At 42.5% G+C, this 72,089-nt stretch overlaps 2 long non-coding RNA genes across 4 annotated transcripts; one reads left to right on the top strand and one right to left on the bottom strand.

Annotated features, from left to right (window-relative positions):
* Nucleotides 1-16,121: 16,121 nt before the first annotated feature.
* Gm35135 (predicted gene, 35135) lies at nucleotides 16,122-20,992 on the top strand. The gene is made up of 3 exons (NR_136881.1): nucleotides 16,122-16,203; nucleotides 16,354-16,527; nucleotides 20,259-20,992. It is a non-coding gene; the product is annotated as a predicted gene, 35135 (long non-coding RNA).
* Nucleotides 20,993-42,839: 21,847 nt separating this feature from the next.
* Gm35071 lies at nucleotides 42,840-50,340 on the bottom strand. Of its 3 annotated transcripts, none has more exons than XR_872749.2 (3): nucleotides 47,558-50,340; nucleotides 43,106-43,397; nucleotides 42,840-42,956 (listed from the first exon to the last, which is right to left on the bottom strand). It is a non-coding gene; the product is annotated as a predicted gene, 35071 (long non-coding RNA). The 3 variants fall into 3 exon arrangements; XR_872750.2 differs by having other exon boundaries at nucleotides 48,208-50,340; XR_381586.3 differs by having other exon boundaries at nucleotides 48,831-50,340.
* Nucleotides 50,341-72,089: the final 21,749 nt, after the last annotated feature.

Below are 72,089 nucleotides of genomic sequence, written 5' to 3'. Positions count from 1 at the left end.
TGATCAAAAGCAAGGGTCCAAGACTAGGGTGTGTCCTTGCTATTAGTTCATTACTAGTGTCTACAAAAAGTGCTTAACTCTTAAGCCAAGGACAATTTTAGAGTGGTTCAAAGGACAATTTTAGAGTTTTTCAGTTGCTATTTCCATTTCAGGGATGTGTTACTGTTGTTGTTTAGTTTGTGTTGTTGTTGTTGTTTTACAGGGCAAGGCAACTTCTTGACTCTAAAGAAGTCACATGCCACAGTGATTTAGAGATGAAAAAGAAAAGAGATTACTGCAGTTTGGCCCTTCACTTCTGATTTACTGTGTGTGCATCTTCCGTGTGGCCTGCGGGGGCCCTGTTATTTTGGTACACATCCCAAGTGTCATACTGATTCCAATAAAAGGGTTCTGGTTTTGACAGTGTTCTGTGTATCTGCCTCGTGATGGGACGATGGGCTGCTGACAATCCTCATAATTTACATAAGCTCCAAACCCTCACTTCTCCCCACCCTCTCCAGTCAGCTCTTGATGCCACACTGGATGCTGCCACAAGCCCCCTTCAGATCAACATTCTAAGTGATATCGTGACAATAAAAGGTAATTTGCGAAAGCTTTCTCAACGGATGCCTGTAGCTTAGAACCCAGCCTCCTAAACTGTGGGTCCCAACCCCAAATGAACTTTCGAAATTTAATGTTAGAGTTGTGAAAATGTCAATGTTTCTGAATATACAATGACCAAAATAATTAACTCAAAATCAAACGTCAACCCTCTGGAAGCCTGTGTGGCAGTGGCCTCTCATGTTACACTACATGATCTCACTGCAGCCTCAGCTCTAAACCATGACCTGCACACGTCACACACTGCATGTTCTTGTGCCATATAAAGTTGCCTGAAATCTCTCCACTCAATCTCGCGCTATAGCGTGTCACGGATTGCAGTGTTTTCACTGTATTCAATGAGGTTTTCTGCTTTTATAGAAACAATTTCATTACAAAAACAAAGACTTTTAATGTTTTCCAGCTATCATCTCTCACTCAGCAGGTGAGTATCAAGTGAGTGTATCTTTGGATTATATTGTGTTATGTTTAATTTTAAATTGCCATTTGAGTTCCATGAAAAGATCATTAAGTTAATTTTTGGCTTGAGAGTAAGATAAAGTCTCTAACAATACAATATTTTTTTAATGAGTTACTATCAATAAATGTTTGATTCACATAACTGTTTTTAAAAGCCTAGATACTTTAGCTATGCAAAATTCTCTCTGGCAAAAGGGGCTGTAAATCACAGAAGGTCCTGAAGCCTTGGCTCAGAATATCAGACCACCATGGGAATGCACTGCAACTTAAGAAATGGAAATGTCCTTATTTGAAAATGTATAGGATATATAGCATACTTCATGAATATTGACAATCTAGACCAGTGGTTCTCAACTTTCTTTTTCTTTTTTTTTTTTCTTTTTCTTTTTCTTTTTTTTTTTTCTGAGACAGGGTTTCTCTGTGTAGTCCTGGCTGTCCTGGAACTCACTTTGCAGACCAGGCTGGCCTTGAACTCAGAAATCCACCTGCCTCTGCCTTCCAAGTGCTGGGATTAAAGGCGTGCACCACCACACCCAGCGGTTCTCAACTTTCTTAATGCCACAACACTTTAATACAGTTTCTCATGTTGTGATGACCCCCAACAATAAAGTTATTTTTGTTGCTACCTCAGAACTGTAATTTTGCTACTGCTATGAATTGTGATGTAAATATCTGGTATACAGATATCTGCTATGTGAACCCTAAGGGTCACAAACCCCAGAGGTTGAGAATCACTGATTTATAGATTCAGAAACTCTCCCCAACTCTACTTTAATTCTACCAAACTGACTCAAATCTTACTTAGTTCTAGTGTTTGGGCAGGGCAGGGGGGTGTTTTGTTTGAGTTGTTCATTTTATGTGTATGTGAGTGTTTTGCCTACATGTATGTGCACCATGTGTCTACCTGATACACATGGAGGTCAGAAAAGGGTAACGGAGACCCTGGAACTGGAGGTAAGGATGGTTTCGAACCACCATGTGTGTGCTGGGAATCAAACACGGTCCTCTGTAAGACAGGCAGCTGCTTTAATTTCTGAGCCATCTCCCCAGCACTGTGGTTTTGGTTTTTGTTTAATTTTGTTGAGAATTCTGGTTTTTCACATTTTTATTTTTGTTGTGTGCGTGTTTGTTGTAAGACAGAGCATTGTGCTGTAGCTGAGGGTGACCTGAACCACAAATGCCTCCTGTTTAGGCTCCTGAGTGTTGGGACTGTAAGGTGCATCACACGCCCAACATGGTGGGAGCTGATAAGCTGATTATAGGGAAATAGTTTTTAGTTTACCTTTAATTACTAGAATAATGTTCTACATAGAGTTTTGCATATTCAGAAAATTCAATTATGACTTTAATTTGTATAGAAATATGAATAATTAAATAACCTGGAAGAAAAGAAATGGAAACATTAACAGTGGCCACGTCTGGGTCTAAAACGATGTGCTCCTGTTCTGTGCCATATGTATTCACGGATATTTAAACTTCCTTAGTCTTGAAAATAACAGGAGATGATTTGTAACACTGTGCATTGCAAATCACATCTGCCTACTTAAAACCTCCTTTGAAATATATTTACTTGGACAGTATAATCCACACAGGGTTTGAGTCTTGGGTCAACTTTTCTTTGGCGCACTACTCTGAGTCATCCTCTCATTGAATAGCCATTAATTCCAACCCTCTGTGTGCCAGTCTGTGATTCTGCCATCATAGGAAAGGAAAGGCATGAATCCTGCTGGCGACATGTTCATTTTCTGGTTTTAGAACTAGTAAGATGTAGGGCTATAGATTATGGCTTTTGGTGAGGAACAAATACATCTCTCAATTTCTGTCACACTCTAATAGCTTCATCACTCATGGTTTCTCGTTTTCAATACAACAGGCACAATACGGTCTTTTGGAGATTGAAAAATGCGAAGGATGATAATTTCTCCTCTAGCAAACTGACCGCTGGTTTACCCAAATAACTTGTGTGCCGAGGGCACTTTCAAAGCACACAGTGTGAATGTTAAAGGCCCTCTGAATGAACCCCGTTGTTTCCCTCTCCTATTGTCAGATATGTAGTCTCGTGGTTTTGAGTTTTGGCAGTCTTCAGGTTAGGGCCATGCCGCCCAGAGGAATAGAGGCCACTCCGAGACTGAGTGAACTCTTGTTTTAACTGGCATATAGCTGTTTTTATTTGGGTTTCTGTGGAATCTGGAAGCCTGCAACTCATCCAGAATAAGGGCATTCCACAAATTCCATTTCATAAAAGCCAGTCACTCTCTCAGACACTGTTTCAGTTTCCTTCAATGTAACTAAACTTTTAGCAGACATTCCAGGGAAAGTGATGGAGGGAGGAGCCTTAAGATAAGCATTACTCGGGATTCTGGCCCAGTCCGTCCTCCTGAGTGTGTTGATAGTATTAGCCGCAGAATCATAGCAGTAAAGGAAATAACAACCAAAATATATTTAAACAGTTAAAATGTCAAGTCAATTAGAGGAATTCACAAAATCCCAGAATTTAAAAAAAAATAAATTTATATATACCAAATGATCTAACACAAATGAGATTCAAGCTTCCTCGGCAACCTGTACTTTCTCACGTTGTTTAAATAGAAACCAGGTTTTGTGCATGGTCAAATTTTTTAGCCTAAAAAAATTTTCATTTTTTTTTTCTTTTAAAGCAATAATTTAATTGGAACTCAAATGCTTTAGTTGTTGCTATAGTTTCCCCCTCCCCGCTTCCCCTATGAAACAGGGTCTCCTGTAGCCCAGGCTGTGCTCCAACTTGCTAGTAATTTAGGATTATCCTGAGCGCTAATCCTCTGCCTGGATTTGGCAAGTGCTGGGATTACAGGCTTGTGACACCAGGCCCAGTGGAACAGAAATAGTCTCCACATGTGGGGTCTGTCTGTCTCCCTGTCCTTCTGTTGCTTCTCTATGTGTCTGTCTCTCTCTGCCTCTCTGTCTCTCTGTCTCTTCCTATGTAGCCTGGTTGGCCTCAAACTCACCCAGTTTTAGTTTCATTTTACCTGCCTCCACCTCCCCACAGGCTGGGATTAAATGCCTGTGCCACCACACCCAGTCCCAAGGTCTCTCCTTTGATTGGAGATAAGGAACATATACTGGGTGAACATCAGACCTACAGAGGAAATGAGACCTTCTGATGTCCAGTTGCTTTGTGGATAAGCAATGAGCGTTGTGTCCTGACATCCTTCTTCAGGCTTCTGAGGAGAAGGGAGTCTCCTCAAACTGTTCTCAGTCACACACACCTTTAACTCTGTGAGACGGTCACAGACTGACTTGTGCTGCTGTCTCCTCGCCTTTGTGTAATTTAATAAAAATGGCTGCAAGTGTACGAATCCGAGCTGAGGTAACTGCAATGCTTCTGCTCGAGAAGGAAAGTGTTTATTTAAATCTCTGAAAGACACAGTGTGGGATCCACATGGGATGAGCTTCCACACCATAGGGCGGAAGAGAAGGATCTTGACTGTGCTGAATCCAAAGATGCCACTGGGTCTTGTGGGCCTCTGCTGAGCTGTTTAAACACCAGGAGGATTGGAGGCATTGCACTTCTTCATGCTGGCTGACTAGATACATCCTCTCTTGAAAACTTTGTCAAATTTATCAAATAGACTCATCTTTGCTATTGAGTTGAGCTTCTTACTCCTTCTGGACTTTACCAGTATTTTCTTCCAACCTCACTCTGTTGACTGCTTTCTTTGATACACAAAATACTTTGTAGCCTGATACAAACACAAGACTTTTAGATCTTATAGATATGTAACTAGTCCATTTTGAAATATATAGATATATAGATATCTATATATCTCACATACACACACACATGCATATATATATATCTTGAGAGCTAAGTAGTGTCTAGCTTCATTCTTCTGCTTATGGACACCCCATTTTGCCAGCACCATTTGTTGAGGAAACTGTTCTTTCTTCATAGCGAGGTTGCTGCATCTTTATTGCAGGCCAGCTCCAGTGGCATTTGTAGGTTTCACTCCAGGCACTCTACTCTTTTTCTTTGATCTGTGCTATCTGTTTTTATGTCAATACCATGGTACTTTGATTGCTACAGCTTTGAAGTGTGTTTGGGGTTAGGTAGTACCATGGCTTCCCTTTGCTCTTTGTGATCAGAATAACTTTGGTTGCTTGGGATTAGTTGTTGTTCCTCCATATAAACTGTAGGACATGCAAATCAATGAGACACCACCACTTTATGCCTGTTAGGAAGACCGTCTTCTCCAAAAGTCACAAGTGTTGTCAAGGATGCAGAGGAGGGGAGTCCTGACACACTGCTGGTGACAATGTGAGTTAGTGCACCCGTATGGAAACAGTATGAAGGTGCTTCAAAAAAACAGTCGTCATATAATACACAGCACAACTACTAGTTGTAAACCCAAAAGAAATGAAATCAACCTTTTGAGGATATATCCTTATATTTATGTTTACTGCAGGGTTATTCACAATAGCCCAAAACTAGAAACAGCCTAAGCATCAGTTGAGAGAATATGAAGCAAAAAATATGAAGGAAAGAATATGAAGAATGTGGAATGGGGTCCATGTCATTTTTATAACATGAACAGAACTGAAATTGTTATATAAAGTGAAATTAAACCCAGAAAGACGGGGTTGGGGATTTAGCTCAGTGGTAAAGTGCTTGCCTAGCAAGCCCAAGGCCCTGGGTTCGGTCCTCAGCTCCGGAAAAAAGAAAAAAAAAAAAAAAATAAACCCAGAAAGACAAATACTGTGTGAGCTTCATCATATATAGGATATGAAAAAGTTGATCACGGAGATGCTGAGGACAGGACAGTGGTTACCAGAGTCTGGGGAGCAGAGGGGAGAGGATGATAGATGTTGGTCAACAAATGTTGTTATTCATAGAAGAGAAATGGAGTCTGGCATTCTATGACATAGAGGCTGCAGATAGAATACTGACATTTAATAATGTACTTTAAAAGTTAAAAGAATATATTTGACCACGGTTTCATCATGAAGGAATGATAAACATTTGAGGAGATAAATTACCTTGTTGACAACTGTAACAAAACATCATGTGATACTCTACTGATATGTATAGGTTTTTTTATATGATAATGAAAATTAAAAAGTCAGGTGTATTGCTAATTGAATCAAGATATAAAAAGAGTGAATGTTTCTGCAACACTTCTGTCAAGGGAAAAATATCCCCATTAATATGAGTGGTCTATGTGTCTTCATGTGCCTCTAACCTAGGGCTGTCTACTGCCCAGGAAGCCTACATTGTAGCCAGTGCTCTTGCACCAGTGCAGTTTAAATACAGCACCAGAGTGATGCACACAGTTCACTTGGAGTCATTTTTTGCATCAACACGACCTGTCTTTGCTCCCATAATTAATTATATATAGTGTGAATTCATGAGAGGCAAAATCTCTTTCCAATATTTGTAATATTGAATTATTCAATGTTTTCATAAATAGTGCCATAGTTCCCTACATTGCCATATTCATTTCAGAAATGCAAGTGATTTCCTTGTGTTACAGTCTGTGTTTAGTATCCAGATTCTGATTGATAGGCATGTTCAAGGCTCTTAGTGAAAATCAATCCTCAAGGGGCTGATACCCTTTAACTGTGTGAGAAGAAACAAGTGGGGGTCATCGTCCTGACTCTGAAGTAAGCCCTCTTCTTCTGTAGCTAATATTGTTATCTAAAAACTAAGGAGACTGGACTTGCTGCTTTTTACATTTTCTCTGAGCTTTGGGAATGTCTCTGAAAATATTGAGTCCTTTATTTAACAAACATACACAGCTGAACCTAAATGTCAAATGTGTGGCTATATTAATCTGCTTTTCCTATTAAGAAAGGTTCTTCTATCAAGAATTTGTCTACTTGGGGCCAGCTTGGTCTACATAGTGAGACTTTGCCTCAAAACAAGACAAGTCTTAAGAGCAGAAGAACCAGATGAATCCAGATGACACAGTACACAGCAGCAATCTCAGGAGTGAAAGCAGAGACAGGAGGATCCCTGGGCTGGGACTCCCCCACCAGCCGGTCTAGCTAAGTTAGTGAGCTCTAGGCTCAGTGGGATACACTGTCTCAAAAAATAAAGTGGAGAATGATTGAGGACAACACTGGGTGTTAACCTCAGGCCTACACACACACGCACACACACATATATGCATGCATGCATACCCAAGCACATACCCCCCCCACCAAGAGTAAGCATGCTAAATATTTATAACAGGTTCACTAAATACAAATGTATAGGAATGCTCAGTGGTATTTTAGTTGGCCATAGGAATAATTTTTATTCCTAACTATAGCATTGTGGTGAATCTTAATTATAAAAGCACATTTTGTTTTAAGACAGGAATTTAGAAAAGTAAAGATTTCGTCTCTAAGTCAACTAGCTGCTGGTTTGAGAGCAACCAAGCACTGCATATGCTAGGGAGGGTAACTTTCCATTTGGAGCAAGAGTGGCGTCCAGTGTAGGTCACGCTCAGCTTTAAAACAAAAGTGTATGCTTTGTTTTCATCTAGACTTTAAAAAATCAAAAACAACACAAGACAGAATACCACACTAAAGCTAAACATGGTGGCATAGGCCTGAAGCACTGGGAAGTCAGAGACAGGAGGATCAGATAAAAGGCTAGCCTTGGCTATCTAGTGAGATGTTATCACATATACAACCAAAAAATATCAGCTAGAACAAGGAGGTAAGAAGTCATAGGAGATAAGCAGGAGGAAGGTCCAGGGGTTAACAGGCTATGCAAAAGAGAAAAACGGCTTTAACCACGAGGGACCGGAACCTAGAAAGGCTCCATTCAGACAGCAGTGTGTTACAGAGACTTCTGTCAGCCTGCCTTTCCCTCCTTTTCTCCATGTCGTCACTGCATGAAGGATGAGGACTGAACCATATTGTCGGTCCCTGTGAGGGGTCAGCCCCTTCCCTGTCGGCCTGCCAGGCAGAGATTGATGCATTCATAGAGAGTGACTCTGCAGAGCAGCTGATCAGCTCGGAACCGACCAAGCCTCGCAGATCCAAGGCTTCTGAGCAGCCTCTTCAAGATGCTTTCCCAGAATTGCTGGGCAGAGTCAGCAGGACCATCTTCCTAAAAATATGCTAAGTAGGAAATGGCTGAGATATAAACTGCAAAGTGCTGCACGAGATAATTAGGGTCAGAAGTAACTCGTCAGGAACTCAGAAGGGTATAAATAGGCCGTTGATGAGAACTGCCTGATGAAGAGGGTGCCAAGTGGGACCTAGACACACACCGGGGGCTGAGAAGCACTACTGCATCCTAAAGCTAAAAGAGAAAGGCTCAGCAACTAATTCCAACGTTACATAATCACGTAGGAAACAATTAAATGAAACTAGATGACCTGCTTACTCAGAAATTAATTTCTATGCTAATCTTGAACCCTAAATTGCTGCTAATCCTGTTTGAGTTTAATCACTGCACACACTTAACTGTTTTCAGAATGCCACTGTTTTATAGTTTTCATAGCATAGTTAGTCTTGAGACAGGCTTTATTATTATTATGCTCATTCTAACTAACAAAAGGGCACTCAAACCTAAACTCAATCTCCCTCCCTCCCTTCCTCCGTTCCTGCCTCTCTGTTTCTGTCTCTTGATCGATGGCTTTCTTACACACACATGCGAGCACGCTCGGACACACAGACACACACACACACACACACACACACACACACACACACATGCACTGTCCACCCACGCCTACGCCCACACATTTTGGGAAGCTAGTATATGCCCTAGAAAACTTAAAATTGTAGATGTCAGTTTGTCCCAGACCAACTGATGAGAGAACTCTGTAACATACTCTGGAACTGCTCCTAGCATCTAAGTGAGAGTCCAGCAACTTATTGGGAGAGAAGGGAGAACTGCTACTATCATGATTCCATGGTGTGACCGATAGCCACAGAGTCATATCATAATAATTTCCAAAAGGACAGTTTTTCCCTTCTAAGTCGGCTTTTGGTTGCTGTAACAAAACACCTGAGATACTGAAGTGACAGTCTCTGGTTGTGTGGGGCCAGTGGTGGCACAATAATGCACCATGGCAAAGTGTGTGGCACACTGCACGTGGCACGTGGCATGTGGCAGAGAGCTGTCTGTCTACCTCCTGGTGGTCAGGGGTGTGGAAAGAGGAAGACAGGAAGGAGTGGCTCCTAGGTATTTTCTCCAAGGGCATGCCCCCTGAAATCTGATTTCCTTCCATTAGGCCCCTAAAGGTGCCAGCACCTCTCAGTAGGGCCACAAGCTGGCAGCTTTCAACAATGGGCCTGCGTGAGGCACGTCAGCAGTCATCTCAGGACACGTAAGTAAATGGCCAGGCTCAAATGTAGACTCAAAGTAGGTAGCAACTACTAAACAGGGTTTCTTCTTTAGATAAAATTATGCCTACAGTACTTAGTAAAGGTGACCAATTCATCAAACTGGATTTCAGATATGAAGATAAACACAGCCAGCCGGCCATTGCTGAACGCAAACAACAAACATGGCATATCACAGTGCTACCACAGTAGACCACTGGGAAAGGTGCTGTGGTGGAATGAGAAAAGACCCGTATGGAAAAGTATCTCTGAGGCTAAGGAACAGGTATACGGCAGAGGACATATACATAGGGCAGTTTTATTTGTTTTGGTTTGATTAAATTTCATTGTTTTTACCATCCATAACTTTCTTCAAAAAATGTATAGACTTTTACTTTTACATGTCTGAAGTGTCTGAGGGTGGGTCCGTGCATGTGAATGCAGGTGACCCCAGAGATCGGAGGCATCAGACTACCCTGGACTGTGAGCTGCAGGCAGTCATGAGACTCTCAACAGGAGTTCTAGAAACAGAACTCTGTAGAGAGAATCTCTTGTGCACTGTATAAAAAGCCTATCAATAAAAAAGCCTTTGGCCAATGAGCTGAGGCAGGAAATAGGAGGAGAGAGAACAGAGAGAGACAGAAGGGGAGGGAAGCAGATGGGGGGGGGAGAGAGAGAGAGAGAGAGAGAGAGAGAGAGAGAGAGAGAGAGAGAGAGAGAGAGAGAGAGAGAGAGGATTCTAGGAAATACGTGTGGTTTCATGTGTCTGTCTTCTTAGAGTTCAGGTGAATCTCTCACACCTGACTCTTTCTCAGAACACTGCCCCCCCCCCCCACACACACACCCTACCCCACACCTTCTCTCTCTGCTGGAACTCCCACCTCCTATTTCCTTTCATGGCCCATCATCCAACAGTTTCCCAAAACTACCACCTTGGTTCCTCAAACCTTCGAACATTCCCTCTTTGAGAGGCTGGGATGTTTTCCCATTCTCCAAATCCTCTGTGACCTTTTACTAAAATCTTCATTTTCAACACTTAAAATGTAGAAGGTTTAGATGTCTCCCTTTCTCAAATACAGAGGGAATAATGTTTGTTCTCTGACAACCCAACCCTATCAGAAAATTTAAGAAAGAAACAATTAGAAATTGCATCTTAGATTTAGCCCCACTCACCGGGAGCTTTCCTAGAAAGAGAGAACTTCTGTTTCCTCCACTTCCATTTGAGTTTTGACTTGCCCCTTCAAATATGTGCTATGGAATAATTTTGAAGTAAATAATTTCACCAGTTGAACTCTCCTTGCATGTAATTTAAGATGAATGCACCTAGAACTTAAACATGTCTTTACAGCAGATTTCTTTATGAGGAAAACACCCAAATGAGGACATATTCAAAGTTCATGATTGAACTGAAGTGACACAATGGTTCCCTGCTCTCCTTCTGTCTAAGACACTCAAGTGTCTTTACCCCGGCACCTCACTGTGTCTCCAAGATCAGTTAAGGCAGAGCAAATCACAACCTTACAGAAAACAGGGAAGAATGACAAAGGACTGTCATTCCGTGTTGGGACAGACCCTTCCAGGTGACCCTCAGAACGCCTCTGCACTGTGTACCTACCTGTACAGGTAGCACGCGGGCCAGGGCTTGGAAGATATGTACCTACAGAGGAAAGTGGATGCTGGAGGGAGAGGGAAGGAGCTGGTGGAAAAGAATTTCATACTTCCATACTTCCTTCGCTTTAATGTTAGTGAAAGCTTTTAAAATAATTAAATACACATAACCAGAATGTATCAATTTTTTAATTAGAGAAAAGAACAATAGCTTCAAGCAGACACCTAACAAAAGGACACACTGCAGACACTGGAGAACAGCTATCTGAGGTCTCCTCAGGAAGGCTGAAACGGCTGCAACAGCAGCTTCTTCGATCTTTTAATAATAATAATAATAATAATAATAATAATAATAATAATAATAATAAAAAGCAGTGTTTTCAAACTCCAGGTTTTGTAGCCCAAGAGCACACAGCTCTTCTGATTGGTATGCATTGCACTGCAACTGTACACTACACAGATTGTATCATTTCATCCTGTGTGTCACACATGTCACTAAAAAGCCTTAAACACATGCATTTCACCTGCGATAGATCACCCCGAGGAGGTCAGAGAACGAGGAGATTGCAGACTGCAAACTTTTCTAAGTACTTAAGAGTACTAAACATTGTGACATGCCTCGAGTTTTGTAGACATAAAGGACACAGACCATCAAATTCACAGCCTTATCTTGCTTTTGTCAAATTTTTGACAAGCAATTTTTATTCAGGAATGCTTGTTCACCAGCATAAAACTAAAAGGACATTTAAGTTTTCTTCACTGGACTCTGAAGGATTAAATCTATTTGTATAATTCGGTAATGTCTCAGAACCATTAGAGCATATCTAAGACATAAGTAACTAAGATGTACTGACTTAACCTAAGTAACGCCTTGCAAACTGTAGGCATTTTGTCCTGTGTACGCAGACTTGCCTGTCTCTTGGTTCCTTCCTTTCCTCCCATTTGTTGTTCTTTTTGCTCTCCCACCGTTCCTGCCTGACTGCTTTCACATTCTAAATGAATGCATTTACATTCTGTGTCAAGCAATAGGCCGAGTGTTAGGAAGCAAAGCTGAGGTGACTCAGGCCTGCTCTATATGTGTGTACACTGCGGAAGGGTAGACACACATGTAAACAAGTGAATCTGAATAAAACAGTGTTGTAAATACATTTGGATGAGAAATGGAATGGCATTTGTTGGGCATTTACCACATGCCAGATGCTCCTGGAGACAATTTAGGAGTAAGTACTGTGCACACAGCCCACATTTAGCCTTCACCTTTCTTGTGGAGAATTTTTTTTAACCCGTTTCTAAGCTAGAAGCATGAAGACAAAGTGAAGTGCTAAAATAATCCCACGGCACCTGAGACACAACCAGCAGAACGATTAGGACGCTACATTATAAACTTGGCTGGATCCACTGACTTGCCATTACCTGCTCTAGAATGGGATCCCAAGTCTTGGTTCACACTGCCAAAGCTCACTTTTAGGAAGTGAGGTCCTTCTAAGAAAGGAGATGATGAAGGCATCACCATGAGAGCCGATGCCTGTTTTTTAAATCTGAACTCTGAACTTCGGTTCTAAGTAGACAGCACCATCATCTTATAACTGGTGGAATTGGGATCTTATGGGCTGGGTGGGGCTGGACAACACTGGGCATTTTGTGATTTCAAAACTGAAGATCTAACTAAAAGTTAACAGAAAGGACAATTCATAAAACTTCCAAACATACTGTATAGTTTAACATTTTCTCTTTGTTAATAAAGATGGAAGTTTATGTGTCATTCCTTCCAACAAATATAAATTAATAACTATTATGCTCTGGGCTTGGGAATAGACACTACAGACACAATCCACCAATGACAGACTGCAAAGTAACTACTGAAGGACAGCAGAGCTTCTACGGTCTTGTGACCATAGTTAGCAAGCTATAGCATGGTCTTATATTCTTTTTTTTTTAAACATTTTTTAAAGATTTATTTATTATTTATTATATGTAAGTACACTGTAGCTGTCTTCAGACACTCCAGAAGGGGGAGTCAGATCTCATTACAGATGGTTGTGAGCCACCATGTGGTTGCTGGGATTTGAACTCAGGACCTTCGGAAGAGCAGTCGGGTGCTCTTACCTGCTGAGCCATCTCACCAGCCCTGGTCTTATATTCTGTACAAAGATTGTTTCAGCCAATACTTAAAATTACTGTGTCTGGTAGGTATGAATATTATCTTCATGGTCTGAACAAAAACACAGGATTGATACACATACAGTACTCATTCAATCTCACAAGTTTAGAGAGCTGCGTTACTGGACATGTTTGTAGTTCAGTGAGCGCATATTGCTGCTATGCCAGAATTACAGAGAACTGTGGAAGCTGGGAAGATCTAAAAGCAGATGACCCATTTAGCTCCTGCCTGTGCAGGGATACTTTCCAAAGGAGATAACACTTTGGATTTAGCTTGAAAGAAGAAATAGGGAATATTTACTTGGGGAAGAGAGGAAGGGTATTTTAGGCGCGTGCGCGCGCACGCACGCACACACACACACACACACACACACACACACACACACACACACTTATATGGCCTTGGAGTTATGAAAAGATGTGCAAGGTTAAAGAAAAATGAGTCAATAATCTACAGCTGAACAAGCAAGGTTTGCTCCAACTGGGAGTTTCTGCATTATTCCATAGGCTGCAGAAAACTAAGAAGTAAGCAGGATAAAAAGTGTGTGCGTGAGCACATGTGTGTGTGTTCACTGCAATGTAGAAAGCATACTGGCCTACATAGCTTTTATAGTCTAGGAGAGATCCAAGGAGCTAACCTGAGACTCCAGTCTGGAGATGATCAGGTGTTCGTTCAGGCTGGCTGTATTGTGTAGGATGATAAGAGTGTGAATAAAACAAGGCAATGGGGAAGATACATAGGTGCACATAAGCCATGTTATCCCACTAAACATTTTCATATGTAATACTGTACATAACACACGGTACATCCCTGAGAAGTCTTCTCTCATTTATGGAGGAGAAGAATTCTGGTTTTCCAGACAGTTATCTGAGGTCCTGCAAGAGGTTGCAAACAGAGCTGGAGTCTAAACCATCTACATCTGCTGACCCACATAGCCCATGTCTTTCCAAGGAGGACACACACAGGGAAACTACAGATTATATTCACTCTAGTTTGCCTTTCCTGCACTTAAAGAAGGCAAGCCAAGAGCTAGAGCATTAAAGCAAGAAGCAGACATGATATAGTAGAGGTCATATCTTAAGCAGATACATAAAATGTAGGAGTAGTCAGGGCTTCTTGGAAAAATATGCCTTCTATTTCACCTTTGCTGGCATGGCGCTGCTCTCTTTACTCAAAGGGAAATTTCTCAAGACAGATGCATGTCATTTGCATTTGTGGTTTTGGCAGCTTCTCAGGAAACCATGGTCTATTTAAGACAGTAAAGTAGAAATTATACCTAGTAACTCCAAGAACAAGGTCATCACACAATGATTTGAGTAGGTCTCATGCATGTGTATGGATATTCTCACACACACACACACACACACATTTTATGAAACACAACATTGATGGCAGAGACTCTAGAGACTTAGGTTTAGAAACTCACAAGTTCACAAGTTCACAGTTACTGCTGCCACGTGGACTCTTCAGCCATCAGATCACTCGCTAGATGTATCTATCAAAACACTAGTGAATTGGTAAGCTCCTTACCCCTCCCCCACCATTGGTCAGCATAATCGTCCCCTGGTCGTGTGTGTGTGTGTGTGTGTGTGTGTGTGTGTGTATATGTGTGTGTGTGTGTGTGTGTGTGTGTGTGTGTGTGTGTGTGTGTGTGTGTTCAGGGGCATGGACAATGTTCATTTAGAGAAACCAGACTACTCTGCTGCTTCTAGGACTTCTTCCCAAGATCACATTCCCATGGCTGAATGCTGAATGCCCTCAGTATGTTCTCTCATGGTCTCCCTAGCTTCACAATGCTTATGCACACTCACTTACACAAATTGGAAAAGCTAACCCATGTGGTGCAAGCACAGTTTAAGCATTAAGTCTCATTATATATTTTTTTATTTATGATCATTTGTATGATTATTTTCCCAATCCAATCAGTTATCAGCATTGGTATTATCAAGTGTAGATCCTGAAACCTGGTCAGGAGGATCTAGTAGCAGCACTCCTATACGTCTTTAATTAAAAAAACAAAACAAAACAAAAAAAAAAAAAACGAAGTGCGCCTGATTTCAACATGAAAAGCTCAGTGTTAGAGCACTTACATAGAATCCGTGGAGCTCTGGATTCAGTTCCCCAAGTCAACACAGAGCAGGCCATCTTTGATCTGAAAAGAGCATCCATCAGACCTGCTCAAACAGGCTAACCACTATCCTGTGATTTCTCTGCATTTTCCTCCTCTTTTCAGACATGTATCCAACGAATGGTTATTTAATATGCGTCTTTGCTGCCATCCTGTCATCCCACTCCATTGATCTCACCAGGCATCTCAGCCAGCTCCCCAGTCCACTTGAGGAACAGGGTCTGGCATACTGAGAGAAGCTAGGTCTGGCAAAAATAAATAAATAAATAAATAAATAAATAGGGAAAATAAATGAACCATGGAGGAAGGTACCCAGTCCCCAACCTGCATCCCCTGCCAGCAATGTACCAGCATGTGCTACACACCCACGTGCTTAAGATCCACTCCCCACTTGCTGCACTCAGCTTTGTGTGATGCCGCTGTGGTTTGTTTCCACCTGAGACTTCTTGTATTGCAGCTGTAGTTGAGGTTCTCTTTAACTCCAGTCATCAGATCCCCAGTAGCAAGCTCCCGGATGCAAAGCTTTTGGTAAAGAAGAACCCCATCTGGAGGCACTCCGAAAAAGCATCGAGACGGGGGCGCATGCGCAAGCTCTGCATGGATATCATCTCGTTAGGTTAGAGGTCAAACTGAGGAACCTGACTTCTAGGAATCTGTCCACATACAGCTACTCCTGCCGAGCTGGAAATCCGGGTCAGCTTGCTGAAGGGCAGGACCAGGGAAATGAATCGAACCTATTCACACGCAGTTCTCTCTGAGAACTTGAGTTCCTCTAAACTGGATCTTCTTGGTTTCCCTAAAATATAGGGAAGGAAACAAGATTTAAAAAAACATCTCTTTACCATATGCAATTTTATTAGAAGCTCTGTTTTAAAGTCAGGGTATTTCAAGTAAGCCACCACTGTGTGGTCATTACGAAAGAGCTGGGGCAGAAACTATCTTTTAAAAGGTAGATTAAACTCTCAGAAAACTCAGTAAATATTTTGGCCAGTGACTCGGGCTTTCCTTTAAACTAACCTTTTTCTAGAAGTAATAATGTGAGGAAAAATAGATATTTTGAAATGCATTTCATATTTTTCTTTTCCTCCTCCTCCTGAAGGAGACGAACGAACAGTGGAATGGCCAGGAGGTAAGAGGCAGGAAGTCAGAGCAGAAAACAGGGAGAACAAAGGACAGAGAGAAGTCACGACGGGCAGTTAGGTCTGCAGCAGTGTAGAATTCAGAGTCTTCCCACTTTACAAGGCGAAAGAAGAGAAGTGGATATAAGAATGAGGTGAGTGCAGGCAAGGATGGTAATTCATAGCTCTGTGTCCTTTAACATGCCAGACCCAATGCTTGCCAGGGATTTTATATCTATTGTTTCTCAGCAACTCTTCTCAAGTAGCATTATTACTCTTTTCAAAAGAAAGTCTGGAGCCCCAATGTGTTCTGTAACTTGCTTAGGTCTACCTAGAAAAGTGGTGGCGCCTGTGTTCTTCCCTTTTGCCACATGAGTCCTTGGGGATGCCTTAGAATCTACTGCAAAGCATTGTATCTTCCTCAACTGGGACTCTGTGATGTTTATGCCAGCTTAAGACAGTAAACAGCATCCTAATAAAACCTATCACTGGCCTGTGGATATAAGCCTTAATGTGCATAAAAATTACCCAGAAAGCAGCTGCTTACCATACACATTTCTATGTCCATCTTTAAAGTTCAAGATTTAATAAGTCTGGGGTGGTGGTGTCTAAAAATCTACTTTAAAAAAAATGGGCATCACTACGAAGCCTAGGCTAGCTTTAAATTCACAATATTCTTGCCTCAGCTTGCCGAGTGTTGGGATTACAGGCATGTAACATCAGAGGAGACATCAAGCTCTACCGCAATGATTAACATAAGGCGTCTCAGTTTGCAGGTTGAGAACTAGTGCCCCAGACCTTATCTCCAACGGCCAGTTCTCAACAGCATTCTTCACATTCTCACACACTTCATTCTAAGATGGGAGTCAGGTCTTGGAGTTGCTCTGGAAACAAAACACTGGTGAAGTAAGCCCAGCTTTGGGTAACACCCTGGTACTAACAATTTAGGAAACACATAGAATCCCTTTACATTTTACGAATCTCTGTTACTTTGTGCTTAATATAAAATGAAGAGTTTCTGAAATCTCAGACCTATGATTTTATATGACAGGATAAAGCCATTTCTGTGAAAATAAGAATCCACAGAGTCTAAACATTTTGGTGGTAAAATATAAGCAGTAGAATTTAGTTTCTGTATTAACCAATAACAGCAAAATATCATGGGTCTGGAAGAAGGGAATGGGTACCCAAAGATGGAAGCATCTATAACTTGAGTTATATAATTGAGGCAATCCAGTTGTTTGCTTAGCAACCAGTTCCTTCAATCAGGTAATTGTGTCTCTGCCTAGGAGCACTTCTAGTATATGGTATATTAAATCTCACAAATCAGGTTATTGCCCAATCATTCATTCTATTTTCAATGGCATCCTGAAATTGAAAGCTATTTTGAGTCAGCTTTTAGAGAACTAAAGATAGCCCTTTGTTTATATTAACATGCTCCTAGATATGAAAAACTCAGGTTAATAATTGCTGATTTACAAATTGGATAAATGCCCACAGCGTGGCATATTGGATGGCCGGTGTCCACGGAGACGAACTTAATAAGTGAACTGAGTCACACAAATGGAATCGCGGTTGCAGAAGAGAAGAGAGACTGCTGGAAGAAGAGCTGCCTGGTTGTAACACAGTAAGAAAGATCATGAACGGCTGCATTTTCAGAGAGTCACGCACACATTTACTCCCCTTGAACAATTCCTCTTTCTGTAGCTCAGGAGCACCTCCCTAGGAGGCATGAATGTGCTTCTTCAATGCAGCAATCTGACGAGAGACTGTGGTTGAGGAAGGAGATGAGGAAAAGACATAGGACTATGTGGAAAATCAGAATCATCAGAAACTAAGGAAGCAACTCACCCAGCTAAGAACCAAGCTGACCTGTACTACACAACTTACCATAATGTTCAGGGAGTCACGGATTCCACATTTAGATAGAATGAAATATTTCCTCCATACTTTGCAGTGTAATTTAACAGATCTTATTTAAAAGGAACTTTTCGGCACAATTGATGCTAGTTTTTATCTTCAGATCTTTCAATTATGCCAGTTCCCCAAAGCACCGTATAAAGTCAACTCGATGCAGTCATAATCTTCCACAGCATAGACGGCATACAGACTCACTTAGGGAAGCACATTGAAATTATTTTTCATATTTCATAGAGATAAATATACTTTTTCTAAGCATTCCCTTGCTATTTCCTTCACAAGATTTGGAAGGCTCATAAATTGACTTTGATTTCTTCGGTTTATGATTTCACGGCATCTGAGAGATATAACATGGCTTCTGCTAAACAACAGAATACTGTTACAGTCTGTGTACTTATAAGAGAAGCTCAAAAGTTAAAATGAAAGGATTACTTTTTAGGTCAAGAGTACAATTTTTAAAATACTCTCTACTAATCTTTAATAGCATCTGAGAATTCTATGACCTAGAAAGCCAAGAACTGGACTTTATTTTCTGACTTATGAACAAGAATTTCAGCTCATAACTTGTAATCCATACACAACTCAAAGCATGAACTCGGATGTGAAGTGAGCCATGAATGGGGACCAGGCTAGATAGATGCTAACTAAGGCATCCTGTGGCTTCATGTTCGCCTTCTTCCTCTGAAACGGGCTTGTGAGATGACACAGCTTTCTCCACCAGGACAAAGAGAAGATGAATGGGTTTCAAGCTTCTGTAATAATGACTTTCAGAATTATTGAAATGCAACTTGGCCTGAAATTTTTGAATTTAATAATCTAATTTCTGAGAGACTTTGGGGGCACTTAAACAACTTTGGGAGTAATTACAGTTTCAGGAGATCCTACTAATGCTGAGGGGAGTGTGCACACGCATATGCACACACACACACACACACACACACATTCACAGAGGGAGACAGACAGACATGTTTTGGTAGAATGTATCTATTTTGTAACTATAGGATACATTTAAATTTCTTTGAATTGTTTCTCTATGTTCAGACTTTTATATTCTAAATAATTCCTCACAGCAATTCCTTGAAGCAACTGTAGTTATATATATATATTTGCTTTGCAGTTAAAGAAAATGAGGTTCACCCAAAGTTAAACAATTTATCAACAGATTCATAGCTGGTACTGGTGGGTTCAGAATTTTACCCAGGCAACTGTGTTCTATTTCTGACATGTTTACAGCATATGGTATGTGTGTGTGTGTGTGCTTATATGTGTGTGCATATATAGTGCATATATTCATATATATATATATACATATATATTACCTTCCAAAATCAACTCCCTTTCTATTTTCCCAAGATGACTCTATAGTGGTGATTCTAGCTCCTGCCAAGTTACCATTAGCTGTCAAGAAAATGAGGTGGTCCTCTCTACAGTCAGCAATATAAAACATTTAAAAGAGATCTGAAAAAGGATCAGTTAACTTGTGATTCTCTGTACTGTATTAAAGACAACTTACTTCACTTGGTACTTCCGGTGGCATGCTTAATGCTACATTCAACCTGTTGTTTTCAATGGGGATTTCCTTAACTTTATGAAAGCAGAGCTCGGTGGCTCAGGGTTGTGGGTCCTTTCTAAAACGTGTGTGCATGTTTGTGACTGTGCAGTCTCTTCTTTCCTGGTCCTCCTTTGCTTGAGGCAGGGCTTCCCGCTGTTCATCACTGTATGCACTAAGCTAGCTGGACTGCATGCGATAGGGATTCACCCATCTACCTCTGCCTCCTCTCTTGTCATAAGCACTCGAGGATTACAGGTATGAGCTACCACAACCCCCTTTATGTAGTTCTGGGGATCTGAACTCTGATCCTCACGCTTTCATGACAAACACTCGAGCCCCCGAACCATCTCCCTCCCCTGTTATGGTTTCCATGAAGAGATTCCAAGTCTTTTTTTTTTTTTTTTTTTTTTGCAGTAACACAAATTTTTTTAATATCATCACTCAGAAGACTGAAGCAAGAGGATTTCCCGGACAAGGATGAGGTACATGAAGTGCATGAGGCACACACAGGCAAAGGCTACAAATGAACAACAAAGTCCCCTTGGTTTTGCATCCTGATAGAGTGATCTGTGATGCTTTACAAACAACTTGGGCTTACAGAGCCTGCACCCCAAAGGGCCAGCCTCACAGAAGACAATTGCTGTTGCATGACTCACTGCCTAACAGACTGTGAACTGCCTAGGGGGATGGGAAAGCTCTGCGTAGAATTTACGAGAGGTGGTCGTAAGACAGAATTTGTGTTCGCATCTCTGCCTTGATGTGGCTGCAAGAAACATCACCATCTGGAGCTGGAACGCTTGGCCCAGAATGGACTTGTTAGCTGTGGACACTCATCTCTTGTGCCTAGGGGCCAAGGGGTTTGAGTCCCAGTAGAGATACTGAGGACTCCCAGAAACTCTCATGCAAATCCAAGCATCTTAAGGGCACAGCCAGCTGGAGGAACCTGTTCTCCTGAACGCCTTATGGGGCACTGCGATTTTGTATTACCTGCTCTCATACATATCTCATACCTTGGCACAGTGACAATGACCAAGATCTCTTACTTTCAGTTTATTTGAATCTTAAGGCAAAAACAGTCAAAGAAGTTTCTGGGAAACCCTGGGAAGGCTAAAAAGATTTTTAATAAACCATGTGATGTCTAAAATTCCTAAAAATACAAGTGTGTTTTCAAAATTATCCCCACTAATAATCACATTCTTACTGTCTACAAGTCCATCCTATATTTCATAAAACATTTTATTATTTCCTTATTGGATAATGGTTACTCCTGAACCTGTGGTCCGATTAGAAGGTTTGGCAGATGGCACTTTCAATTTAAATGGATTTTTATGCCATTAAAAAGAATGTTTGCTCTGCCTAAGAAAAGCATTGACTCTAAAAGTCATAGGCTCCAGGCCATTTCCTGTGGGATTTTCTTCCACCATCCTTCCAATTAGTCAGTCAAAGTGATGTTTCTCTAAACACACTCATTTATCTCTCTCTGGAGGGTTGCCTTCTATCCCAACCAAGTAAGAAGATCTTGGAAAATAAAGAAAGCTCTCTATATGCCCACTCCCCCATCCAATATTTATGATTAATCACAGTGCCTCACTGAGTGACAAGAGGAAAAAAAGCCACTGTTTCCTTGTTCATCTCCCATAGAAAACCATTTGTTGCAGCTTGAGTCAGAGCCAACTTCTATTGTTTTGGCAATAATTAGTCAAATTATACCAATCACTAGTAAAAATAACAGAAATTGTATAATTGTAATTTAGACCGATGACCTTGGACTTATGAAAATAGAATGTTGGGGTACTGCCTTGCATAATATATCATTACAATTCTATACTGCTAAACTCAAAGGTTTTATATTAGTTTATTAATTTACAGTACCTTTGACATAAACTTTAAAAGTAACAAAACTATGTTAAGTTCCACAAAATGCTCAAGAAGCACTTTATTTTAGACAAGTCAGTCCATTATTCAAATAAAACAAGACCATCATGCAAACAACAACCTTAGATATTTCACAAATATAGATCGATTTGGCAGAAAACATCTTGATTGCACTGTTTCTGAGAACTGGCTCTGGTTCAAATTATTGACCGATGAAAGCAAAGCGACATCGTTTCTAGTCAGAGAGATGTTGAAACTGTTCTACACACACTGTCAGTGGCGTTCACTGTGAGTAACAGAATGAGCCCGTGTGCATACAAAAACAAACCTCAGGCTGGATGCTTCACAGCAACCAAACGATGGATAAAAGACTCTTCCAGCACAGTAGGCAAATTTCTCCTTTAATAGACAGCCAGGAAAAAGCAATATTTCAGTGTTTGCTTTCCTTCCTCTGAGCGAGAAGGTTTCACTGGGACTTATTTTACTTCCTTTTTTCTCTGTCCTATTTTCTTGGCCCTCACAGTCAGCTCCAGTAGCAACTCGACAATACCACTTTGCACTTGCCCAAAGCGCCTTTTCTCTAAAACTCTCAGCTGTGGTCTATGCGAGGAGAGTATAAAGCAGGAGAAACAACACAAACATCCAAGTTCATCCTCTCATACAAATGTTTGAGAGACCTAGAATCATATTAACTCAGGGCAGGGACCGGAGGAGCTCCCGCCCCCTCCCCCTTCCACGCCTCCCCGCTCCGTCTAGATAAAAACCCAAACAAATGAGCAAACAAAGTCTCAGAAAAAAAAAAAAAAATGTTTAGTAGCCATGAGGCCTCGGGTAAGACTAGCCATTATCTTGAGCTCTGTCCCACATATAAAACAGGGCGTGCCTTCATGAGGATGTGAGGAGTAACCAGCTGGAGTCTCCTAAAGCAAAACTGGGGGAGGGGGTGTCCAGACTTTTAAAGTTCTGAAAATAAGTCTGAAGAGGGTACCTAAAAACTATTCATGTTTCTGGAATAGGGAATGCTTTAACTTTTATCATCTTTTTTTTTTTAATTAAAAAATGAAAGGGCTCACTTGTTTAGGGAAGACATATCTCAAAATTAAAATGTCTTAGAAAATAAAACTTAAAAGATGGCCGATGCTCTCTCTAGCGCCAGAAATTTTTGTTAATGAAAGAACGTTTTTTAAAAATGTCAATGCACTGTTGTAGGGTAAAGACTGTTATGAGACACAGCAGTCGAAACTTCTAGGAACCTAGTACCTGCATTCCTCCTTTCCCTTGACCTTTGTCACTGATAATGGCTTTTAAACATAGAGCAGTTTCCCCTTCATATTCTGCTAAAGATGCAAATTTTTTTTTCAGGGTTTATCAGCTAATTAGAACAGTTGGTTTGTGTGGGCTGGAAATTTCTCATTTCTCAGCCCAGATTTTGAATCTACTGAACTTGAAATAAAATACATATAACTGTCTACTCCTACAGCAAAAGAAACATAGAAAAGAGAAAGGCAAATATGCTGAAGTGTGTGTGTGTGTGTGTGTGTATGTGTGTGTGTGTGTTCCTATGAGGGTCAGAAGAGTTTGTTAGATACCCTAGAACTAGAGATACAGGTAGTTATGAGTTGCCCAATATAGGTGTTTGTAAGCTTAGGTCCTCTGGAAGAACAGCAAGTGCTCTTAACCACACAGCCATCTTTCCAGCTTCACAAGCTTTTATTATAAACATCTATTTCTTCTAGATTTAAGAAAATATGAATTTTGAAAAAATTGCCAATCAGTGTATATATAAATTACTATATTATCTTCTTTAAGTACACACAACAAATCAAATACAACACATATAATAAGATAGCATATCATGACAAAGATTTATCCTAGGAATACTAGACTGGCTGAATACTGAAAAATCTATCGATAGATATGCTCATCTCAATATTTATGCACAATGCTTTCAGTAACCAATAAATGAATAAATGAATGAATAAATAAAATGTCTCTAGGCAATAAAGAGCACCTACACTAGACCTTGAGCTAGAATCATATTAAATGCTGAAAGAAAAGACTTTTTTCTCCCTATAAGCAAGAATATGATAAGGAAGTCTGTTCTCACCACTCCACTTAGCATCCTACTGAAGGTCTTAGCAAACACACAACAGTAGACAATAAAAATGCAGATGAATAGAAAATAAGTAAAATGTTCTCTGATTAAAGATAAATGGAGGGTAACAACAACATTAGTTATTAGGGTAATGCTTATTAAAACTATACTTACATACAGCTACATACTCATTACAGAAGTTTAAAGCACAGATAAAGTACTAGTTGGTGTGAGGAGCAATGGAACCCTGTTGGTTGTGGTGGAAAAAAATGTTGGTGGACCCACTGTTGGGGCTGGGACTAAGACCTTGGAGAGGGGCTGAAGATAAAGCCATGAATGTCAATTTTGACAACAAAGTAACTGTGTGTCAAAGTAACAACCCCAAAGTATGAAAGTTCTCTAGGTCCCTGATGTACATATAAAGAGTGAGCTGGCACACACGGATAAAAACAGAGAAAACTGGAACGGTGTATACCAACATATGAACATCAATCATCGCCTTAATGTGTATTTCAGCAGACTAAATCTGCTTCCCAGTCTCTTTCTGAGATTTTAAAATAATCCCGGATTAGCCTGTGTGGTGGTTTGAATAGGACCCATAGGGAGTGGCACTGTTGGGAGGTGTGGCCTTGTTGGAGGAAGTGCGTCACTGTAGGGGGTGGGCTTTCAGACCATCCTCCTAGCTGCTTTCAAGACAGTCTTCTATCTAAGACAGCCTGCATTGCTTTTGTTTTTTGTTTTTTGGTTTTTTTTTAGAAGAAAAGAAAGTCATTTTGTTTCTATCTGTTCATGTGAGTTCATAGACCTGGTCAAGAGTGCAAGTGCTTTTCAGAGGCCTCTAGATTCCAGACTTGCTCCACTCGTGGGTTCTCCCTCCCTTTATTCTCTGTAAGAGTTTCAGCAAGGCAGTCCTCACTTTAAAAGCTGGGTTGATTGACTAACGCCTACTCTGTTGTTTCTCTGGTCTAGTTCTGACTTAATAAGCCTGGCCCAAAGCTGACTGAACTGTTATTACAAGCCAGGAACTGTTAGGAGCTCTGCAGAATTTCTTTCACAATCCTAGAACTTTTGGATGATGCACCTTTCAGCTCTCAATTTAGAGATGATCACGGCCATCAACTAAAGTTGCGTAAATCCAGCATCCAGATTCCTAACCATCTTGGTGAAGCGAGCTGTTGGGAAACCTGGCATCTGAAAGAAAGCTGTCTTCTAAAGTCCTAAAGCTTGGCTTGCTGCTTGTTAGTTGTATAATATCAGAAACATTGATTAGCCTCCCTGAACCTGTTCTTACCTCTTTGCCTGTCATAGGGACTTTCAATTCACACCAAGGGGACTGCCTACCTGCTCAGTAACAGAACCAGGTTCTTCTTGCTTCTAGTTCACTGCTCTCTGATTCCCTCACCCAAGTATATCTTCCCTTCTCTTTTCATCTTCTCGTCCTCTATCCAATGAGACTCAGCCTAAGACTCAGGATCTAAAAGAATAGATGATCACTAATAATTCTACGGACATTTATTTTACCACCAGTTAAGATATATGGTTACTTACATTTTAATTATCCTTTGCTTTATTGGGTTTAGTTATTTGTTTCTCAAGACATGGTCTAACTCTGTAGCTCAGGCTAGTCTCAAATTGTGGCAATCTTCTTGCCCCAGCATCCCAAATTAGGAGAACTATAGGCATGTACCAACTTGCCATTTGATTATTTTTAAATGTAAGTGAATCGGATAAAATGAAGTTTAAAATGATGCTTTTCATTTGCACTAGCCATTTTCAGGGTTGGACAGCACCAACATAGACTGTATCGTTTACCTTCCAACGAATATGGAAGCCCAATAGTATCCAACAGTGACAGCATAGGAGAAACTCAGATTAGTACTGTTTTGCCTTGACGAGTCATTATTTGATGAGAAAAATAACATGAACCTAAGCTCTGAAATACTGATTAAACTATACATGCAATTGTAACTTTAGTTGCAAAAGATCAAATTTCTAAAGAGCCAGACCATTTCCACCTTTCAAAAAAGAGAAACAAAACAATTATTCTGCCAGTGATATCTTCAGGTGATGTCTTCTGTGACACATGCAATTACACAGGATCTTAGATGTGGAAATGCCTATGTGAACTACTCTCCTGCAAACCTTCCCTAAAATCATGCTCTAATAAGATGTCAGTGTGCCTGGCAAACATTGCCCAGCAACCTGCAGTATCGCAGTAGAGGTCAAATGAACTTGTTTACCTAATTGCAAAGGTGCTGAAGGTCAAGTGATTTAGCCAAGGTTACCTTGCAGCGTTACTACAGGATCCAAGCGTCCTTGGACACCTGAGCCTCTACATTAGCCCCTCTTCATGAAGTACTGAAGCTCAAACCCCTCCCATACCCTTAGGACATTTTATACCCACTAATGATACCACTTATTCTGAGTGCCTACAATTTGAAAGCTCTCTGCAAAAGTGGAAGCGGAGGCCAATGAAACCCCCCTAACTCTGTCACATAAACAGCTCTGGGCCACTTGAGTTGCTGCAGACAGGAAAGGACTCACACACAGTAAAACCAGGCCAGGCTTCTACCATTCCACTAACTCTGCTGCAGGCAAGCATATTGCTAAGCAATTGCATAAAATTGGTAAATCTGCATTACTACCCCCATCCCCACCATATGCTAAGAGGTTTCTCCAAATGATAACACACACAAAAATCCATATCTCAGACAGGAGGGAGCTAGGAGGGTGGCTTCGGGGATATGAGGATTGAGATGCTCATACAAGATAAATTGCTTTTTGATAATTAGATTTGAGGCAATTTTTTTCCTCTTCTGACTCCATTGTTTAGTATAATTCAGAAAGGACTTAAAATTCCAAGGAGACAAATGTCTTCTCGACGTGCTCAATCTCTTTACAATTATATCCGAGATAACTCAACGAGAAATTTCGTGAAATGTATTTGATGGGCTTATTTGCCAAATATTTTCAATATTAAAGTGGTTCATTTTTTTCAACCAAACTATAATAAAGACTTGATGAAGAAAGTTAATCCAGAGCATGTCATAATTAACATTCTAAAAGAAAGAAGGGGGCATAGATGCGCATTGCAACAAATGCAACTAGCAAAATGTACCTGATTCCATGTTTTAAGGATTCCCAGATAGATCCTGAAATCATAGTATAAATAATCAGTCCCAATTATTAAAACAGAAATTTAACAAGGCACAAAATTAAAGTGCATGCATACTGTGTTGACCTCACTCTCATTCATTAACAATTATTAAAAATGCTTTCTGCTGACCTTGTACTTCAGATTCGCGATGACTTCTTTCTCTCTCTTCCTTCCTTCCTTCCTTCCTTCCTTCCTTCCTTCCTTCCTTCCTTCCTTCCTCTCTCTCTCTCTCTCTCTCTCTCTCTCTCTCTCTCTCTCTCTTTCTTTCTTTCTTTCCACAATGATTTCTCAACTAACAGCCTTTCCTTATTGCAGCAAATCTGCTTGGCTTTGCATGTTTGTGCTGACATTTTGATATACTAGTGCTCCAGGTCAACTGAGAACCAGCATGAGAGTCGTCTGCAGCCAACACTCATTGTTTTAAGGGAGAAGTAGAGGAATAACACAGAGCTCTTGGAGATCAGAAAATCAACAGTACCAACAAAAACTCATGGCAGCCTCTTTCCTTGGTCCATGTGGAAGCTTATCCCATCTGCAGCCCCAAGGTGCATTCATTACAGATATTTGGATGGCTAATATCCACTTGTAGGTGAGCACATACCATGCATTTTCTTTTGGGTCCAGGTTATCTCACTCAGAATGGTATTTTCAAGTTGCATTCTTTTTCCTGCAAAATTCATGATGTCTTTGTTTTTGATAGGATACCCAGGCCACACTTCACAGACCCAAAGAAGCTAAACAAGAAGGAAGGCCCAAGTGAGGAAGCCTGAATCTCACTTAGAAGGAGGAAAAAAATAGCCATAGGAGGCAGATGGGAGGAACTGGGTGGGAGAGGGGATGGGGATGGGAATAGGGGGTGTGGTTTAGGATCAGATGTGGGAAGAGATAGGGAAGATAACCAGGTGACCATGAGAGTGAATAGAAATCTGCAACTGGTGGGCATGGGGAGGCTGGAGGCATTTTGAGAATGTGGCAGAGACTTGGGATAAGGAAGGCATCCAAGAATCAATGGGGGTGACTGGAGCTGTGACTCACAGCATTGGGGATATGGAATCCAAAGAGGCCATTTCTTGTAGCCAGGCAGGAACCCCAGAGGAGTGATAAGGATACTAACTCACGCACAAAACTTTGGACCCAAAATTTATCCTATATACAAGAAATGCAGGGACAGGGGATAGAGCAGAGACTGTGGGAATGGCCAACCAATAATGGGCCCAACTTGAGACTCATGGGCAAGCACCAATCCCTCACATAATTAATGATACTCTGTTATGCTTGCAGACAGTAGTCTAGCATGTTGTCCTCTAAGAGGTCCCACCCAGCAACTGACTCAGACAGATGTGGACACTCACGGCCGAACAGTGGATGGAGCTTGGGGACTCCTAAGGAAGATTTTAGGGGGAGATAGGAACTCCACAGGAAGACCAACGGAGTCAATTACCATGGATCCTTAGGGCTCTCAGAGACTAACTACCAACCAAAGAGCATACATGGACTGGACCTGGCCCCTGTGCAGCTTGGTTTTCATGTGGGTCCCAAACAACTGGAGCAGGAGCTGTCCCAAAAGCCATTGCCTGTCTGTAGGATATGTTCTTCTAGCTAGGCTGCCATGTCTGGCCTCAGTGGGAGAGGATGATGTGTCTACCCTTGCAGAGACTTGAAGTGCCAGGATACACGAGGCAGGGGAGGGGGGCACTGCTCAGAGAAGAAGGGGAGGGAGAGCAGAGGATTGTGAGAAGGAGTGACTGAGAGGAGGGGCAGTGAGCAGGATGTAAAGTGAATTTTTAAAAAAGTTAAAAGCAAATAAATAAATGGATATTTTCAAGTTTTCATAAAAGTACATATAAAGATAACTGAATATGCCAAGAAAAAAAGCTATTTGGATGAAAGGGGAGGATAAAGATTCTGAGGGACACAGAGTACGACAGACAGACAGGAAGAAGAGACAGACAGTGAGGAGTAAGCAATGGGCAGAGCACAGAGAGATGACTTGGAGAGGGGAGCAGAGAAAGAAGCAAGAAGCAAGATATTCTAACAGAGAGTTAGTGTGTGGTGGTATTTCAGTAGAATGATCTATCAACAAATGCAAGCATGAGTAAAAGGCAGATGATACTCAGTGGACACTGACTTGTTCAGCATCCCAGTTGTATGGCCTCTGCCTTTTTTTTTTTTTTTTTTTTTTTAATCACACTGCACTGTGAATCCTCATTCAAGGGCTTTCTTCTGAGAAGTATCTAACCTTGGAGTTTTCACTCACACAATTCCCGTGATGCCCCTCTCAAAAAGTAAGGACACTTGTAACCTCCAAAATATCCAGATCACAAAGTTACTTTTTATCTGAAACTCATCTGTTGATATCATTACATAGCACAGCTGCCCACATTGGTCTAGGAGCCTTGCTTCTCTTCAGTTGCTACAAGGACAGCCTCTCCCATCATGAAGTAGGAGGTCAAGATATTATAAAGATGACTGATTATGGGAGTTTTTCTCTATGAGAAATGAGGGGACATAGGTGAAGTGGTGGTTTAGATTAAGGTGGAGATAGAAGGGCCCCAGTGCACTTTGACTTTAGAACTAAAACTTTTGTCTTAGTTCAGTTCAGTTCCACTAGTGAACATTAAAATGTAAAGGAAGCTGATGGCGACCCAGCATCTAGTCCAACACCCCCCACCCCATCCTCAAATGACTTAAATGTCTTGCCTAACTTTTTTTTTTTTTTTTTTTTGGTTTTTCAAGAAAAGGTTTCTCTATATAGCCCTGGCTGTCCTGGAACTAACTCTGTAGACCAGGCTGGTCTCAAACTCAAAATCTGCCTGCCTCTGCCTCCCAAGTGCTGGGATTAAAGGCGTGCACCAATACCGCCCAGCTTGCCTAACTTAAGTGACCTTCATTCTATTCAGTGATAAAGCCAAATGTCTGTATGGCTACAACTACTCCTCCAAGTCTACAAAGTTGGTACGTGCATGATATCGAAAGTGCTTAGTAAAAGCCTGTCATGTAAGAATACTAAACTAATAGTAACTAACTAGCAATAACTGTAGTCCTATGCTTCCCAGAGTCTGCTGAAAGCCTGTGTAAGTGGGGCTGAGGTCAGGGTGAACTTGTGATTAATGTAGGCTGTTTTAGAAAGTTACATCTGGCCACTCAAGACTCACTAAATCTGAAGGCTGAGGTAGCTGGGGACTGACCTTTCAGAAAGCTTTCTAGGTGGTCCTGACAATAAGCACAAAGGTTAGAAACAACTATTTATGTTCATCGCTGTTCAAACTTTTATTTTCTTGGTCTTTGGATGAAAATATGGAATCATTTCCAAGTGTCTCAGTCCTTTAAGCGTAGGTGTTAGCACAAAAATTGGGGGTGAAGAGAGCTACTGAGCATATGTTGAGATTGTAGGGGGTTATAAATATACATCTGTGCCCCAAAGTAAGGGATGTGGAATGGATGGCAAAACTGGGCAATGGTATATTCATCATTGGTAGAAATGATTAATTATGCCTAGTTTTGCACATACGTTTGCATGTCTCCTAATATAACATATGCAAATCCATCTTTAATAGCATGACTTGTTTGCCAATGTTGAATACTAACTGTAAATAATTTCTATTTTCTGTAGTGTTTAGGAAACTTCAATATGTCATTTGCTGGCAGATCACTTCTATCTTCTGGATTTAGCAATGTATTAAGTAATCACCACAAAAACATTTCCACTCACTACGAACAAAAGAACTCTAGGCAACAGTTTGTGGTTGCCTGTAAAACAGGATAGGTAAGATGCAAATTATTTAAATTTGTGAAAAATGTAACAGATGGTCTAGTTTCCAGTTTTCTTTCTTTTTTCTTTTTTTTTTTTTCAGTCTAAAAAAAGGGTTTTTTTGCTAATGCAGAGCTAAAAGTTTTGCCTCCTATCTTAAGATCGTTTTTACCTTTTCTGATCATGTCATCAACAGGTAACAAAAGATAAACAGTCCTTACCTGTCACCCTCAGCTGCCACACTATGTAAGAATTTCAGAACTCTTGTTTGGCATGAAGCTCATATGCCTCACCTCTAAAGCTTCTGACACAGTATGTGTAGGGTAGACCAGGAATCTGCATTTGTAACAATCCCAGCACACTCCCAACTAGCCCTGTAATTTCAGTTTTGATAGTCCTAAAGATACACATAGAAACACTGCCCTAGTTGTATCAGGACCCTGAAAATCAATGTAATTCTCCCATGTTTCCCGCCCAGCCTTCAAAGCAAATCCCCAAGTCACTCAGTGTTCTCCTAGTGTTTGGCCTTAACAGATATGCAATGGGCATCCTTCCTTTCTTGTTCAGAAATATTTTGTTCTTTTCAGAGAGTGTTTTCTTCATCTCAGTATGCCAAGCACTTGGGAGGCTTGCCTGAGACAGCATGGCGGCTGTAGTTAAGCATATTCTGAAAATGGGTATGAACTGCTTTCATTTTGGGGAGATACTAGAGGGTGTGTGTGTGTATGTGTGTGTGTGTGTGTGTGTGTGTGTGTGTGTGTGTGTGTGTGTTTGATTGTTCTTTCACATCTGTTCGCCCAATCTTCTCTCAATCACCCACTCATTGATTTTCAAGTAAGCCAAGGTATAGATTCCAAATTTAAATCAGATGTTAATGTTTTGATACAACAACATGAACTGTTTTTATAGTAAATCTATTGAGATAAATCTTTTGCAGCCCAGTTCATTTTTAGCTCTGCCTCTGAAAAACTGGCTGAAAATAGTTCCCCCCCACCAAAGAAGTAGGTAAGAAAGTAGCAAAGGAATGACAGCTGTGGAGAATGGGTGGAAGGACAGGAATGTTAAATTTGATTAGAGCAGACTACTGGCATAATAACAGAGACAAAGCTCACATTGTGCTTTGGCTCAAAGATAATGATGAAGGCCAAGCTCTTCAACTGGACCTGTGCCCAGCACTGCCTTTGTACCAAGCTCAGAGAAGAAGTCAAACAGCATGTAACCAATGTGACCTGTAAACATGGGGTCACAGCAAGGCCACCAGAGTCAACCACATCATAGTGGAGTGGCAGTAAGGGAAAAAAATATGGTAGACTTCTAAAGGGGATTTCTGTGTCCTTGGATAGCAAGAGAACAGTTTGCATAAAAGGGAGTTTTTTTCTAGGTCTGAATCCTCTTTTCATAAGGCATTTGTTGCTTGGCAACATGTGGCAGTTTTCACTGGCATCCTAAGGTCTTCTCAAGCATCGTGTATACTCTGAGACCTTGCTTCATTAACTACCACACCGTGGCTCACTAAGATTTTATCTGTCACATACGCTGAACTAAAAGCTCTCACTGTGTGTTCCAAAGGCCTCCTAATGACACGGATGGAACTCCATATGAGTAGGGTAAATTGATGAAGGGGAAAATTAGGCATTTATATCTATCACAGGTAGCTCTTTTACTGACACCCATTTTTTGAATGGGAGGTGTTTGTTTTGGTTATCTTGATGATAACGTAGGCTGCCTCAGATGGAAGGTGTGTTCTGTTTTCTTTCCACCCTGGGAGTGGGAAGGATGATTTTTTCAGCTTGGTGGTAATGAGGCAGAAAAGAGTCTAGCATAGGATGTCCAGGTAGACCAGATCTCCTCTAACAGAGAAAGCATCAGAACATCCCCCTTCCCAGTCAATACTAAAGAGCAGTCCTGGACCTTACTGAATTGCAACAGGACAGGTGGATGCTGCCTCTGCCAATGCCCATCCCCTTCCCTGTGACTTTGTGTGTCTATGCAGAAATTCTTGGGTAGCAAATGCACCTGGTCCAGAGGAGAATTACAGCTTCAAAATTCTCCCCTTTCCTCTTAATGAGAGCCAGGAATCTTGAATCAATAATTTCAAAGACCAGATGAGATGGCTCATGCTTTCCAATGTGGTTTTCTATCTCACTATGCACCACCCTGCCATTTTCTTTTTGCAATCACCTGCTATTAGTTTTCCTATTTAGAGCAGAAGATACAGTCTCTTGATCATCTACTTGAATATTGTATAGTTACTTCACATTTAGTGAACCCTAGGCTATTAAAAATGGTTGGGCACAGATTTCAGGGAGGCAAGAGAACTGATTTGAGATCTGTGTCAGAGGGTTAAGGGAGAGTCACAGAAACATTAGGATCTTTTAACATCTTCCCAGAGAAGTCTCTAACATGTAAGTCACCTTCCCTGTGTCTCAGATATAAGGTACATGGTCCCTGACTCTGCCTTATTAAAGAAGAAGACAAAGGACAAATATAAAGATGTGCAAGTAGTCAAAAAGTACGTGAAAAAGTTATCATCATCATATCACCCAGGAAATGCCAACCAAATAGAGAGAGCTATTATCTTACTCAGTAAGAATAGATTGCAAGTGTTGGCAAAGATACAACACACATGCACACTGTTAATGAAAATGTAAATTTGTGTACCTAACTATGGAAAACAGTAAGGAGGTGGCCTCAAAACAAAAAAATAGAACTGCCACATGGAAACCATTCTACTACTGTGTAAATATCTGAAGGAAACAAAACCATTTATCAGAAAAATAACCTAATTTAGCACTATTCACAATAATCACAATATGTAATAAACCAAGGTACTCACTGATTGATAAAAAATTAAGATATGTATATGTATATATACAGAGAGAGAGAGAGAGAGAGAGAGAGAGAGAGAGAGAGTTGGGTTAGATACTATTCAGCCAGAGAAATATGATGTTCTGTTACCTGCAGCAACAAGAATGGAATTGATGGTGCTGAATGAACTAGTCCAGGTACAGAAGAAAAATACTGAATATTTTTTTCTATGGGCTCTAAAAATCTCAATCTCATGGAAGAGAGTGGAAACACAGCCAGAGGGAGTAAGAAGAGTAGAGATGTGGGGTATTGAAATAGAATACCTAATAGGTACCAAAGTACAGTTAGATAGTAGGAAGTAGTCCTGGTCTTCCACACATAATACTGGAGCTATAGTCAACAACAATTAATAGTATATTTCAAAATAACTAGAAAAGAGTAATGTTTATAATTCTGGGACTTTTTGGAGGATATATAAATGTTAGGATTCTGAGAGGCAGAGTGGGTTGTTGGTTGATTGCTTTTGGTCATGGTGTGCAAAGAAGAAACAACAACAAGAAATTAGATATCCTGATGGTGAAGGATCAAACTTGGCCCAAGGAACTCAACACTCCTAATCAATAGGAAGTAGTCTGATGAAAACCTTTCCCCCTTTCCCATGCCTGACTTTATTTAGGGAACTCTTTCCCTTCCTCTCTATGGGGTTGAAAGGGTAAAAGAAAAAGGGTAGAGAAGGAGAGAAGAGTCCACAAAGTAGCCAGAGACAACAAAAGTAGCAACTAGACATCTTTTCCTACCAAGTGAAATCTCCAGAACTAGAATTGGTTGCATCTAATTAAGTTGCTAGCTAAAGGGGTCCCACAAAAACATCCAAACATCTCAGGCTACTGCCAAGGCTATTGCTTTCCACAAGCCAGTGGTAAGGCCCTTCTGTTGAAGACAATACTTACATATCTCATTGAACATGGAGAAGTCAAGGTGGTGCCTAATTAGAGCCATCACCCATGCTGACTAGTTTTCGTGGTACTTGAAGGTACCCTGCACAATACCAAAGGAGGAAAGTATCCACCAACCAAGCCATACACCTGGCAGTCTATACTGTTGACCAGCCTGCATGATAACCTAGGATAATAGTGGCACAAATGTTGTGAGAGTAACCAATCATTATCTGACTGGATTCAAGACCCCCTCCATGAAACGGAACCCACGTCTGACACTGTTTGGGTGGCTAAGAATCTGTGATTACATAGGTCATAGGCCTACAGGAAAACTAAGTACATAGCAATACATGACTCCTAACAACGTTCTACTATACTTATACTATACCGAGTAATCAGTGTCTCACTCAGCCATTGTCAGAGAAGCATCCTCTTTCAGTAGATGGACACTAGTACAGAGACCCACAACTGGACAATGCGTAGAGAGTGAAAGACCTTGAAATATTTAGTCCTAAATGGGATGTCTTCACCAAACTCATCCCCTCACGGCTCAGACAATTATGTGGAAGGAGAGGCAAAAGCTTGTAGGTTCCAGAGAGGATGAGATACCAAGAAAATATTCACTAACACACATATGAACTCAACAGAGACTGTGGCAGTATGCACAGGTCCAAGCCAAATGGGGTCCCGGCACTGAGAGGGGGAAATGGATATGATCTCCCATCCCTAGTCAAGCAGCTAGCCCCAACTAAAAACAATTTGCAAAGGAAATTTAATTTTCTTCGTTGGAGTATCACTGGGTATATAAGCCACACTTAAGGATAGATCCGGTGCTCAGTAGTAGACAGACAACAAAAAATGAGCTCAGTTGGTATTTTCTTTTTTTTTTTCCTTTAAAAAATTATTTTTAATTTGTGTTTTACACTCCATATTTCATTTCTTGCTCCTCCCATCCACCTTCCGTCTGCTCCACAGCCCACACCTCCTTCCCACCCTACCCCATCTCCACGTGGATGCCCTCACCCCCCCACCTGACCTCTAAATGCTCTGGGCCTCCAGTTTCTTGAGGGTTAGGTGCATAATCTCTGAATGAATACAGACCCAGACGTCCTCTACTGTATGTGTGTTGGGAGCCTCATACTAGCTGGTATATGCTGTCTGTTTGGTGGTCCAGTGTTTGAGAGATCCTGGGGGTCCAAATTAATTGAGACTGCTGGTCCTCCTGCAGGATCGCCCTTCTGCTCAGCTTCTTTCAGCCTTCCCTAATTCAACAACAGGAGTCAGCTGCTTCTGTCCATTGATTGGGTGCAAATATCTGCATCTGACTCTTTCAGCTGCTTGTTGGGTCTTTCGGAGAGCAGTCATGATAGGTCCCTTTTTGTGAGCCTCCATAGCCTCAGTAATAGTGTCAGGCCTTGGGACCTCCTCTTGAGCTGGATCCCAGTTTGGGCCTGTCACTGGACCATCTTTTCCTCAGGCTCCTCCCCATTTCCATCCCTGTAATTCTTTCAGAGAGGATCAATTATGGGTCAGAGATGTGACAGCGGGATGTGAACCCCATCCCTCACTTGATGTCCTGCCTTCCTGCTGGAGGTGGGGTCTATAAGTTCCCTCTCCCTACTGTCGGGCTTTTCATATAAGGTCCCTCTCTTTGAGTCCTAGGAGTCTCTCACCTCCCAGGTTTCTGATGCATTCTGGGGGAGTTCCCCCAACCCCATATTTCCTAAGGTTGCCTGTTTACATTCTTTCTGCTGGCCCTCAGGGCTTCAGTCCTTTCCCCTTATCCTATACCAGATCAGGTTCCCCTCTCCTCCCCCACTCCCCAAATCCATCTACTATCCCTCCCTCCCTCCCAACTTGTGATTGCTTTCTTCGATCTCCCAAGTGGGACTGAGGTGTCCTCACTTGGGCACTTCAGCTTGCTGAGCTTTTTGAATTCTGTGGACTGTATCTTGTGTATTCTGTACATTTTTGTTTTTTGTTTATCTTTTTGTTTTTTTGTTTTTTGGTTTTTTTTTGCTAATACCCACTTAGTGAGTACATACCATGTATGTCCTTTTGGGTCTGAGTTACCTCACTCAGGATGATATTTTCTAGTTCCATCCATTTGCCTGCAAAACTCAGGATGTCCTTATTCTTAATAGCTGAGTAGTATTCCATTGTGTAAATGAACCACATTTTCTGTATCCATTCTTCTGTCTTGAGACATTTAGGCTGTTTCCAGATTCTGGCTATCACAAATAAGGCCACTATGAACATAGTGGAACCTGTGCCATGGTGGGGAATCTTTTGGTATAACTCGGTATAACTGGGTCTTCAGTAGATCTATTTCCAATTTTCTGAGGAACCTGCAGATTGATTTCCAGGGTGGTTGTACCAGTTTGCAATCCCAACTGCAGTGGAGGAGTGTTCCTCTTTCTCCACATCTGTTGTCACCTGAGGTTTTGATTTTTGCCATTCTGGTTGGTGTAAGGTGGAATCTCAGGATCATTTTGATTTTCACTTCTCTGATCACTAAGGATTTTGAACACTTCTTTAGGTTCTTCTCAGCCATTTGAGATTCCTCAGTTGTGAATTCTCGGTTTAGTTCTATACTCCATTTTTTGATTTCGTTGTTTGGCTTTCTGGCGATTAACTTCCTGAGTTCTTTATATATTTTGGATATTAACCCTCTATTGGATGTGGGGTTAGTGAAGTTTTTTTCCCAATCTGTAGGTTGCAGATTTGTCTTATCGACTATGTCCTTTGCCTTACAGAAACTTTCCAGTTTCATAAGGTCCCATTTATCAATTGATGATCTTGGAGCATGAGCCATTGGAGTTCTGTTTAGGAAATTTCCCCCTGTGCCAATGAGTTCAAGGTGCTTTCCCACTTTCTCTTCTATTAGATTCAGTGTATCTGGTTTTATGTTGAGGTCCTTGAACCACTTGGACTTGAGCTTTGTACAAGGTGACAAATATGGGTCATTTTCATTCTTCTACATACAGATAGCCTCAGTTGGTATTTTCACAGATTCTTTGTTTACCTGTTTGTTCTTACCTCTCTGGACTTTTGCTTATATATTATCATTTCCAATTTTGTGTTTTTATGTTTTGTTTTGTTGTTGGTTTTGTGTATATGTATGTGTGTATTTCCTGTGTTTTTCTTTTTAAAAACTATTTTTACCCTGTTCATTTTCTAGAGAGAGAGAGAGAGAGAGAGAGAGAGAGAGGTGGCACAGTATTGGATGAGTGGAGAGGTGGGGAGGTTCCAATAGGAGATTGGGGAGAGGAAACCGTAATCAGAAGATATTGCATGGTAAATTATTTTCAATAAAAACTACAAATGTTTGAGAAAAGGTGCTCAGAACCCTGATTTGGTGTATGTGTGTGTGATAATATCATATATGTGTGATATATAAATGGTATATATTTATATATCATGTATCAACAAAATATATACAATGAAGTAGGAAGATAAATACCAAGATCATTATGGCAGTCTCAGCTTACAGCTATGTAAGAGATTTTAAGTTATGACTCTTGAAAATATATTTTTTTAATTATATAGTAAATTGTCAATAGGCTAATGCTCCCCTTCATTCCAAACTCATGCAAACAAGCTTAATGAGAATCAGTGGGAATGAAAGAAAATATGTGTGTGTGTGTGTGTTCTTCATCTGTGGAGATTTACAAATTATGACTCTCCTATATTTACTTTGGCCAGAAGTTTTATTGTCAGACTGAATCTAGACTGAGTTTAAAAGGGGGGTTAGAAAATTATCTTCCTGAGTCGGGTAACTCAGACCCAGAAAGACAAACATGGTATGTACTCACTTATAAGTGGATATTAGCTGTAAAGTAAAAGACAGCCATGCTACAGTCCAGAGACACTAAGCAACAAAGAAGGCTTGGAGGGGAGGGGATACAAAAGTCTCCTGGGGGACAGGAAACAGAATAGATTTTGACTTGGGACAGAGTTGGAAACAGGAGGGATCAGATGGGGAAGGGGAACACTTGGAGAAATGACTGGAACTGGGGGTGGGGGGCATTCCAGGGGTGACATGGAAACCTAGTGCAATGGAAACTCCTGGAATCTAAGAGAGTAACCCTAGCAGAGTAGCAATGAGGGGCATGGGATCATCTTCTGTAACCAGGCAAAGCCTCAAGTGGAGGGACTGAGACATTAACCCAGCCACAAATCCTTCAACACACAGTCTGCTCTGTCTGCAAAGTGCTCTTGGACTGGAGCCTAACATAAGCATCGTTAGAGAGACCAGAGAGAGACTTCATCCAGCAATAGATGAGGGCAGAGGCAGAGCACCACAGCCAAACACTGCTAGGCAGAACTCAGGGAGTCCTGCTGAGGAGGGGGCCTACTGGGTTGCCTTGTCCAGCCTTGACGTGATGCTATGTGGCCTTATTGTAGATTGTTATGCCATGTTTCACTGATGTTCCTCGGAGGCCTGCTCCTTTTGAGGGAAGGCAGAGAAGGGATGGATTTGGGGAAGAGGGGAGTGAGGGAGGCTGATGGGGGAAGGGGAGAAACTGCAGTTGGGATGTAATATGGGGGAAGAATGATTTTTTTTTTCTAATTTAAAAAAGAAAAAAGGCAAGGCATTTCAGAAATCATTATCTACATATAAATAGTGCAGACCTTCAAAGGATACTTTTACTTTCTACATTCAGCAATCCTGACCATTTTAATATTATATATGCAGGAAGTATTATCTTCCTTTTCCACGTTATTATTTCTTTGAGTGATATCATAGACCGCAGGATCATGGAACTCAGAATTTTTTCTTTTTCTTCAAAGAACTTCAAGATAAAATTACGCCTTTTTAAAATCAGCTTATCACTGACTGGCCTCTCCTTGGAGTATTAAAGTTGCAAGAACTTCTACAGACATCATCTACTACTTACAGAGGGGAAATTTAATTATTATGGTAAAGAGACAGTAGCAGTGTACCTGGGATTGCTGGGAGGCACAACTGGCATGACACTACATGGCGCCTTGCAACAGCGCAGCCTCTGAGTCACTCCACTTCCAAGTCTCCACTTGGTGTGGGTGAAGCCTTTTGCAGCCTTTTGCAGTCTCATTAGAACCAGAAAGTCTTTTCTTCAGACTATTTGGTACACTGAGTCTCAAGCTGCTGATTTGGAGAACACATCAGTTCCACATCGTGGAAGAGAGACTAGAACAGACTACATTGGATCCAAGCACTAGTTTTTACACGGGCCTGGGATAAGACATGTAAGGAGCCCTGGGAATTGTTAACTCAAATCTATTCATGTGATGTCAAAGACATGTAAAAATGGGGGAGGGGAGAGGTGTGCCTTAATATGTTTCCCAGACTGGTCTCCAACTTCTAGGGTCCAGTGATCTTCCTTGTCTCTGCCTCCCGAGTACTGCCACTGCATGCAGCTCAAAAACATTTAAAAGCAGATTTTAATGCAGGTAGAGTTCATCTCCAGCATTTCTACCTGTGCAATTCAATAAGTTTCCTCCCCAGTCTCATTGTTTATGGGATGGGCTTGATAAAAATAAGTCCCGCCTTACTAGCTGTGGGGTTTTTCTTCTTCTTCTTTCTACTTTACCCAGGTTAAAAAAGGAAATTTTATCTTTTCTCGGATGTTCTTTCCGGTGTCAAGAACAACCTGAGACTCATATCGCAACCCAGCAAATCTTCTTTAATATATAAGTGAATAAAAGAACACCTGAGAAATTCTTAACATAAAGCCTAACAAAGATTAAAAATAATAGGTGCACAATAAAAATTAGCATTAAAAAACAATCTAGGTCTTTGAGGTATTTCTCAGATGAAGGTTCATATGTGATTGACATTACATTCTCTGGGGAGTGGATTTGCATAACTGTTTTCTATCTCCATCTGCTTTTCTAATGTGACCAGCATGTTCCTCCTTCCCTGTTGTACCTGTTCGCATTCTGTATAACCTGTTGTACTGTTGACTATACCTTGGGAAATTATGGATCACTTCATGGGCCTCAGGATTGAGTCCAGTAAGGAAACTGAGACCCAAATATTAAGTGGTTTTCTAAAGCCATCTAACGATCACCAGTCTGAGTTCCAGAATGAGAGACAAACATCCCTCGCTAAATGGGCAGTACGCTGTTGTTCAGTGTTACAGTGTATTATACTCAAATCCCACCTGCATTCTCTGCACTGAAGTCTGCACCACGCTACAGTACTCATCTTATATTCTCTCTGTGGTGGTTTGAATGCTTGGCCAAATGGCATTATTTGAAGGTGTGGCCTTGATGAAGGAAGTGTGTCACTGTGGGTGTGGGCTCTAAGACCCTCCTCCTAACCACATGGGAGCCAGTCTTCTAGCAGTCTTCAGATGAAGACGTAAAACTCTCAGCTTCTGCTGCACCCTGCCTGCCTGGATGCTGCCACGCTCCCGCCTTAATGATAACGGACTGAACCTCTAAACCTGTAAGCCAGCTCCAATTAAATGTTGTTCTTATAAGAGTTGCCTTGGTCATGGTGTCCACATCAGTAAAACCCTAAGACAGAAGTTGGTACCAGGGACTGGGGTGTTGCTGTGATGGGCCTGACCATTTTGTTTGGAGGAATGTGAATTTGGGGACTTGGGATTTGAAAAATTGGTGGAAGGCTTTAGGTTTAGCTTAATGAGTTGTCCTAGTAGGAATGTGGCAGACTTTGTTGCTGAGGGTGATTTGAATTGTGCAGACCTAGCCCAAGAGGTTTCAGTGGAGAAGAATTTCAGTATGTGGCATAGAGACTATTTTTATGGTATTTTGGTGAAGAATGTGGCTGTTTTTTGCCCTTGTCTGAAGAGTCTACTTGAGGCTAACATAAAGAGATTTTTATTAATTGCATTGACAGTGGAAGTCTCAAAAGAGCCCAGCGGGGACTTTGTTTTCTGGTTTAGTCTTTTTGTTGTTGTTTTCAAGACAGGGTTTCTCTGTATAGCCCTGACTGTCCTGGAACTCACTTTGTAGACCAGGCTGGCCTCGAACTTAGAAATCCGCCTGCCTCTGTCTCCCAAGTGCTGGGATTAAAGGCGTGCATCACTGCCTCCCGGCTCTGGTTTAGTCTTATGAAGAGCATTTTAATGAAAAGGAGCAACTGAAAAAGGAAAAATATAAACTGTGTGGTTTAAGTAATAAAAGGGCATGAGGAAGTGAAATGGAGCTGAATCCTGTATTTAAGGAGATAAAGAGATTAAGGGAATGGTGATTGACAGGGCAAGATCCCACCCAGCTAAGCTTATTGTTTGTGTTTGCAGTTGAACAAGAAGTAGTTTGGACTTTTAATCTGGAGTGAACTACAATCTAAGAAATGGAGAGCACGCTTGAGATCCAGATCTTGAGGCTGGAAGTCATAGGCTTTTGACCTGGATCTTGAGGAACAGTGGCCATGAAAAGGTTAGGCCCAGGCATGGTGGTACACACCTTTAATCCCAGGAGAAGACTGGCTCCCATGTGGTTAGAAGGAGGGTCTTAAACCCACACCCACAGTGACATACTTCCTCTAGCAAGGTCACACCTCTAAATAGTGCCACTCCCTGGGCCAAGCATATTCAACCTACCACAGTCTGCTTAATGACATAAGTGAGAAGGCCCCCTGAACATAGTCTAGCCACTACATCTGGTCAATCCAGAAACACAAGGGTCTTTGGCAAACAGAAGACATGAGTTAATGCAATAGAGCTTTCCATCTACCCTCTTGGAGGCTCCTGGTGGGATCCACCCTAGTTGCTTCCATTCATGGCATCATCTGCAGCTGGATAGCAGTCTAGACAAACTCCAAATGACTAACTTTCCCTGCCTCAAGTCACGGCTGCCTCTTCCCAGGTGTGTTACTCTTTTGTTTACTATTGAAAACATCTGTGTCATTTCTTGTGAGCCCATCAAACAGGTGCTGTGTTTCACACCAAAAGGTGGCTACATTTCAGCAGGTGGAGGTGTAAAGAAGGAGATGGCATCTAAATATAAGTTAGACTGGAACAGGAACCTCTAACAGACAGAGAGGTGCTACTAAGCTTGGTGTTCTGCTTTCGTTCTTCCCCACCCCTGGCAGGTTTTCAAGGATTTGGGGAAAGCATAAGAATAATGTGTTTACAAACACGGCTCTGTGTTTATGACACCTTCTGGTTTTTCTGTTATGCTGAATAAAAAGAGGAAGTTTCTCTCAATGTGGGGAAGCAGTACCATCTGAGATAGCTCCCACAGTCTTTTAGCAACTCATTGGATAACAGCATCAGCAGATGAAGCTGTTTTTCTGGCGAGTGTAATGTTCTAAGCCTTAGTAGAAGAAAGAGGCAGCACCGCTGTATTAGACTATGGGGACTAACGGGTCCCTGTCATAGTTTTCTAGTGTTGTGATAAGACACCTTGACCAAGGTAACTTAAAAAAGGAAGTGTTTATTTTGGGGCTCACAGTTTCAAAGGGTTAGAGTCCATGATGGCCGAGGCCAGGGCATGTCAGCAGGACTGGCACCTGAACATCTTGAGGTCACATCTTGAGACACAGCCACAAGGCAGAGAGAGAGAGAGAGAGAGAGAGAGAGAGAGAGAGAGAGAGAGAGAGTGAGCCTCTGACAATCACTCAAGTCTTTTGGAATCTCAAAGCTCACCCCCAATGACACACCTCATCCAACAAGACCATACCTTCAAATCCTTCCCAAACAGTTTCAATGGAAGAACAAATATTCAAACATATGAGCCTATGAGGCTATTCTTATTCAACCCCCAAACTTCATTGATTTTTTTTTTTTCATGTAATAGTACAGGAGAGGTGATCTGCACAGCCATTTTCTTCCACGTCATGATGTCTTTTCCACATTGTGGTCCGATTGTTCTTGGGAGCCTTGAAGTCACTGGCATCATGCTGGCTTAAAGGGGTGAGTGTGGAAGTAGCACTCTGCCTCAGGTGAAACTCCAAATGGGAACATAAATTCCCCTGTAAAAAAAAATCAGGTGGTTCCCTATGGGAGCAAGGATGGGCAATGCAACAACCCGCTAAAGAGAACCAGCCACAACTGTGTTCTCTGAAGGTAGAGAAGAATAAGGGAGTACAGCTAGCCATCTCCCCCAGGGCAGTGCAAATAGCCAGAAAGCCATTGTGAAGCCCAGTGGCTTATAATTCACCAGTCATGTGAAATTGGACCTTATTTTCCTTTTCTGAGCCCCCTTCCTTACATGTAAATTAGGGGGGATGGGTCAGTCCATATCATAGGGTTGTCACAAGGTTTACATAAGGTTACACTGAGGTAACTCTTGTCACTATACCCGGTGCCTAACTAGCCCTCAGTAAATGAGGCTCTTTTGTTACTATAGAGCAAGGCTGCCATCTCATTCACTGATTCACTAGTTTCTCTCAGCTTATGAGACACAAGTATCTCTATTAATCAAACTCTTTTAGAGTATGAGTAAATAAGAGATAATATTAAAAGCAATCTGAGCAGCATTGTGACTCAGTGTCACTCTTTTCTGTTGCATATCTGCTTTTCTGGTGTCGTTTGCTGTCTTCTATGAGCTCCGCTGTGTTCAGCTGTCTTTGACTCAGGTACCTGAAGAGAGCTGACTGACAGGTAGAACTCATGCAATAAAGAACACCCATCACAGACCAGAACCTAGAGCCATAGATGACCTGGTATGAGACAAATGTATTGTGTTCCACATTCAGAAAGGAGCTCAGGTTGGAGTCTTCATCCAGACTAGGAAGTGTGGAGCAAAACACTTAAAAATTCCACCAGCTTTCAACTTGCTTTGGATTCACAGGGCTCCCTAAATCTTACAAATGAATGTTTAAAGTGAAATGTGAATTTCATTAGATCTTGCCTGGGCTCCTTGGCTAAAGTTGGTTGGCCTCTAGGCATGTTCTGTGTGGTCACCAGAGTTTTTGTTTCCATATCAATACAATCATTTTACTTCTGAATTCAACAAGCCAGAATCTAAATGCCCTCCTTCCCGCCAGCTGTTTTCACTCAGTGGCTCTAACACCTCAAGTATTTTTAAGGGAGTGGCTTGGATTTGACCAGAGACAAATCTTAAACAGCAGTCCTAAAATTGGGCTTGCAGCTTCCGTTTCTGATGTCTCTGGATTGGTACGCTTATGGTTCAGAGATTTACCAGGGGCTCCAAAAACAAACAATTCCGATCTTTCTATATAAAATGTATTCAAGCAAACATCAAATAAATTTCTGGGTTTTGCATTTTTAAAGATAAGACTCCAGCTTCTACCTGCTGTCTCTGGCTCATCTTTTAACCCCCTCCCACAATGTCCTACCACGACATGGAACCTTCTCCGTTCTCTCACACCTTTGTGACCTGGCATATGCAGTTGTCAGTTGACATGCTGATCTCTATCCCTTTACCACTTGCCAAATGATCATTTATCCTTTGAGGCTCAACCCAGTTATTCTCTTCCCACAGAGGCTTTTCTGGGATCTGCCCGGCTGCCACCTGTACCTTCCCTCTGTGCCAGGGTCAAACCACTCACCCCTTACCAGATTGCCATAGAATGCAAGTAAACCTCCTTTGTGATGTTTATTTTATGTCCTAGACAGTCTAGAGTTAGTGTCCCAGGCACAGCCATGAGCACCAAAGGCAGAGAACACGCCTTAGCCATCATTTACTTTTCCAGAATACAAGAGAGTGTCTGCCTGACTTAGCATCCACCACTCAGTACCTGTATGTTACATTATTGGAATTCAAAAGCCTGACACCACAGAACAGTCTAGACAGGAGGCAACTCATTTGCCTTTGTGTGTGTCCTTGTAGTGTATTTTCTTTTGAAAATTCCACAGTAGACCTCTTTTAACCTATTCCATAGAAATGTGAAAAAGAAAAAAAAAGTTTACATTTTCTATAAAGCAACATGATGAAAAGTTCCAGTCTTGACCAAGGTCTAGGAAACGTGGATAAAACATATGCTTTTCATGTGACTTTCAAGGGCCCTCTTACACCTTCTCTCTGCTATGCCAATGTCAGCAATCCAGCAAAGAATAGCATTGACAAAGTATGCTAGTTGGAGATGGATGGGATGATTGAAGCCACTTTGCTTCATATCTCCACATATATACATGGACCCTTTGGGGGCTTGGTGATGGTGATGGTGGAGGTTACATTGTTGTTGTTGATGGTGGTGGTAGCGTTGGTGGTGATGGTGGATGGTCATGGTATTGTTGTTGATGGTGGTGTGATGCTGCTTGAGCTTGAACCCAGGGTCCTAGGCTTGCTAAGCAAGAGTTCTACCACTAAGGTACTTCCCTACCCTCATCTTCAGGCTTTTGGAAGCTAAATTCTTGTCCTCCTCTTTCTGGAAGAGCATGCCCACCTTGCACTCTTTCAGACAACTTGGCATGTGGAAATGTGTGTGGGCCCAGTCTGAATGTCAACCCAGTATGACTAGGGGTAGACTGACCTGAGACTTAGCAGGTGAGAGCAGGGACTAAAGACCTTGCAATGCATGGGACAGTTGTTCAAACTGAACTGCACAATGTTCACACCAGGAGAATCCCAACAGTAACAACTGAGTAAGAGACATGGCAATGAGTAGGCTGAAATCCTTCAGTTTTCTCTCTTTATACAAGATGAGCCAAGCCATAGGGCCCCAAAAGGAAGGCCCTGATTCACATTAAGATGGCTCAGCAGGTAAACAAACTAGTGCACTGGCTCTACAAGCTGAGCTCAGTCCCAGATCTCAAAAGATGGAAGGGGACAACAGACTTCTTGGAGCTGTTGCCACGCCCTGCCCACTCCCGATAAACAAACAAACAAATAAATAAATGTAAATTTTTTTAAAAGAAATTTTGACTCAAGGAGATTCGGTATTTTTCTTTTGTGTACAAAATATGGACTTATAGCAAATTGCTAGGATACAGGAGACTCTGGAAAGAATCAATGGGCAAAGGCATTTAGCATGCCATCTTCCTATTAAATATGACATAATAGCAGAATAAAAAGGCCCTTCCTTTGCAATGCATTTAATTTAATAGAATACCAAATAAGAGGTAGGACAGTCTCATCTTCCTGACAAAATTACCTGCAGAGTGAAAACTGAGACATGCACAATTTCATTACCTTCCATTCATAAGGCATGATGCAGGGAGAAGCTCTCTCCTCACCCAGACCTCCAGACAGCCTCACTTATTAGCCTTATTTGTCAGTGTGGATACAGGAAACACTGAGGGGGGTGGGGGAAACACAGCCACAGAGAGCATTTCTCCTTCTAACAGCCCATCCTTTGGAGGAGTTTTCCTTCTCATGGAATATGTTCTCTCAGCTTACTCAAGCATCTTAGCAGCATATAGACAGATGTGTCACTTTGTGACTGACTTCTGCCTTGATGATGATGATGAAGGAAGAGGAGGAGAAGAGGAAGAAAAATAATAAGGACAGGAGGAAGAGGAAGAGGAAAGGAGGAGGAGGAGGAGAAGGAGGAGGAGAAGGAGAAGGAGAAGGAGAAGGAGAAGGAGAAGGAGAAGGAGAAGAAGAAGAAGAAGAAGAAGAAGAAGAAGAAGAAGAAGAAGAAGAAGAAAGAAGAAAGAAAGAAAGAAAGAAAGAAAGAAAGAAAGAAAGAAAGAAAGAAAGAATTTTTTGGCTTTTTTGAGACATGGTTTCTCTGTATAGCTCTGGCTGTCCTGAAACCTGCTTGGTAGACCAGGTTGGCCTTGAATTTAGAGACCTACCTGTTGCTGCCTCAAGTGCTGGGATTAATGGTGTGCACCACTGAGCCCAGTTTTGTGACTGATTTTTATGATGGGAGATATTCTCAGATCCTGACTTGGTGTGTAGACAATCATGGACCTTTAGAACTTCAAAGGCTCTAGGAATCACAGGTTTCACAAATCATGGGATCTAGTTCTCTATTTTACAGATAAGAAAACTGAGTCTCTGGGAGACTGGGAACAGCAGAGCACATGCCTGCTGAGCTTTCGATGTCTACCAGCTACTAAATGTCTGCCACAACTTTAGTTATTTTCTGAATGGATACTGGCAAATTAAAACTCTGCTCATTATATAGCATTTCTAAGCGTTTAGTGCTACTACAACCCTACTCAAAGGAGGGGGGTTGAATTATCCTTTTTATAAAACAGCAACACCGTGACTACCTACCATCGTACTTCAGCAAACAACTTTGCTGCATTCAAATACATCACCACAGAAGGATGGAGCATCATTTCAGCTTCCCCTCTTCTCAGACATGGAACGGCCAGGCAACTCTTTGCACTCACCCCTTCTTCTCCGTCCCATGTGCCACTGCAAATCAACTCAACTCGATGGCTAACATTGGCTTGATGCAAGTTGTTTTAAAGCAGACACAACACCTTCTATTTTAGCATATTATAGTAATAGACTTCAAGTTTAATGAGTTTCCTCTCTAATGTAGCAACTGAGGAGTCTCTTTGAGCTTGTAAAAATGAAATTTCACCTGAGCTTCTAAGAAGGTAGAATAATACTTGGAATGTGACCATGTATCTGAGAGTTTTTTTTTTCTTTCTGAATTGTGAACAGCAAATTGCCTTTTTCCTTCCCATAGTTCTATTCTGTGACCACTGTCAACAGAACAAAATGTCCCTATTTGACAGGTATTGCAGCATTTCAGTAATTAGCTTAAAATACTGTTGATTTTTCTGCCTGCTGCTTTTCCCCGAGGCAGCAAGTATCTAAAAGCTAGGTTTGAGCCATTCAGCAAGCAGGCAGAACCACACCTGTTGTATCTGATTTCCTCCCCCATTAAATCAGAATGAATAATTTAATAAGACCTGTTCCTGCTCAGACATCGGCCTACTGGCTGGAGGACAGGCTGCTGGCAGTTCCACTGTTTCTGGCTGGCTATGAGCAAATACCAGGTCTCTTCTCCCATTGGCAGCAAGCCAAGCAAACCCTGACCTGGACTTCCACCTAGCAGCTCAGTATGCCTCAGACTTCTCCCCTATAACAAAGGCCATTGTTTTTCCTGTACCTGGGACAGACTGTTGGTTGACTACTCACCTGACCTTTTCAGCCTTAAGGTCAATTCCATAAAGCTGCACTTGTATTACAGCCAGGGAAGTCATGTGACCCACATTTAAACAATGAGCCATAAGGTAAGAATCTTCCCAAGGGCTTCTGGGAAATGCCTTCTCTCCTTATAAAGAAGTATTTTGACCCCAGGAGGGTTCTGGAGCCAAGATGCCAGAGCTCAAGACTCCATTCTATATACCATCCTTGCCTGTGTGATGCTAAGAAAGTTATCTCTACCTCTGTTTTCCTTCTCTGGTGTAGAATCAAATGAAATGTCACATACAGACAGCGTTTAGTATAGTGCTTCCTAAAATCTGCTAATTAAGGTTACAAGTGATAAAGAAGAAAGACGTGATGAACAGTCTTGCCTCGTGCTACCCACCTGATGACCATGAAGGAAGATCAAGAGAATGGAGACAGCCTCTCTGTCTTTGCATTCCAGAGACACTGTGATTGGCTAGCTCTACGGAAATGGGATGAGATGAGATTCTTCCTTCTGGCTGTCTGAGACTGATGTTGTTTAATCTGCTCCGGGAACACCATGAAATGGGCTGTGGGACTGATAACAAGCTTGGATGTGAAAGCTAGGGTACAGTGGAGGAGGGGCTTTATCTGTTGGATCTGACAACCAAACAGCAGGCTGTCTTGAGGCTGGCTGCAGTGCACAGACATCTTGACGGACGTGCAAGGCTGTGGGGTCTGATCTGGCAACCCAAAGGCCCATCTGAGGCGCTGCCAGTCTTTTAGAACTCCAGGTGTCACCACACAAAGGGAATGTTGGAGATCCAAAACTACTGCATGCTTTGGGAGGAGACTAAATGACACCCAAAGATTGAACTTCTTTGTCAAGGCCACTGCAAAGCAGCAGCCGGTCTCTGCTCTCCAGGGTGGGCCACACGTATTCCCCGGGGTTGTTTTCTGTATCAGGCCTGGGCAGACCCTTCTGAAAAAAGCTGCTACTGAACCCACAGACAGTGGAGCAAGCAGAGTTATGAAAAGGAATAATGATTCCGGGACTCACTCCTCTCCAAGTGATTGGCTTTAAGCTGAGAGTCTTAGATTTCTGGATTCAACTTTGATGGCAAGCCACTCAGGATTTTGTCCAGGCTGCTCTTTACTGAAACTACTGAACAATCTCTACAGCATAAGGATTAAAAAAGAAAGGTCACCTTGGAGGCCTGTGGGTCCTGGAACAAGAGCCAGCTCAGGTAGGAATGCAGCCTAAGACCCAGCTGCTGTCACCATCAGGCCACAGGGACACTGTTGTCTATATTTCCAGGGCATCTGCAGACACTTTTTTTCCATCACATAAAATTTAGATGAGTAGAAATTTTCTCTAGGGAAATTCAGAAGGAAGGAGAACATAGTCACCGACTGCCTGAATCTTCTTCTGTTCTTATTTTAAGGGACATCGATGTATTTATTTAGCTAAATCCCCACGGTGTCACGTGTAAGGTGTCACAAGGACTGTCGTGGCCTACATTCTCAGAAGAGACCAGAGCCTTCTGGAAGCTGATAGTTCAAGCATTGGTTAATGTGGTTAATGAGTTACCTGAGCGCTGGGCACCCAGTGTTCTGTTAACTCCAGTGACACTGCTTCCCAGAGGAAAGTTAATTTGGCTTTCATATATCCCTGTAGAGTGACCCAGGGCTGCAAGGGACTTGTAGAACTGCCAGGACCAGAGAGCAGTGGAAGCTCTGTAACAGCCTACAGTCCCCAGAATCAGATCTGCCAATCCCGTAAGCCCTGTCCCGTGCTTCTTCAGCCTTAATCCTTCTATTTGAGAAGTCAGTAAAAAGGGTCAGTGCAAAAGGGTGTTGGAAGAAAAGCCCTGGGTCTGTGGAAACCAAGGAAAACAGAGCACATCTGAATTCTGGTGCAGACACAGCACAGCCCCGTCTCTAGGTCGGTATTCATGGCAATAGACCGGGTTCTTCCTAAAAAAAAAAAAAAAGTCTGGATGATACAAACTGCCATGTTCACACATCCCAGGAGAGCTGCAGCAGACCTCAGGGGCAGTGTGAGGAACACAACAGACCAAGCAGTTGTTTACACACTTGATGCTGAAATGAGAGAAGATATGAGACTTTCTGATCTTACAGGCGGCTCATTCATTGCATAGTATGCCAAGTCCAAGCACTAAGGGTAGACTATTCAGAAAGCAAGCCTCTTATCCTCCCAGAATTTAGACTCTAGCAGAAAGACAAAGCCATTCTATACAAAATAAAGAAATGCTTGTGCAGCCCTCGGTGGCAGGAAGTAGCACTGTGCCTGGTGAGCAGGAGGACGGACCAAGTCCCAGCTGCCCACACCTTGTCAGACAGGTCAGGAATTAGAAAAGAGACAGCAGTGTTCTGTTAGCCTCAAAGGCTATCAGTGAGGGTCAGGAACACAAACAGCTTGAGTTGGGCTGAGGTGAACTTTGTGCATAGTTCAAAGTACAATTTCTAGCTTCAAACACCTTTGTCCTTCCAAGCAAAATGATAAAACAAAATGAGTTGAACACTTAAATGTTTTTGAGCTGGATGCCCTACAGTAGGAAGTTACTATAAATTACTACTGTTAACTATGGACTGCTGTCTCAGTCTACACCCTCACTAGACAGGTGTCGAGTCAGGGCTGCACTGGTTGCCTACCTGTAAGAGAAAAAAAAAAAAAACGGGAACAGACATTGAACTCCTTCTGTCCTACATGTCCTTTCCTCTCAGTCCTAGACAATGAATGAGTAATTAGGTAGCAGTTGTTGAATGTTTTTCCTTTGTTCTGCCATGTTGTCTAGTTAAGAGGTAAATCAAGCCATGCCATGGGGGTGCTTAGAGGGGAGAGTGCTGGTGCGTGCAATTTCTTTTGATACCGATTTATTAAAATGGTGGATTCTGGACAGATAACTGACAAGGAAAATATAGTAAGCTAACTATTATTGAAAAAAAATCCACATAGGCACAATAGTTTTTATTTAAACTAACTTTAACTACTAGGTTTTATAACAGATGGTGGGGTGGGCAGACAAAAACAGTGACTAATACTGAATGTCTTTCTTGAGTTCCTTTTTCTGGTAAGAGTCCCTAGTGAAAGGATATGGAAAGACATGACTTGGCCATGACCTGAATGTAAATGAAGAGTGGTAACTGTATGTATAACTATTTTTAAAGGGAACCTTCAAATATGCATCTACTAGCTAACAGTTGATGCCAGAAAATTCACTAACCAATACTTGGTCTTTTGAATTAGGGGGTTGTTTTAAATATTTTAAATGTCCACTTGGGATTCTTGGAGAAATACCAGATTAAACTCCATTAGTCATTAATGCTCAACTGCAAATCAATTTAAGTGACCACTTGCAATACCACATAGTTAAAAAGGCAGGAGTACAGGAGAGATAGTGAGAATATAAGCACTTAGGGGGAACCAAGAGATGATGAAGGACTTCTAGAGGGGCCTTATAGAGCATCTTTACAAGGCTATCCTGGGCTATCTCAAATCCTGACACTAATGTTTGCTTCTCTTGGATTCTAGATAAAGGATTCCTGAAATTCCACTGGGATTATCCTATGAAAATTTAAAATGGGTTTTTATTATTGTTACTAATTTACTGTTTATAGCATCTTGGTTATGTATCCTAGGTTAGTGTTGAATCCTTCTGCCTCAGCTTCTGCAGTGAAGGATTGTGGGCACATGTTATCACACCTGGTTTTAACAATGTTTTTAATCTGCCCTTTCTATGTCCCCCCCCCCTTGATTATTTTGTCAATGGGTTTGGCTGGCCTTGAACTCCCTATGTAGTTTAGGACAACCTTGAACTCATGATTCTACTACGATAAAGCTCTGGGAATACAGCTATGTACCTCCATGCCTGGCTTTGTCTTACCTTCTGATTTATGTTCCCCATATAGAGAGGTGTATTTTCATTTTTATATATTTCACTATTTTCCCTCTGTGACACTAGTTTTTCTTAGCCTTGCTTTTTGTTTATTCAGAAAGCAGAGCTGGTACACAAAAGCAATGCTAAACAGACCCAGTAGGTTGGACACGTGTGTGTGTGTGTGTGTGTGTGCATGTGTGTGCGCGCACGCACACAGCTATAATAATTAAAGAAGAGGTGATGAATTCAGGTGTGAGTAAGGGGACATGAAAAGAATCAGAGTGGGAAAGGAAGGAGTGAATATATATATATATATATATATATATATGAGAAATGTTCATCAGGATGCATATAGTGAGGCCCAGGGGGAAAGGACAGGGAGGTGACACAGGAAAAAGAGATAAAATCATTACAAGGAAAAGTACTGAACTAGCCTAGCCACCAGTAAGCAGGACTGATGGATATCACAGGATCATATTTTATGAATCTATATATACAAAGTCTCAGGAATATGCCCCAGGAGAGAAAAAAGGGAAGCAGTTATCTCCTGTCCCCACATCCCACTGATGGAGGCTTCACCCAATGGGCTCAATCTGTAGTCAGGCTGTGTGTGTGTGTGTGTGTGTGTGTGTGTGTGTATGTGTGTGTGTGGAAGGTCTGCTGTAGAGCTCCTTGTCTCAGAGATCAGAGAAGTCCCAGAGTAGCCGCACAGGATGGGCATGCGCAAGACCGCCTGCTTATTTGGGGGAAGTGCTTTGCTGAAGGAACAGCTCGAGTGAGACAGGGGACCTGGGCTAATGCAGTGGACAGATATATTGAAAGAGTCATCCCTTGTTCATAAAGCTGGCTTTGGCTCCCATTTCCTGGCTCACCTGGCCACTGTTTTTTTTTTTTTAATTTTAATGATTTTATTTATTTACATTTCAGTCTTTGCTCCTCCCCATCCCAGTCCCTCCTCCCACAGTTCCTCATCCCATTCCTCCTCCCCCTTGCTTCCTAGAGGATGCTTCCTCCAAGGTTTCCCCCTTCCCCGGGACCTCAAGTCTCTAGAGGGTTAAGTGCATCGTCTCCCACTGAGGCCTGACCAGGTAGACCTCTGTTATATTTGTGCCAGGGGCCTCAGACCAACCCATGCATGCTCCTGGCAGGTGGCTCAGTCTCTGGGAGCTCCCTGGGGTCTGGGCTAGTTGAGACTGATGGTCTTCCTACAGGGTTCGTCTTCCCTTTCAGCTTCTTCAATCCTTCCCCTAATTTAACCATAGGGGTCCCCGACTTTAGTTCAATGATTGGGTATAAGTATCTGTGTCAGCTTTAGTCAGCTGCTGGTAGGGCCTCTCAGAGGCACTTGGCTGCTTTAAAAGAAAAAAATAAATAAAAGCTAACTTTTCTGATAGTAAGATGCACTTTTTTTTTTAACCCTGAAGGGGAGTCGGGATAGTTATGAGACTAGTTGTTTAGATTCTCTCTCAAGATAGTGGAAGCTGAAATTAAAAGAAGAGAGGGGGGGGTAAGAGATTAAAAACTGCAGTTGGACACTGGGAACTTGTCCTACATCTATAAGCAACACTTAGCACTCCTGGCTCTCCTTCTCAGTTTAGATTTCTGTCACCCTTGGCTAGGGCTTTGGCAATGCCCCGCACTGCTTGCCTAGTGGTATGGTCAAGACCTACATTACCAAGGTCTGCTGAGCTAGGACTGTGCAATACCCATTCATGTGGACGGACCAAAACCCATCCTTGTAAATCCTGTGACTTTCAGACATGCTTTCCTCTGTTCAGCTTATAAACCAAATTACAGCTCTCCGTGCTATTCGGTGATGCCTTCTTTGCTTGCTCAGTCACCAACAGGAGCAGCTCAAACTGACTGGATGGGGACTGCAGTGCCAAGGTCAGGGAAAAGTATACTGACCTTGGGAAATAGGGCCTCAAAGCCTGGAAAATTCCAAGCACGTGGGCCTGGAAAATAAAAATCCCATAAGTAGGCCACTGAGAGCGATGTTGAATGAGGCAACACTTATTTCTCAGTATCATGTGTACTTTTAAAATACTGTTCTCTGTTTAATCACTCATTTGTGTGTGCATGTGTGTGCATGTACATGTATGTGTATGTGCACATGTGCATGCACTGTACAGGTAGAAGAATGAGCACATGGAAGGTCAGAGGACAGCTTCTAGGAATTCTTTCCTCCCACCATATCACTCCTGGGGATTGACTTCAGGCCATCAGCAAACATCTTTAACACTGAGCCATTTTGCCAATCCCAGACTCACATGTTCTAATGACTGGAGACATAGCATCATTCCTAGCTGTCAGCTATCCACATTATGAAGGCCCCAAGCAGGCTGTTTCCCTCAAGCTGGTGACATACACGAGCCTTTTAATAATCCATTGTATCATCCTAGAAGACTGTTAGCTTCTGACAGTAGTAGATCCCTTAGCCTGTTACCAACATCCCCTTGTTGATTGCTATAAAATGGGTCTCCTGGCTTTAGGTAATGTTATAAAGGCTACTGTATCAAGATAACAGACATTGTAAAGCCCTGGATGGTTATGTTGTTGAAACTACGAAAGAGAATACACACCCCACATGCAGATGAGGTCTCTATGTAGTCAAGAGGAATGGCTGCTCTATCTAGAGAGAAGAAGCCAAACATAACTGCACTGGCGTGAAATGCCTGACTGGACTTCATGAGTGTTTCACTCTGACTAGTTTCCCACTGGTCAAAGGTTTAACCCAAGAGATACTTGACTCTAACATTTCTAAATGGTTGCCCCACATAGGTGCCTAGTGGGTGCCTATGCCTTTGTGTCAACAGGGAAGCCTCATGAGAATCTAGGAGATTTTGAGGTAGTTATGAGGCTGCATAGCATCAGGGTCTACCTGTGTGACACCAACTGAGGCCCATGGTGAGCTGGTCAAAGCTTTCAGAGCCAGAAGGAAACAAGTGAGGCTGAGAAGACCAGAAAAGAAACAAGGATAAGATCTGCCACTCCTGAATTCGTTTTCACAGAGGAGTGGGCCAACCGTCCCCAGGCTTAGGGATCAATGTGGCAATTCTGTCCCCAGTATGGCATTTTAATGGCTCATGGGACTCTGTCTTCATCACCCCCTTTCCACAGTCCCACACTGTTGGTATTCTTGAGGCCCTGCTGAGGCTTTCAGAAGTGTTTGTGAGTCCTCTGGGACTGCGTTCATTGTGACAAGGCTTCCTTGTGTACCCTGTCCTGATATGCCCGCCCCTCCAGGCTTATAATACCTCGACTCCAATGCTCTGCTGTAGGTAGTGCCTGAGTCACCGTGCAAAGCGCTGTACTGAAGGAAGTGGTGCCTTCCTGGAGTTGTGCTCTTTAGGGGAGAAGACTTGTTCTGCGGGGGAGTTGCTTGGGCTCTGCGTGTTGCAGTGTTGGTGGTACTGTTTTTCCAGGCTTATTTATTCTTCTCTCTAGGGCTAGCATAAGACACCAAGATAATTGGGCCAGGATGGGTTCAAATAACAGCCTCTGTGCTGAACCAAGGCTCATTACTCCTTTTGATCCTTAAGGCCTGTTGCTAAGCCCAGCTTGCTATGCCAGAATTATTCTTCCCTTAAGAATAAATTTTCTCCCAGGGACCGCATAGCTCTTGCAGTTTTGTATTGGAGAGATATTTCTCCCTCAAATCTCTTTCTCCCAGTTTCCTAGAAGACTTGGTATAAATTTCTTGTGCAAAGGTTGCTGAGATGCCTGTCAACCAGAACTACTGAGGACTGGGGTTGCTGCTACCACAGTACCCCACTGACAGATTACAGCCATTCCTGATTATCGGTTCTCATCCAGCCTAGGAAAGGAAAATTGAGAAGCCCCTATGACCACCACCACAGACACACACCAGGTTAGTGACTTAAAGGCTAATGTTGAAGGCACTAAAGAAAAGAAAATAACCCTCTTGCATAATGTTTCCAATACTTTTATCCACACATTTTCCTCATTGTGATGATTCTGATGATCAAATTCTAACTGGCTTCTTAGGTACCCCTCAAGTTAAAGTATCTGGGCTTTTGCAATACACAGAGACCAGAAAGCTGATAATAAATATCCCTGGGGAATCAGAGATGCAAACATGAACATCTACCCTAACACATTCCAAACTTTGGGCTCCAGTCATCACCCCCAGTCCCTGCATCTCAGGACATGGAATGCAATGGATGGGCCTACCACAAAGGGAGAGCTTAGCATCCTCTCCAAAGCTCTTATGGATCACACACCTTGTCTTTTCAGACTTTTGGTAGAAATTCTGCTTTACAATGTCACTGCCCCCCTGGACAGAGGATATGGGATATTATTTTAGCCATGATTCAAGTTAGCCATTGCAAACTTGGCTGAAATAAGGAAGGGTTGCTACGTCAGGTATGCCCAGCCTAGACTAGCAGCCTTCCACTGAAGAAGTCATACAAAGGCTCACTTTGATATGCATGTGCAGGTCAGTTCCTGGGACAGGTTCCAACATGCTGCTCATGTTGATTTACTGGGCTGTCATCTTGTGTGGGTTTCTTAAGTGCAGTGGTCTTAATTGTTACTATCTTTAGACCACACGGAGGGCACAGATGGTACTAAACACGCTTGTTAAATACCTGTGTGACCAAATTACTCTTAGAAATCATGGTCTGAATTCGGTGGCACAGCTAGGATGTGTGTGTTTTCCTAGGGCAGTAGAACAGTTTTCATGGTAGGAAACGTTTTTTGAAAGAACTGATGTGTAACTCACTGACATTGATGGATATGAACTAACATGGGTCAGAAGTCTAGTGTCCAAAGACAGTTAAAGGATATAGTGTATTCATTCTCTTTGACATTTCACCTGTACATACTTATATGCCTTAGTAAGTTGTCTTAGTAAAGCTGATGGGAATTCTCCATATTAAAAAAAAATCGGCCCAAATAAATGCACTGAGTCACCCAAGGTCACACATTAGCTAGTAGCAGATCCTGGATGAGAGCCCAGATGTCTAAACTCCTGCTAGGCATTTCTGCTTGTCCTTCTTGTTTCATAACCAGGCTTTCTCCTTAGCTGTGTTTTTGCTACCATACCATATGAATGCCTCCTTCTTTTGGTCCTGAAGTCTACTATGTCAGAGGCAAGCCAGTTTCATTCCTTGAGAAAGTCATCTGAATACTGTATTTGTATCACTGGATTGCTGTCACTCTTGGGCTCAGTGACATTTCTAATGAGCCAGTGGATATATTGCTGTCTGAACGATTTCCAAGTCAGCAGCTACCTCTCCACTGCCTCACTATGCTAATTTAAAAGGGAGCAGTATTACTGAGTCTCTCTTCTCTTTGCCCTTGCTCTGTCCCTCCGTCGCCTCTCGCCCCTCTATCTGAATCCATGCAGCCCTGGATGGCCTTGAACTCCTGGCAGCCCTCATGCTTCAGCCCTCTGAGTGCTAGGATCACAGGTGTGAGCCCACCATTCTTGGCTTCTCTCCTCTCCCTGTTGCCTTCCTCCTTTCTTTTCTCCCACCCCTGGATTTTTTGTTGTTGTATTCAAAGGGCTGGAAAGGAGCCTGAGAAGCCATGTAGCTCCTTCTCCTCACACATGGCCACAGCCTTACTGCTAGCAAAGTTAGCTGTTGGCACAGAGGAGTCCTCTCTCAGGAGTGCCTTTAGATGCCTGAGCCCCAAGAACAGACAGCATACGTAAGCACAGCGTGGGTATATAAGGGCCCCATGAGGAACCCCAGTCCTGGAGCCCAGGGAAGGCAGTGCAGATGGAGAAGGCTGGCAAGCTGACCAGCAGCCACATTTTTAACGCCCAGTGTTAAGTGCTTACGTGTGGGATCTTTATCTAGGAGCTTTTCCTAGAAAACACTTTCCCATCAGAACCAGGCTTCTAAAGGAACGCACAGACTAATCACTCCATCTTCTCCAGAAGTACTTCCTATCCTAACCATTCATACAAAAGGCTTCTCCCTGAACACAGAATAGGTCAACTCTAGTAGAGAGTTACAGTCTATATCACTGTTGGACCTTAGCTTTCTCTAGGCCCAGTCATTACCCCAAGAGGATCAGCTACCCCCTCACCATCAGCTACCACTGCAAAATCATCCAGTAGACCTAAAAGGAGAGCATCCTATGTGCTGAGCTCTAGAAGATAAAGGCATAAACTCTTGTACTTGGGAGACTATGACCAAGTAGGGAATGTTATTATTGATGATAATAGAAATGGCTATACCCTTTACTAAATAATTTTATCTCTCAGCAATACTAGAGCATTATCATTATTCACAAAGAAGCTGAAGCTTCTGTGTGGCCCAAGGTCACACAGATGATTAGTGATAGAACACATGTCCTTTCTCCAAAGATCACAGGCCAAATGTTGTGTGACAAAGCATTTCCTGAGGAGATGCAGCACATACTTCTACTCATCCCAGATAAGGAACTCATGACAGACCAAAGTACAGATACCACTAACATCCAACTTGGGGAACCAGTGAGTTTTATTCATCTCACTTACTGGAGTATAGGTGAGGGGTTACTTACTGGAGAAGAAATGACTCAAAGCCAGATGTATCACCAAGGCCCATCCAAGCATGGATAAACACTCATAAAAGCTAGGAAGCTGGAGCTCGCCACACAGTCTGCGGGTGGGTCAACAGGTTGGAGAGTGTCCTTTTCAGGTGCCTCAGTTGGTCTAACCTTCCTCCAGGCATCTAGGCTGGTCTCAGAGTCTTCTTTGCAGCTTGTCTTGTCTGAGTGACACTGAGAAACTTGGCTTGTTTACCCTTGGGAAGGAGCACAGTGTTTTCCTGAAAAAGACACAGGTGAAAGGCTAAGACAGACTTGTGAAGGAACATTTCACTGAAGCAGACAAGTAAAAGGATGTTCTGCTAAAGCAAGCACATGAAAGGGCTGTGATGAAGGATTCATTGCTAACACCACCCATGTATTAGCCTGCACCAAAAACCTTGTTGTGTTGTGCAGTGGCTTTTTGCTGTTTCTGAGGACTCAGGCTGATTGGCAGAGCGATGTTAGCTGAGACAGATGCACACGCTGAGACAAAACCCGTGGAGGATACATGATGTTTGGAGGGAATATAAAAAGGACTCCACAGACAGTGATGGAGGCTGAGCTTGGCTTGCTTATAGAGCTATCTGTGCAACTTTTGTTGGCCTCAAGTCTTCTTCATTGGTCTTTGCTTTGCTGAGAGAGGCACAGCCAAGAACCTCTCCTGGCATTCCTGGTTCCTCCTGCTGACTCAAGGCAAGGCTGAGGCCTGGCTGTTTCTGCTGAGTAGTGCCACCGATGCTGAGTCATGGTTGCTATCCCGACTCTGCTGAACTGGACTGCTGGTGTGAAGTGTTGGAAAGTGGGTCGACCTGCTGCCACCTGCTAACCTGTGAACTGAACTGCTGATTTCCAGACAATACGGACAGAAGTTGCTCCAAAGAACCATTTCTAAACAGGTCCACATCCCCCATATCCTTTCTTTCCCACTACCTTTGGTAGGTGGTGGGCTAAAAGGGAGGTTAAAGCATTTAAGAACCATGATTAAAAGTATGTGTTGAAAAAGTTAAAGTTGCAGTGGGCAAAGCAGAATTTTTCACAAGGTGGGAAAAACTGCAAAGGATTAAGTACAAGACAACCTGGGAGTTCATAGCTTACAGGCTTGGTTAGGTTTTTTGTTTGGTTTGGTTTTGCTTGCGTTTTTTTTTTTTTTATTTGTTTGTTTGTTTTCCCTCCTAACTTGACACAAGCTAGAACCATTCAGGAAGAGAGAACCTCAATTGCGAAAACAACCTCACCAGATTGGCCTATGGGAAAGCCTGTGAGGCACTCTAAATTAGTGATTAACGTGAGTGGGTCCAGCCCATTGTGGGCGGTGCCACCTCTGGGTAGGTAGCCATGGACTGTATTAAAAAACAGACAAACAAACAAACAAAAACAACAACAACAAAAACAGGATGAGCTATCCAGTAAGAAGTATTTCCTGTGTGGCCTTTGCTTCAGTTCCTGCTGCCAAGTTCCTGCCCTGAGTTCTTGCCCTGACTTCCCTGAGTGACCATGCAGGGCCTGAGAGTTGTAAGCTGAACTGAAGCCTTCTTCCCTAACATTCTTTTGCTCGTGGTGTTTATCACGGCAGTAGAAGCCCTAAGATGTTAACATAGTGTGAAAAGCTAGACAAAGAATTCTCAGAAGAGAACAATCCCTAGTGCAGGGACAGAGCAAAAGTTAGCCACCTCTGCATGTGCATAGGCCTCCTGCCCTGTCTCTCTGCCCCTACTTCCTCCTCAGCGTCTTGACTAGACAAAATGTGGACGGCCAGCTCAGACTGTGGTTGGACATCCATCCTCCTTTCTTCTCTGCACCTCGGCCCCCACCTCAGGTCACACAGTTCCTCTCCATCAAAGCAAGCAACAGTCTGGGCTGCCTCAGGAGCCGAGAGTGGGCCGCGGTGCTTGTGAGGGAAATCAATGCGTTGAACCCGGATGTATCCGGATGGAGTGACTCCATTACAAACTCACTGGGTCACGCTTGAACAAGCGGAGGATTCTTCCCCTCTCTCCAAGAGCCGCAGCTGCAATACGTCTGCGCTGCTTCGCAGGCTCTTACCAGCGTTGGTTTTTTTTTTTTTTTTTTTTTTTTTTAATGAAGTGTAGTGGGTCTGAAGCGAAGTCTGTTAGTTCTCATGAAAAGAATTAAAATTTGGTCTTGTGCTGCGTTTTGAGCTCTGAAGCAGAACTCCGGGCTCATTATTCAGAAAACAGTCATTTATTTTCATCCCCCAGTATTAATTGTGCTGCTGTATTTCCACCTGATGGGATGATGCGCTCATTATTAAGAAGGGTTTGCCCATAGGCAATGATTGATTACAATTACTTACAAAGCAGTGCTCAGGGAGGATTTGAAAGGGACAGATACTGCCATGCTAAAGGGGTCCCTGGCTAGAAAGGGAAAACTAATTACCATCAAGTGACATTCCACGCAAGCCAGTGTGGTGGCTAGGACTTGTGCAACACAACCCTTGTGAAGGTGCCCGGCTGAGTGCTCCCTCCCTCCCTCCGCCCCTCCCTCTCTTCTTCTCTCCCTCCCTCAGTCCCTCCATCCTTCCTTTTCCTTTCTAGCAAAATAAAATAAAATAAAGTAAAATAAAATAAAATAAAATAAAATCACTGCTGATGAGCATAAGTAAGGTAAGGGAATCAAGCACGGTCTTTAGTTCTTCCCCCAGCTATTCAATTAACTGTGTATGTCCCAATGCAAACGCTATCATGGCAATTCTGTTTGCAGATTGCCAGTAGTTTTGATTTCAGGGGACCTGGCATGTAAGGAGCTGCTTGGTAAATACCTGCTTGACAGATGAACAATGCCAGGGCCTGTTCCTGTTCTCCTGTGCGCTTCCCCTCCCTGCAACCTGCTCACAGTGAGAAATCCTTTTGGAGATCATGAGCTATGGTTCTGAAAGATGCTGGGAGCTTTACAGGGAGAGTGAGAGAGAGAGGAGCAGAGCAGGGTGAACTGCCAAAACACTGGGAGAAAATAAAGGAGGGCGTGGAAGACTAAAGGGACAGGAGGAGGAGAAGGAAGGTGACATCGGGCAACCATGGGGGTCAGCAGCAGCCCCATCACAACTTTAAATAGCTCTAGGTTAATCTAAAACAAGCAATGTGACCTGCTAGCCTCAATCAGTGGGAAGCACAGGCTGCCCCATGGGAAGACATTTGCTGGCAGTTCAACAAACTAAATAGAAGCTTTTAAAGAGAAAGGAAATGAAAGAAAAGCCTCCCTGGTGGAGAGATAACTCAACAGTTAAGCACACTGGCTGCTCTTTCTAAGGACCTGGGTTCAGTTCCTGGCACTGACATGGTGTCTAACAACCACCTCTAACTCCAGTTCTAGGGGATCTGACATCCTCTTTTGGCTTCCTCAGGCACTATACATATGAGGTACACAGACACGCTTGCAAGACACACACACACACACACACACACACACACACATTCATTATACATATATATATATATATATATATATATATATATATATATAAGCAGCAAAGAAAATCCTTTCAACTTAGAAAGCTCTGGTCTTCTAAGACCTGGCAGTGAGTCTGCCTCAGAGTGATGAGAAGTGTAACCATTTCTAGAAGGAAGTTCTAGAAGAGACACTAGTCACAGCCACGCCCACAGGCCAAAGGCATCCTGCAGGAATGTGAAGCTCACATCTGCCAGAAGATGTGACTCATCCAGATGACCCAGATTCTGCGAGTGTAAAATGTGCCTAGAATCATTGTTGTCTCTACTGGCCAGAGCCAAGGTATTGGCTCTTTCTCAGCCTGTTCAGGAGCCTGGAAACCACCAGTAAGTCCTTTACTATGTCTCACCTAAATCTCTTCTCTAATACAGGTTTCCAGGTCTTCCCTGTCTCTCAGCAGGGGAGACAAATTATTGTCTGTTTTATATACAGCACACTCCTTCATACTCTATGGTTTGGCCATCTACCCACCATCAGGGCTTTGAAAATTAACTAGGTAATGAGCCCTATTCCTTGGGCCACTTGCTAACACATTGTAGACCAAGCATTGTGGGGCAGTCATGGAGAAGGAAGTCACAATACCACCACATTAGAAATTAGATGGACATTTCTTCAAGCTCTCTCCTGAACACTACTTGTGTAATCTTCCAAACAAGACACCTATACAAGCAGGAATGGTTGCCTCCACACGAGGGAAGAATGCAGAATGTATTTCTCTCCAGCAGAGTTATCAGTATAGCCAGGGAACGGCCCCAGAGGCTGAACTACAACTTTCTTGCCCAGATATCCTTAAGAAAGAAGAGTTCTCTTCCAGTAGAAGCCAGAAGTACCTCAAGGAATTTCTGAGAGTTGTAGTTAGAGAGGCAAGCTTTCTCTAGTCTCCTAGCCATCACAGGTGAGTAGGGTATGGGACCCTCAGCCACCCACTGCCTTCTTCCACAGCACCAGGCTTCACACCCTCAAATTCTTTCTCCAGAAAAATAGTCCTCTCAGGAAATCCTCAATGATAACTTTCTCAAATTTTTCCATCTGGCATTAGGCCTCCTTAAATGAAATTGAAGAGAAAGGTCATCTTTCTTGATGCTTAAGTGAGAGCGTGACTCAGAACAAACAGGGAAGAGATGGCAGTAATCCCCACATTATTTTTAATACCTCACGAGGTACTCCAGGTCCCAGACAGAAGATCCAAGATTCAAATAAGCCTGTTTTTCCTTATATAACTGTTTACCTTTTCACAGACTCTGATCTCTGGGGCTTGAAGGTGCCTACAGAAAAGGCAGCAGTGTTCTTTCCCCTCATCCCAGGCAGGAACCCACATAGCAAGATGGGCTTCCCCTGGGGCAAGAAAGCAGACCATTGGCTCCCTGTTAGAATGGTAAGATCCTGTCAGTATGGGCAGACCTTCCCTAGGCCAGAGAAGGTGGTAAGACCTGGGGGTAGGGGGAGTGTGTTTGTGGAATGGGCCTATCACTGGGAGCACCCCTTCCCAGGCACAACGGTGTCTGAATATATAGTATTCTTGGTGATTCCTTGCTTGCTTCTTAAGAAGACAGCACTCAGGGTGAATCATTAGCAGGCCAGTGCACAACTGCTCATGGAAGCATTGCTTTGGAAGACAGTTTGTGCTGGAGCCTGCAGAAGTCCCCAAGTGCTCAGAGTGTGGGCTGGACAGGCAAGAGTCATAGGCAGATAGCTCAGAGTGTGGGCTGGACAGGCAAGAGTCATAGGCAGATATCCACTAGTGATCCTCCCCGTACTCAATTAAAAGGTTATGTGTAGAGGGAGGTCCTGATGTTAAAATCCCATTCTCCAATTGGTTCTTGATTTGTCAATAAAGAAGGCTGGGGGCCAATTGTTGGATGGCAGGTACAGGTGTGACTTCCAAGTCCCAGGAGGAAAAGGCAGATGCAAAGAAGGAGAGGGGCTTTTTCTACCATGCTTTAGAAGAAGCAGGACACAACAATAATGTAAGACCTCTGGGAGAGCTAGGGTCTATGGCCTCTGCTATGGGCAGGCAGTCAAGGATGTTTGGCAGGGGTTAGGTGGAACAAGCCACTGAGTTTTAGGGTGGAAGGCGAGATGGAGATAATAAATTGGGAAGAGCATGTCTTTCCAGGTAGGAGGTATCTGTGCCCAACAATTGTGGTTAGTAGGCAAGTTAAAAGGTAATGGAGCTGTGTGTGTGTTTATCTGTGGATTCAAGAGTCTCAGATTAGAGCTGACAGCTGCCACTCCCAGAGCAAAGGTGGGTAAAAAAAGGAGCTGGGAGGGGTGGTAGCGTGGTTGAGGTTCTGGGCAAAGGCGATAGTGAGCTTTTAAAACTACACATAGCAGAACAGGAATAAGAGTGTCAGGAGCCATTCCTTGGTCTACCCAGCCTGTGGCTTTGAAGACGCTGAGACCACTCCCTGCTCTCTGGACCCCTGAGCTGGCATACTGTTCACAAGCACACTCAGAACAGGGCCCTTATGACCTTACTCTGCAGACCTAGGCTTTCAGGGTGGAACTTTTCTGATTGACTTTAAGTCATGTGGACAGAATTTGAGCTTTATTACTTGGCAATTCTCTTTCGGATTCAAATCCCCCCACGCCACTCTTCCCCAAAGGAAAAAGGAGAAAAGGAAGCAGGTATCTGTCCAGTTACATTTAGGGAGGTAAGAACTGCTTACCACGGAGAGTGGTTTACTCTTTTCAAACAGTTTTGCACTGACCTCTTTATACCACAAGTTCCTGATGATATAGCGTCCCCTTGCCAACTCCAAACACAAGGTCACAGGGTGTAAACATATCTTCTTTTATATTAAAACAGCCCAGGCTGGCCTGAGCTCACATTTGGTGTAGGCTGGGCTTAAAATCTATAAGTTTTTCTATCTCAAATCTCCAAAGTGCTGGGATCACAGAGATACATCATCTTTTATTGGTTTTGTTGTTGTTGTTGTTGTTGTTGTTTTAAACAAGGGTTAGCTGGCTAGCCTGTAACTCGCTATGTAGAACTGTCTGGCCTTGGCCCTCCTGTGGCCCTCTTGCCTCTGCTTTTCTTGGTCATTCAGGAAAAGATCTCATCCTGTCTGAGTCGTCTAGGTCAAGAAAGAAACAGGCTGGATTTTACCCGGGTTCTTGTGTCCGTCATCAGCTCTGCCTTGAAGACATGGCTTTTGGGTGTAACAAGCAGCTAGCAGAGCCTCGAATGTGTCTTTTCCAACCCAACGAGGTCATATTATGGTACAAGGCACGGATTCAAGTTTTGGTTCTTTCTTCTCACTTTCTACACTGTTTTAGGAAAGGGAGGAGTTACGTGTTTTTATAATACCCTTTATTCCTACTCCAAAGTGAAATAGGAAGAGGTCGGTGACCTCTTTTGAACATCTGTATGTCAGGACATGTGCTGTGGTCCCATCTGGAAGAGAAGCACAGGGCTTATTCTGCCCATGAAAGGCAAGTGGGTTCCAACAGTGTGGAGAGTTTTAGTTCATTATGGGGGCAGGTGTGTGTGTGTGGCTATGTGGCTGTTTATCATGCCCAAATGCCTGAGAATTGAACTAACATTCAAATGACACGGGGGGGGGGTGAAAAGGAAGGGCAGTGAGGGTGGCAGTACAAAATGACAACTCAAGCAACTGCACCCCCTACCCCAGCAATGACAGGACAAGTGCTCTACGGGCATGGGGGCATGCTTGTTTTATGTTCTGTGTTACAAACCAGCTCGCCCACACTGCTCCGATAAACAAGGCCATTTTCCTAGAATATGAATGTTTCCTCAAAGAACTGCAGTTGGAACATATAGAATAGTAATTTAAGCATTTCTATATAATATGATAACCCAAAATGGGAGAGTGAAACCTGATTCTGCAGCCAAAGTGAGTTCTCTGACAAGTGTGAGGCTCTCAGAGCTGAACCTGCTTGCTCCTGCTCCTGTGGATGGGACACACTTGCACACATACACTTGTGACGCATTCCTGTCCCGCCAAACAAAGACTCCAGCCATTTTGGTGTTTTGAGGCAGCTGGGGTTCCACTGGAGGTCTGACTGAGGCTGTCTGCATGATGCCTGTGCTGGAACAAGTTATTCCACTCTCCCTACTCGAGATAAATCCCCACTGTCTGCCTCTTGCGACTGCATCTCACTTGACAGTAGTTAGGAGGCCATTAGTAGAAAACAAGAATCTGCTCTTTCCCCATCTGCATATTGGACAAGTCCTGCACTATTTAGTGAGTGGGGCCTGATAAGAAGCCAGCACAATCTGCCCATTGACTGCTGGCCTTCTTTTCCAGTCCCAAGTACCAGAGTCTCCTGGCCAAGACTCTTATTTTGCATGTTTCTGGCTGTCCCCGATTGAATGCCTTTCAGTTGCACCTGCGTGGCACGTGGAAGAGGAGAGAAAGGGAGCCTTTTGAGCTAATTCAAATTCCTGGCCCTCACTCTGGTTCCACTCCTGTGTGTCTTGGGGTTTTCTAAGTTAAGGCATAAACATGTTTAAAGAATGCTGTTTTCATGCCTTCACAATGCACTGTTGATTTTGACCCGTACTCCCCGAAGCATGGCGACTACTTTCCTTATGCCCCGCACCCCAAAAGGAAGCTGGGCTGTGATGACAGGGCCCTTTCTCCTCCTCCTCCATGGGTGCTCTGAGGTCAGTGAAGCCTCTATCCAGCTATTCAGGGAGAGTTCAGAATCGGTCTCTTCTGGACCAAGCATCCTCACTGCGTGTTGCAGATCTGAGTCTCCTTTTGTTGACTTTGCAGTACTGAAACTGACCTGGAACACAAATAGCTAACTGCCCTAGTCCCATAAAAAGGGAACATGTTTCATTGGGTGCCATTCTGAATTAAGAGTCTCAGATTCTAATGTCTAATGTAGTAAGGTTTAGAAAGAAGGACTCTAATTGCTGCTACTAGAATTCACCTTGGGACTCAGCAGCTCACTTCCATGGAGCTAGGGACTTTATCTTTTTCACTCTCCTTTGTGTTAGGCATACAGTAGGTACTCAGTGAATGTTTTGAAAGAAGTAGTGTACATTCATGGGTCATTCAGAGAAGTCACATGCAGCACCTGGCTAGACAGGGCAGAACATAGGCCAAACTGAGCCGCTCTGCCTAGAGAATGAAAGAAACTGGTCTCCAAGAATGAGAGAAAAGGAGGAGGCGCGGTCCCACCAACACTGCAGGAGTCAGGAGAAGAAGTCGTTAAGCTCAGGGGTATATTGAATTCCATTTCAAGTTGGTTTTAATTTGTAGGGGTGTGAAATCCCAGTCTCCCCATATTTTGACAAATCCCACTACCCATGCCAACATCTCAAGTAAGGGCTTTTGCTGTTTGCTTACTTCATGGGAGCAGAGAAAGGTGATGAGCTGCATGTGTGGGAAGTATAGAACGAGTGAGAACCACCCTCATGGATGTTGGGTGACCCGTAAACTATTTCTCTTGAAACAGGAACCAAGTGCTGGAGTGGCTGCCTTCTCTCTCCACCTCAGTCCTGGGAAAGTTCAGCTAGCCAGATGTGGGGGAGAGCTTCGTCACCTGGTCTCCACAAACCTTCCATCATGGTTAGAAGCATCTTTTCATATGGGCCAGACATGGCTTTGCTTCAACCCATCTCGTTATCCTTTCTCATTCTTTTTGATGCCTCATGTAACTTTGACTGCCATGAAAGACAGAAAGGGTTTGCTGAGAAAAGCCCCCACATGAAAAATGTGTTGAATGATTCCTCTGATTTCTCAGAGACACTTACGGCAGGCCGTGTCAACTGTGAGATCTGTTGTTGTCCTCTGTGAATCCCAGGTGCTGTAGGTATAATAGCTCTTGAAAAATATTTGCTATCTTGAATCCAAAGCAGTAATTAATTAGCACAAATAAATATGATAAGAAATTATGATATAATCCAAATTAGTTTTTGTCAGAGAAAGAAATCTTTCAGGTCACTCTGGGAATGTGTTTTCCCATCTTCAACAATCTCAAACTACAGCGATGAGCAAGCATGAACAGAACAATAACCGTTCTTCAACTGACTCTGATGACAGGTGTCCTTTGTCCTGTCTCCTATTTAAACTTCAAAAAGTGAATTCAACTATATTTGAACTTGTAGGAAACTTGATCACGGAGGGACAGCTAGAGGTTGGTGTTCTTTGAAATTATTTCAGGCTTTTTGCCAAAATCTCCACAGGTTTTTTTCCTCAGACAGTATGGAGGTAGGAAGTAGAAGTTGGCTTACAACATTTCCAGATTTACCTCTGCTGGATTTAAAGCCTGTGATTTCTGTTATTTTGGGACCCCTTGAGCTCTGGGAAGTATGAGACTCTGTAGGTTTGAACCTGTGCTCAGCTTGGCTTTGTACCACTGTGGTCCTCAGCATCTTCCCTGCAGCTGTGGTACTCAGCATATTCCCTACAGCTGTGGTCCTCAGCACCTTCCCAGGTGTGATACTCTACTTCTCTATGAAGAATAACCAATGAAGTTCTCATAATAGAAAAAGATTGTGAAATCATGTTATAAAGAAAGTACAGGAAACTGACTTTTCTTCTATTTTTGCAGGGCTAGGGTTTGAATCTAGGGCTTTGTACGTGTAAGGAAAGCACTATAACATGGAGTTATACCCTCAATGAAAAAACAGGCATCGATTAGAAATGTGGTTTCAGAAAAATATCTATTCCTTCCAGTAAGACAAAGCCAAACTTTCTTTTTCTTTTTTTTAATCTAAATTATATATATATATATATATATATATATATATATATATATATATATACACATATATATGGATATTTTCTTTATTTACATTTCAAATGTTATCTACTTTCCTGGTTTCCCCCCTCGAAGAAACCCTCTATCCCATCGCTCCTCTCCCTGCTTCTATGAGGGTGTTCCTCCACCCACCCACCCACTCCTGACTCCCTGCCCTCTCCCACCTTTCTGCCCTTGATTCCCCTACACTGAGACATCTATCGAGCCTTCATTGATGCCTGAAAAGGCCATCCTCTGCTACATATGCAGCTGGAGCCATGTGTTCTCCTTGGTTGGTTGCTTAGTCCCTGGAAGCTTGGGGGTCTGGTTGGTTGATATTACTGTTCTTCCTATGGGCTTGCAAACCCCTTCAGCTCCTTCAGTCCTTTCTCTAACTCTTCCACTGGGGATCTCTCACTCAGTCCAATGGCTAAAGCCAAAATTTCATATGAAGAAGTTGTTTTCTGGTGGCAAGTGAATGAAATTAAGATTCCACAACAATCATTTTTGGGAGCAGATCTTAGCTCACCTATAATACAAACTCGAGTTCCCGCTGGTGAATTAGGGATAGTTACTTTGCCTCTCTGGCCATTTTCATCATCATCATCAGTATTATTATAGACAACATTTATCACACTCTTAGTATGATTTGGGCACTGGGTTATTTTCATTAACAGTTATTTCTTGGATTATGTCATTTAATGTTTCCAACCACTTGATGTGCACTTTGATTATCTACAGAAGCAAACTCTACTTGATAACAATAGCTAGTATTTATTGAATGCTAAGATTCATGAAATAGATGCTAATGTGGTAGTATTGGGAGATGGGACCTTATAGGCCTTTCTAGAGGCAGTGAGCTCTGGTTCTCGTAGTTCTGGATTGGTGACCTCTGGAATGGGTTGTTAAAAAGTAAAGGGGAGCCTTCCCCTCTCTTTACACATGGTTGTTTCTGTCCATTTGCTGCACGTCCACTGCTGTCATATTACACAACACCCTCCCTAGGTGAGGCACTGAATCTCTCAGCCTTCAAAACTAAGAGCCAAAATAAATGTTTCTCTATAATTTACCTAGTGTCCAGTATATTGATGTAACAACAGAAAAATGAAGTAACACATTTACCACAAAATATACCTGAACAAGTATTTCATACATTGTACATCAGAACAGGCTAGGTGCTATTAAACCTCCACTGGAGGGGCCTTTGGGAGAGATGGTGCAGCAGTTAAGAGCACTTACTTTTCTTCTAGAGGACCAGTGTTTGGTTTCTAGCACCCACATCAGGTGGCTCATCTACACTTTATGTACATACCTATACATAGATACACAAATTTAAAAATAGTAAAAATAAATTCTAAAAGGCAAAAAAAATTTTTTAAGCCTTTTGTTTAACAGAGATGGGAGGCGGGGCTTAGAGGTAGCCTTTTACTTACATATGGCCTGTTACATTAGCTATATGTAGTCATTAGAGTATGTGGGTGGTATTTCTCATCAGTGGGTTGGCCCTCTGAACCATTTCCTGCATAATAATTTCCCTAGCATCACACTCACACCGTGTGGCCTGCAGCAGACACTTTGGTTGGCTGGCCCAGGGGTCAGGTGTGCGACATTGTTTGCTTGAGGCTGTTTTCATCTCTGCTTGACTTCAGGAGCCCATATAGGAATGAGCCCGTGCTTTCCAGTTCGGCTCCACTCTATGCAAAATCAGTAGCTTAGTCCCATCCTAAATGTTACCTTCAACAACGTTTCTTTAAAAGTCTGGCAAAGAGATGGCAAGATTATGGGGCTTCTGACAACTGTGGTAGCTTTTCTTTCCTGACTTATAAGGACAAGAGAATAGATAAATGGAAATTCACTAGAGTGACTAGGAGACAAAGTTATAACTTAGTTTCTCCAAATCTCTGTCTCTCCATATCTCTGTTCTCTCCATACACACACACACACACACACACACACACACACGCACAAATATATAAATACATGTCTACATGTACACGCGTGCACACACACACACGTCCAAACACACATATGACACCTGTGTGCAGACTCACAGAGTGACCAGTAAGAGATTAGAGGTGCAAGTGTGGTCATGATCTGCCTATCACAAGAACACAGCGGGAGATTTGGTAACACTTCATTTTCATGCATTTTCTGTAAAAGATCACAGGTCAGTGCTAAGACAAGAGACACACACAATCTGTTAGATTGATTGTAAATCTGAGGAGCAGTTATATCTAAATTATAGTTATTAGTGTTATTTCTGTCTCTTGGGAAATGATAAATTGCATTGGGTCTATTAGTAGGGTTATTATGCATTGAGGAACTTAATTTGGGGATAGTTTTGATTTCATTAGGAGAGAAAAAATACAGACATCCTTTGGCTGAAGCCTGACTATTTTGGGTCCCAGGCAGACATCATCTTCTTGTGGGAGATTGGCCAAGTGTCACTCGTTTGCTCCATGGGTGGTACAGATGAAAAGAAGAAACCCATGCAGGGGATTTGCTCTCAGCTTCATAATGATACTCTTCCCTCTTCTGACATCTACTAAAAATAACACTTGAATGAAGGAATTGGGTCACCTGTGACATTTTTGGTAGTAGCATAAAATTGGGGGTGGTAGAGGGGAAGCCTTTACATGTTCAAGTAGAACTGCACATGCTCAGCGTATTGGAATTGAACAAGACATTGCCAAACATAGCTACAGAAATTCCTCACTTGAATCTCTTCCAAGCACAGGAGAAAGGGCTGCATCTCCAGACAATGTGTGATACTCCCTGGGCAGAGGCAGAAGCAGAAGCAGAAGCAGAAGCAGATAGAGACACCTTGAAAGTCTCACTTCAATCTTGCCATTCTGTGCCTTCCCCATGTGATACACAGCCCCAGGAAGTAAGCAGTTCCCTTCATTTCTGCTGCATTGTTTCACTTCTCCAGTACAGGAAGCACACACAGCAGAGTATTTCAGTGTCAGAAGGTTGGGCTGAGATTTAGAGTCTTTGAAGAGAAAGACACATACTCTCATCCCAGGGCCTTTAGGGATACTTGGCACACA

The sequence above is a fragment of the Mus musculus genome, chromosome 12 (genome assembly GCF_000001635.26).
Source record: "Mus musculus strain C57BL/6J chromosome 12, GRCm38.p6 C57BL/6J".
In the NCBI taxonomy this organism is placed as follows: domain Eukaryota; kingdom Metazoa; phylum Chordata; class Mammalia; order Rodentia; family Muridae; genus Mus; species Mus musculus.
Note: the sequence above shows the minus strand (reverse complement) of the source record. Positions and strands in the feature narration are given on the sequence as shown.